The 72,089-nt window shown below is 33.8% G+C and overlaps 1 protein-coding gene across 2 annotated transcripts; it reads left to right on the top strand.

Moving 5' to 3' along the window:
- The first annotated feature begins 15,318 nt into the window (after positions 1-15,318).
- On the top strand, positions 15,319-52,932 carry RFC3 (replication factor C subunit 3). 2 transcript variants are annotated; one of them, XM_074303502.1, is made up of 9 exons: positions 15,319-15,496; positions 24,894-25,031; positions 27,688-27,755; positions 35,404-35,501; positions 38,839-39,020; positions 39,738-39,874; positions 40,138-40,236; positions 46,216-46,285; positions 52,468-52,932. In XM_074303502.1, exons 1-9 carry the CDS (start codon positions 15,410-15,412, stop codon positions 52,657-52,659), a joined length of 1,071 nt encoding a protein of 356 aa, XP_074159603.1. In that variant the 5' UTR covers positions 15,319-15,409; the 3' UTR covers positions 52,660-52,932. The 2 variants fall into 2 exon arrangements, with proteins under 2 accessions (XP_074159603.1, XP_074159604.1); XM_074303503.1 differs by lacking the exon at positions 15,319-15,496 and adding an exon at positions 15,501-15,739.
- The last annotated feature ends 19,157 nt before the right edge of the window (positions 52,933-72,089 follow it).

Here is a 72,089-nt window from a genome sequence, read left to right as displayed (position 1 = left end):
CTCCACACCCTATACTTTGTTACTAAGGCTCTTCTCAAGAGTAGTCACTCAATAAATATTAGTTAAGTAAATGAATGAAAGGAAAAAAAAATTTATGACTTTTTCTGATTATATAGGTACTGAGCTCTTGATTGATAGCTCTCATGGGTTACCTTTTTCAATGTAAGAATAATTTAATCAATCTTGGAGTTTCAGAGCATAGAGAAAGTGGCACTGGACTGGAAATAAGAAGACCTAGGTTTTACCATTGCTCTATCATTTAATTTTAGGACTAAACTTACACATTTTTTAGGCAAAGGGACTTAACTTACTTTTCTTATCTGTAAAATGAAGGGACTAGATTAAGGGATCATTAAGAGCCTTCTAGCTCAAGTGTTCTACAATGTTTTTTATACATTTTATAGCAGAAGTCTTCCTACTTTTTGCTATTCTCACTTGTTCATTATTATCACTTTTTAAATGAAATTGTTCAGAGAAAAAGCATATAATATATAATATCTGGGATGGGCAAGATGGTAGCCATTGTTTTACCCAACCCTTGCTCCTCTCACAGAATTATATGCAAAATTTGGAATAATTTCAAAAAAACTATAATATAAGAAGATAAAAACTCTTACCGCCACAAGTACGCATACACACACACACACACACACACACACACACACACACATATATATATAAAGAGAGAGCTCCCTATACATACACACACACACACACACACACACACACACACACACACACACATATATATATATAAAGAGAGAGCTCTCTATACACACACACACACACACACACACACACACACACACACACACACATACAGAGTAAAAACTTTATGATATAACATCAAAGGGGACTTTAGTGGCAGCTAGGTGGCACAGTGGATAGAGTACTAGCCCTGAAGTCAGGAGGACCTAAGTTCAAATGTGACCTCAGACACTTCCTAGTTGTGTGATCTTAGGCAAGTCACTTTACCCCAATTGCCTTAGCAAAAAAATAAAAAATAAAAAAAGAACTTTAATTCTTAGAGATTCCTGTTGACATCCTATTTCCCTCCCATTGCTCTTACCTTGCAGAGTAGGCACAAGCAGACATAGGTTTTACCTATTCACCCCACAATAACTGGGCCTGAATACTATATCTACCTCATGAGAAGTAGCAAACACTGACTCTCAATGAAACATTCAGTACAAGGGAGGAGTAATATGAAAGTCTTGAGAGGGATGGAAAATTCAAATAGCCACTTAGAACTATTGGTTAAGAAGGAGCAAAATAAGGAATGAGATAAAGATGATTGGAGATAAGGGTGAAGCCAGATCTTTTCCCCAAAAGTTTAATTAGGACAAAGGACCTATATAACCTCAAAATAAGGAAACCGAAAATATCTAACCTTGTGGGGACAGGATCAGTGTAGCATTGAAGGGCCCAAAGAGTGAAGGTTTCAGAGATGAATGATGTGCAATATGAGGGAAAAGATGAAAGACCAAAAATTAAGCAAAAAAAAAATTATTAAAAAAAAAACCTAGTGTGTGAAAAAGTATCAAAAGTATCATAAAATAAAAGGAAGACATATGGCAGTGGGATGGAGAATCAATACAGGAGAAATAAATGGATGTTCTTACTGCCATGAGAGAACAGTTGATATCAAATAACATATCTTAATGGAACAGTTCGACAAATGCGTAATTTCCTCCAGTTCTGTTCAGCCACATATTAGTAGGAATAGAAGTGAGCTGAAAGAGTAACCCAAGGTTGGAGTTTGGCATGCATGAGTATTAGTAGGATAAAGGAACAAGAAATTTGAGAGTAGAATATAGACTTGAGTTGAACTTATTCACTAAGGTGCTAAGAATAGGAAGATAGAAAACTACAAAACTGGAGTACCTGTCAAAGTATAAAAGGTAGAAGCATTAGATTTCATGATAAATACGAAATATAGGTTTAGGAGGAATATTAGAGAGAAATTGAATGATAGGAAGACATATTAGATAAAGGGATGATAATATTCATGATATAGTTAGTAGAATACATGTAGGTGATGACAAAATGAAGGGTACTGCTACAAGTAGGTCATATGAGTTGAGACTATTAGGGAAATGAAGTCAGGAAATCAGAGGAGACAGATGGACACCAATGATTGATGAACAGTCCTAAAAAAGGTTCAGTAAGCCCTCACACCAGAGGTGCTAATCCTCCTTGAACATCCCATATATGGGATGCCCTTAAGGGGTAAAAAGGAATTTTTCATTATCTAGACTGGGGCATTATACATTGAAACAGCATGGAACACAGAAGTCAATCAATCAATCAAAGAACAAATTTAATTTTCCTTAGTTTACTAGATCTTAGATCTTAGTCTGGGAGCAGAGTGGCCCTTTAATTAAGTATGGCAGTTCATAATTTCTGCTATGACTAAAGAGTTATCAGTTGCCTTTATTAAAGAATCTTTCTAATCATTGTAGTTTGGCAGATGAGAGCTAAGAGGTTAAAAGGTGACCCTGAAAATATAATTCCTCAACTGATAACTAGATGAAAGCAGTGAGAACTTCCCAGCAGAGAGAGAGCAAGCAAAATGTGACACCCTAAGGAGATCAGCACAGGCATAAGGTTCAGTAGGGATTAACAGTGATGAGTCATTCAAGGTAGAGTGAGCCAAACCATATAATGTGATAATATTGCCAGAAGTTATCTGTATTGGGGGGGGGATGTGTATACTTCTGAGAGTATGCTCTTGTTATTCATATTTTCTATACATATGCCTGGGCCACATGTATTTCTTATGTCCATTATCTAATGACCATTCATGTTCCCTAAATATGTTTCTATATGATATGTAATCTTTGTGTCCATATATGTATCCATTCTTCCCTTTGATAGTATATGCATTAATGGGATAATGTGTTCCAATTTTATAAGGGAGGAAGTGGTATGTTATTTTAAGTGCTTTTGATTTGAATTGTATCCTGTAGCTGAAGATAGAAATCTTTGACTAATAAAAGTAAACCTATTATCAAGGTCTCATTCATTGGTGATATGGATTCATAGAGTCCTAAGAATAGTGTTCCCAAAGAGCTTGGGGGTAGGGAATGGAAGTATCTGGGAGAAAGGATACCCAGATATTTCAGAAATAACCATCTATCTGGAACTAATAGTTGGTATCTTCCATTCAGTAAGGGTAGAGAGACAGGAGGGCCTAAAGTGATAATATAGGATAGGTCTTCATTAGTACAATGTAAATCTGAAAAGGGAAAGAGGCAAAATGACTTATCTGAATAGGAAGAGATCCATTAGCAAAATTATTCAATCAAGCCTGAGAAAGAAAAGAGTATCTAAATACAGACTGAACAAAGATTTTTTATGATTTCTTTTAAAATTTTAATTTTTTAATTTGATTTTTAATTTTCAGCTCCAACTTCTTTCTCTCTGTTATTTTGTTGTTGTTGTTGTTTCGTGGTTTTTTTTTTAGTTTCACATTCTCTCTCCCTTCACATCTTCTCTACTTATTGAGAAGACAAGAAATATTATATTCATACATATCAAGTCATGCAAGACATATTTCTGCATTAATCATCTCATGATTTCTAAAATTTAATTAATTAAATGTCCCCGCAAGGTTTTAAATGAGTATAATGGGAAGAAAAGTTATTTCCATTTATTCTTGTTCATCTCTTAAATCTGAGGCAATGACATCAAGTATCATCTAGGCAATTGCAATGCATTAGTGTATATCTTTTGGACAGCTCCTTATTTGGTGCAAATTCATAGAGCTTTAGTCAAATTGTCATCTTATAAATGAGGAAACTGAGGTGTAGTGTAGGTAAGTAAGGTAACTAAGTGTAGAATAGGTGAGTAGGGTAGGCACCTAGGGTACACCTCAGCCAATAAATAATAGTCAGAACTAGAATTCAAGTTTCTTCACTGTCGATTTGGAGTCCTTTTGTCAGTATGCCAAACTTCATATGTTTTTCTATTTGAACAAAGACTAGAACTTTGGCTCTTCAGATTAAAAGTTTTATAGGTAACACTCTTAGATTCACTCAGATCTTGAAGTATCTTAGACATTAATTATTCCAGCTCCCCTCTATAAATGGAAACTGAAGCCCAAAGACATAAAGTGACTGCCCAACAACACAGAAGTAGTTAATGGCAGAGCATGATTCAAACACCACTTCAGACCAGGCAGGAGGTGGCACAGTGGTGAGCTCTGAGTCAGGAAGACCTGAAATTTAAATTTGGCCTCAGATACATCCTAGAAATGTGACCCTGAGCAAATTACTTAATTGCTATCTGCCTCAGTTTTCTCAATTTTAAAATGATCATTATTAGGATTACAAGGTGCTAACTCAGGTTGTCTAAACAATTCTCTAGCTCAGAATTCACACCTTTAGTTCAAACCTTTAAAAGGAGTTTACACCTTTAGACTTCTGAAAAGGAGTTTACACCTTTAAAGGAGTTTACACCTTTAAAAGGAGCAAGTTCACTGGCTGTAGGAGTTCTTGCAAGCCCATTCTCTGCGAGGATAAAAGAAGGCAACATTGAGTCTGAAGAACAGTCTAGACTGGGATATTGAGTTGGGACGGCAGTCTGGATTGAGTCAAAGAGAAGACGTCCTGTGAATTCGCAAGTCCAGCAATCCCACACTTTTGGAGGGGAAGGCTCCAGAAGCCTCCCAAGCAACCTGCTCACAGAGAAAAGGATTCACACAGAAAAGAAACCTCCTTCCAGAGAAGGATTATAATTGAGAGATCAACAGGCACAGGATTGTTGTGAAGCTCAAATATGATAATATCTGTAAAACATTTAGCACAGTGCCCGACAAATTAGTAGATGTTTGGTAAATTCTTCCTATTCTCTTCCCTTCCATTTTTCTTCAATCCTCAGAAACTGTAATGTCTAGTTGAAGATCTTTCAAATTTCAACACATGAGGAATTATGCAAGAGAAATAATGTAAAATATTCCCTCAAATGAAAATAAATTTGACCAAATTGGTCAAAATATAGGTTGTGCACATATCAAGAGCTTTCTTGCTCCACTGGTATTTTTACATTGTAATGAGAATGTGAGAAAGTCCCCCAGCACCTAGTATGGATTCCCTATAATAGACATGCTAGAGCTAGACAAGAGTAACTGACACAGGATAAGCAATAAAGGAAAGCTTAAGATTCAACTGGAGGAGTAAAAACCACCTTAATGAGATCACAGAACACTTGAGCATTTGACCAATAAAGTCTGTTATGTTTTTTGTGAATTTTACTTCCTAATTCATCTTATTTTTTTTAAATAAAAAAAGTGAAAGAATTAATAAAAAAACTATGGATGAATCCTAGGAAAGAAGCAAAGAGAACACCATCTTGGCTAACTTACTATCACTGGTGCTGATCAGACATTTTAATAAAACTTTGTATTTGCATAGCCATTAAAATAATTTTAGGTGGCATTTCACTTTGCAATAAATTCTTAGTTTTAACATGTAGGGAAGATTGTTATTTACAAATTTGATAGGTCACTTTTCAACAAAATGGCCAATACATCTGTCAGACTACAATGCAAATTAAAGACATTTGAATTACTTATCATGAGTTAATCATGTGGAAAAGGGATTTCTATTTAGCTTTTGATATTTCTGCCTCTATAAAAAAAGGCTTCAGTAAACAATTTTTAATGCTTTGTTGGAAGAATTCTTTATACTTTATGGTTTCAAATCAGCTTAAAGACCAATAAGGTAAAAATCCATAGAGTACTTAAGTTAGACAAATGTCTAAAGTCTTCTCCCCAAGTCCCTCATTGTCCAAGAGGAAGAAGGACTTGTGTTTAGGATTCCAGGATAGACCTACAACATGCGAGTATATTTCCACAGCCTATCAGAAAGAAGGAGCAGGAAATGGTTTTAATCTTTATTTAAATCCTATTTTTAAGCCAATATCTAAGGTTTTATTACCAAAATTTTTATATAAGAAGTGGTGTAAGAGAATACAATTCAGGAAATATATGACCAGAAAAGGAAGTGGGACTGATTATATATTGAGATCAAGAAATATCAGATAGACCAACTGTTAATGCTGAGCAACTACTAACAGAATAATCAAGTTTTAGGAGGAAAGCATGCAGTGCTTTGAGTATATTCTCTCTGGAAGAATTATGAAAGAATGTGAACAAGAATTGCACAGAATGAACTGGCATGGATAATGAAATGCCAACATTGATATGACCACAGATATGTTAAAATATTAAATTAAATATCCCTAAGTACATCCTAAGTTAGAATCCTTATTTTTCAGGTGTTTAAATGAGATAAGGATTACCAGCTTTAGAACAGTTTAGACATCTGTATGTTTAAAAAATAGGATATTACTCAGAAGTTTAATACTGATATTTGTGAATAGGTGTGCAACATGGTAACATTGGGAATGCTAAAAAAAAAAAATTCTTCAAGTCAACACATATTTTTGGCATGTAATGAGGGTATTATGGATTAGCCAACAAGATTATATGATGATCAATTGTGATGCACTTGGTTCTTTTCAACAATGAGGTGATTTAGGCCAATTCCAATTGTGATGGAGAGGGCTATCTGCATCCAGAAAGATGGCTATGGGGACTAAATGTGGATCATAACTTAATATTTGTACCTTTGCTGTTGTTGTTTGCTTGCTTGTTTTTTCTTTTTCATTTCTTTTTCTTTTTTGAACTGATTTTTCTTGTCCGGCATGATGGATGTAGAAATATGTTTAGAAGAATTGCACATACTTAACCTATATTGAATTACTTGCTGACTAGGGGAGAAGGGTGAGGAGAAGAGAGGGAGAAAAATTTAGAACACAAAGTTTTGCAAGGGTGAATGTTAAACTACTTTTGCTTGTATTTTGAAAATAAAAAGCTATTATCAAAAAAAAAAAAAAAAAAAACTAAACATAAAAAAGAAACAAAAAGAAGCTTTTCCCTAAAGGAACCTCAACCATAAAATACCCCCTACAAATAAAAGAAAATTTATTAAACCATTTTAATATATTATATTGTTTTTTGAAACTATGTTCCTCAAATCCCCAGAGTGCTCTGATTCAACAATGCCATGTCTAGACCTATAAGCCCCCCCCCAAAAAAATGGTGCATGATGCATTACTTCCTAGACCATCACCTTCCATTACTTTCATAGACCATAAATTGTTTAATCATTCTGCTTAGTTAAGGTTTCCTTAAGTTTCCAGTTCTTTGCTATTATAGCTGTCAATATTTTTGGATATGAGTACTTTACTTTTTTTCTTTAATCTCTTTGAACTATAGGAATCTGAGGGACAAGAAGAGTGAAGTAATTCATTCATGGCCACTCAGGGGATCAGTAGCAGAACATAGATTTCAACCTAGTTACTCAGACTCCTACTTCAATATTTTTTCTACTATACAAACTCCTGCCTCTCTCCATTTTGGCAGTGAAAATCATAAAAGTTGGCATGAAACGGTGGTAAGTGCCAAATCATTCTGTTCATCCAGTCTGCATTTTAATAATCTACCAAATTACTTATTCAATTTCCTTTAATAGCCTTACACAGTCTTCCCTAGGGATCGCAACTGTCAGTTCAAGAAGCACCGATATAATGTCATAAGATCTTTCTTGGAAATTTATGATGATGAATCATTTTTCCTGAGGGTAATCTTCCTTCATCTCTGACTGAATTGATAAATTTCTTTTCCTTTATTTTATTCCTATATAGACTATGAAGAATACATATATTCAAAAAATCAAAACACTAATATCCTCTCTACACCAACAAAACTATAAATTGGAACTGCCTCAAGGGCAGAAATTGGATTATTATTATATTTGTAATCTTCAGAGATTCCCATAGTTGAAAGGAACCTCAGATGCCATCTATATCAATCTGAACCTGTATAGGAATTCTCTCTTTACCAACCCTCACTAGCAGTCATCAAACTTTTGTTTCAAAATCTGTGGCAGTTTGGGGAAAAGAAAAAAAAAAACTTTTTGGATGTAAGGGGCAGTTTAGGGATAGTGAGCTAGTCTTTTTTTGAGACTTATTAAGTTTTGCTTTAGTCTCATTTCTTCCTCCTGCCCAGAACTCACTACCTTTTTGGAATGTCCCTGGAATCTTCTATGCCAGAAACTTCCATCTTGCAACCTTGCTTATCAGCAATTCCCTCTCTGTGATAACAGGGTAGGAGACCAAATAAGGATGCCTTGCTCTGCATTCTACTTGTTTTTCGTAACTGTAATTGGATTGTATCTACTTATTAACATTGCCCCCATTTTGTCTCTTCCTCCCACACCCTACTTTCACATAATCTTATTTGTCTCCATTTAAACCATATAGCTGTTATCTTTTATTTTTAGAATAGACCTCCAAAAAGGGTTCCCTTAGGAGATGATAGATGCTACACTGCCTAACCTTTTATCCTGATCTTTGCAAACTCTTTGTCTCTCAGCATCCTATTCACTTTGATATTTCCTGTTTACTCTGCTAATTTCCTCCTTTCCCTTTTGACTTATCTATTGCTTCTGATTTTTCACCAATTGATTTTTTTCCCAATGTAACTTCCACACCATAGCAGGTTCAAAACTTCACCCAACCCTGTGGAATACTTTGAGCTATCACTTTTTAAAAAATATATAAACTATTTATTATTCTTTTATTGCATTTATAAGTTGCTTTACTATTTTAATTTATATTTAAAAATTAAATTTGAAAAAAAAAAGTTGGGCAGTCCCTGCCCTTTTAAAAAAAATTAAATTAATTTTGTAATTATATTTTTTGACAGCACATATGCATGGGAAATTTTTTACGTTATCCCTTGTACTCACTTCTGTTCTGAATTTTCCCCTCCTTCCCTCTACCCCCTCCCCTAGATGACAGGCAGTCCCATACATGTTAAATGTGTTATAGTATATCCTAGATACAATATATGTGTGCAGAATCAAATTCCTTGTTGCACAGGAAGAATTGGATTCAGAAGGTAAAAATAACCTGGGAAGAAAAACAAAAATGCAAACTCATTTCCCAGTGTTCTTCTCTGGGTGTAGCTAATTCTGTCCATCATTGATCAACTGGAACTGAATTAGATCTTCTCTATGTTGAAGATATCCACTTCCATCAGAATACATCTTCATATAGTATTGTTATTGAAGTGAATAATGATCTCCTGGTTCTGCTTGTTTCACTCAGCATCAGTTGATATAAGTCTCTCCAAGCCTCTCTAGATTCATCCTGTTGGTCATTTCTTACAGAACAATAATATTCCATAAGCTTCATATGCCATAATTTACCCAACCATTCTCCAATTAATGGACATCCATTCATCTTCCAGTTTCTAGCCACTACAAAAAGAGCTGCCACAAACATTTTGGCACATGCAGGTCCCTTTCCCCTCTTTAGTATGTCTTTGGCATATAAACCCAATAGTAGCACTGCTGGATCAAAGAGTATGCACAGTTTGATAACTTTTTGTGCATAATTCCAGATTGCTCTCCAGAATGGTTGGATTCTTTTACAACTCCGCCAATAATGCATCAGTGTCCCAGTTTTCCCACATCCCCTCCAACATTCATCATTATTTTTTCCTGTCATCTTAAGCTATCACTCTTGACTGATGCTATCCTATTTTCTGCTCTTGGACAAGACTTGTATATGCAAGGCAGCATATATAAAATGGAAGCAAGTGGGACAATGGTTTTTGGAAATGCCTTTATCTCACACCATTGCTGGAACTGCTTGTAGCCAACTTTTCTGTGCAGAAAGAAATAGCATTTCTGTTGTTGGTTTTGGGAAATACAGGTTTTGTAACACTGTATATAGAGCCATATATTGCTAGAATGTGTGGCTGAGACCATGTAGATGATGCTTATGCCTTTTATTTATTTATTATTTATAGGCTAGAAAAGGTTAGGGACACATTCAGAGTAGAGTCAAAAAGGGAGGGAGAAGACAAGGAGACTAGAACTTCTCATCTGTGTCTACTCTGGCTAGGAGTTGATTCTGATTTCTGAGCCTTGGGCCAGGGACACAATAAAACACTAGATAAGGTAGAGTTCCAGGGGAACAGTTTTAGGAAGTCATCGAGGGGGTGGCCAAAGTTACATATCCAACCAAAGGTGGGGCTGCGGCTCTCCTTAGACCAGCAGCACCACTGCCTCTTATGGAACTGAAGCATAGAAATTTGATAAGTCCATCTCAAACATTTCAGCTCTTATGAAACATTCTCAGATTTAAAGTCTTTGTTATAAAGAATTCTTTAATCACCTCTCTAACTTCCAGTACTTTGCTTCTAGTTTCTTTGAATATGCATCCAATATGTAGGCTGCTTATTCAAGAGCTGCTACTTGCTCCTCAACTAAAGTATCTGATTCAGATAAAGCTGAAGTGCTGCATATTTCTGGCTTAGGTCATTTAGGCTTCTAGTTATGTTTACTACAACTCTTTCATTTCTAGACATTTCAAGTGATCAGTTTGTTCATGTTTTACAGACATTTATAGTTTTCACTGGTGGCTGTCAGTTCAATGGTCATGATTATCTAGGAGAACATGTGCTGGCATAGCTGACCTCCAGGGTTCCATGGCACCCTCAGTGGTCTCTAACACTGCATCCTCTAGGCTGATAGGAAGGAAAAGAGGAGAAAAGATGAAGATGGGAGAGAGAGGGGGAGGAAGGGAAAGGAAAAGGGAAAAGAATGGAAGAGTCTTTTTCTTTTTATCCTATAACTGTTTCCATATCTAGTCTAGTATTCTGTGCAAGGAGATACTCTAACCTTACTAAATCACGTTATATTTATTTTATATGTAGCTATATATGTAAATGTCATACATATATGCACACATATCCCAGATAGAATATAAGCTATTTGAGGGAAAAGAGAGTTTTGTTTTTGTAATAGGCATATTTAGTTGGTGGAATAGTATTTGGTACATATGATGAGGTCGGGGAACCAAATGATAGAGAATTGAGGTGGGAGATATCCTCTGGTTGGAGATGCAAGTCCTATGCAAAAGAATTCGCAAACCCGAAATCTCTGTGGCAAAAAGAGATTTATTGGCACTGAGAAATCAGCTTTCTAGGAAGATAGACTTCTTAGTGGGCAAGGAATATAGCAAAAGTGGGTTACACTGAGGGTGAGGTCCTGTTTAGGACATCTGTGAAGATTCAGGGTTCAGAGTGGTCCTTTATTAGCCATCTGAGGCTTGGGGCTTCAATTCAATTCAAAATTGAATGAGATTACTTAACTGGGAGTTTGAGTCAATGTTGACAATGCCCAGAGCCTAGGTCTCCAATTGAAAAGAGATTACTTATCTTGGGAGTTTGAGCTACTAGGAGTAGTTCTGGACTAATCTTCAACTCAATAGAGGGTGTGACTATGTCGCTGGTCAAGATCTCCAATTGAGTGAGACCACTTAACTGTCTTCCCTGATGGTGGACCTCTTTCAGAGGAGAATTTAGACAGTTTCAGGGTTAACCCATCATTTCCCCCCAAAAGATCTTAGTTTATATCACATAGACACTTTTTTTTCCCAACATGAACCCTTTCTTTTTTTTTTTATTTTATATATATATATATATATATATATTATTTTTATTTTATTTTATAATTATAACATTTTTTGACAGTACATATGCATGGGTAATTTTTTACAACATTATCCCTTGCACTTACTTCTATTCAGATTTTTTCCCTTCCTCCCCCAACCCCCTCCCCCAGATGGCAAGCAGTCTTATATAATCACATAGACACTTAATAAAGAATATTTATTACATTTTAAATTTGACTGCAAGAGAGGGTGGAATCACAGTTTGTTTGCTTAAAATATATATATATGATGTAAACTTTCAAATATTTTCATATAGAAAAATGTAAAGCAAGATACTACTATTAATTTATCTGTCCTTCTCTATTCTAGTTAGCATCTTTAAAGGCATTTACAACAACCTTTGATGGGAACTTAAGCTTTCCCAGACTTGTCTTATTACCATAAATTAAGATACTACTATTAATTTATCTGTCCTTCTCTATTCTAGTTAGCATCTTTAAAGGCATTTACAACAACCTAATTTGTTTTTTTTTTTCCTTGATAACTATAAGCTCTCCCAACTCTATTTCATGCATGCCATTCCTATTGTTTATTTTACCTCTTATTTTTGTCTGTAAATTCTTCTTCTAAATAAACCTTCCTTTTGTCAAAGAGAATGGCTATTGTGAATTTGTCACATCTTTATTTAAAACTAGGCATTTTTACCTTGACCTCATTGTGTGTGTGTGTGTGTGTGTGTGTGTGTGTGTGTGTGTGTGTGTGTGTGTGTGTGTGTGTTGGGGTGGGAAGTGGGCTATCAAGATAAGGTGTGGAGCTTAGGAGAACAGATATAGCACTAGATCATTGCAGAGTGTGAAACTACATATAGGCTTGCCTTCAATTTCTAATGTGAAAAACCCTGACCTAATTAATATTTTAAGTAATAGTAAAAACATAGACATGTGACTGTCACTTGAGAAGACAATTATGTAGCCCAAAAGTATATAGTGAAACTCATTACTTTTTAAATTTATAACATTCTGTTAGCATTCAATACATTTAGGTGATAACATGTGAGTAATAAATGCTAGTCAATGGTTTGATATAATTAAGATCCCTAAATGTTGCAGCTAAGTATTTGAATAATAATTTGGTAAATATTGAATGTTAAACCAAAGAAAAGAAAGGAAAAACAGTTTGCCTTTAACAAATCTGCTACCAACCACAAACCACAAGAAACACCTGTTTTGCAAAATTAGTTGTTGATATTGTTTGTTTTTCATTCTTGAAGAAGACCATGACATCAGGGAGGTGATATCATGAAATGCAAATGAGTTGAATTTAAGTGAGGGAGGGCTGTGCAAGGGCACCTGCCTCACTCTTTCCCCCAGAGCCATCTGGGTCCAGTGGCAGGATATAGATCAGGAGGACTGGAGATGGCTCTAGATGCAATGGGAGACCTTGGCCTTTTAAAGGTAAGTCTTCAAGAGATCTCAGTTTGACAGAACCATACCCATTTAGTGATTAAGGTTAGGTAGCAATTGAGGCAAAGAATCTCCCTTTTCACCTAGTCAAAAAAAAAAAAAGAAAAGAAAAAAAAAAAAGAAAAGAAAAAAAAATTCTCAATAAATAAATAAATAAATGGTTTCAGGAGGGGAAAGCCCTCATTGTTTCTGGCTAAAGCAGAAATGATTGCTATTTACATTTAATCTGAGTTAATCTTGACCCAAATTACAACCAAATCAGGCCTGGCCTGGGATTTATTAAGCAAAATTAGTATTTTGATTTCACTTGGGCTGTTTCTATTTGGATTCAACTCGGCAGAACTGTCAACAATTTTCTCTGGCATGTCATTTGGGTCCCAGAAAAATAGTAAATCTGGTTCACTGTACAGGACTTGTCCTAATCTTCAAAAAGTGATGCTTGCCAACTAGGTGTTTTTTTTTTTTGTTTTTTTGTTTTTTTGTTTTTACTGAACTAAGCTATTGTTGATTTGCCACTCAAGGCAAGGGAAAGCATTTAAGGTACTACCTAGGCTTAACTGGTCTGTGTGGAGATATAGAACTGATTCTTCTATTTTGGGAAGGAAGCAAAAATGAGAACACTCAGTTGTTTGCATTATATTGATCTAATAGGACTCTGTGGTCTCCTGATCTTTTGGGGGGCCTGGGTCAGAAAACGCCTGAATCTCCTGGTTCTGGCTCACAACCTTCCTCCCCTCCCTTCCCCGGCCTAGGGAAACTCCTAAAATAATCCCCATCTTCAATTCGCCTGGAGATCACTCTTTAGTTTCTGGCCTAGGCAATAATCACTCATAACTGACCTGGAGATTACTAGCCACGGGCCACAGAAGGCTAAATAAAATTGAACTCCTAAATCTTCCCTACTTTCCTAATCAGGACGGAGCCCAGTGAGAACTGCTCAGTGTAAACAAACTCCTTTTGCCCAACTTTAACTTGGAGACTGGAACTGAGAATTCTTTCACAAAACCTGTAACAGCAGCCTGGGGACCCCGAAATGCAGTTAGGGTGCCTCATCCCCCAACAACGTCATCAGATAACTACGCAGGTGTGCTAGCGGCAAACCAAACCAAACCAAACCAAACCAAACAGCTTGTCTAGTCAGTGCATTGCAAATCCTGAAATTTCCTATGTAATACTATGGATGCAGCCCTAAATCTATTATCCTATGACCGGCTGAGCTTTTAATTCACAAGATTTACAGTGGGAAGTATGGGATGAAAGGGCATTTGTTTGATTTCCAAGTTGTGATGATTGAATTGGAGGGCTGAAACCCACAGGAACATCGGCGGTGGTTGGAGTGGAGGTTTCTCCCCCAACAGAATGTAAGTTCCCTAGGGGAAGGGACTGGGTTTTGTGCTGGGGAGGTGGCCTGATTTTTGAAATGAATATTGCATTCCTTGCCTAACTTTCCATTGTTGAAGTCCCTTCAGTACATTCATATTCTCGCATCAGACCTCCTCTTGTGACTCAAAATAAGGGAAGGGCAAAGCTAAGAGTCTGGCTTCTTTTGTTGCTGGAAAACGTTCCCCAGGAAGCTCTAAAGCTGAAGAAGAGCCAACAGTTAAGTGGGGACTGAAAACTGCTCATTTTTGCATTGTCTTCTCTCATGAGGAAGCAATAGATTCCCTTTTGTGTCCCCTAAAACAAGTCTCTGATTTATCAATGGGGGGGGGCTTACCACAGGAATTTTAGAGATGAGATCATCTGCTCCCAATTCCCCTTGTTTTATAGGCGAAGTAATTTCAACTAGAGAACTCATAACGTCCCCACCAGTCACATGGATATTAAATGGCAGAACCGAGGCTCTAACCTGGGAAGAATATGAGAAGTCAGGTTTCCACAGACAGCCTTAGATCAGATTGAGGGATATGTGTAAGTGAAGAGGATTGTAAATTCCTTCCATTGTAACTGACTCCAAATTCCACCCCACATAACTAGCTCTGACAGTGAATCTGACCAATCAGAGGAAAGTTAATCTTTCCCACAGGTGATCTATTCAGTTTCCGAAGTTACATTAGCAAGGAAGAGGAAGGAACACTGACAGGAGGAATTTATTGGCTAGCGTGGGGTGGAGCCGCTTTTGATTGGATGTCCTTCCTCCTCCCTCCCTCCCCTTAGCTATCTTCAGGGGAAGGGAGAGTAGACACTGAGAGGCTTCCAATTTACGCTGGGCTAGTCGCGAGAACGTTCCGACGAGCCCTAAGTTTTGGGGCCCCCATTGGTCAGGTTGCTCATCACATTTCAAGTTGGTCTCTTTCCGTCCAATCAGCTCTTACGGGGCAGGGCCGGTAGTGACGTAACCGGCTGGGAGCTCGCGGGAAAAGCGCGCGGGCGCGGGGTTTTCAAGCTTCCAGAGGAGCTGAATTTAGGCAGGCATGAGTCTCTGGGTGGACAAGTATCGGCCCACCTCCCTGGGGCGGCTGGATTACCACAAAGAGCAGGCGGCTCAGCTGCGGAACCTGGTGAGCGGCCTGCGGGCCGGGTGGGGGCGGCGAGGACGGACTCGGGCATGGCGGACGGGGAGGACTCCATCTCTGCTCCCTGTTATCCCCTCACCGTCTGGGAGAGGCGCTGGGAGGGGGGGGAAGGGAAAGGGGGAAAGTAAGGATGAGAGCGGGGAAGTGGTCCTTGGCCTTCCAGTCCTGCCCGTGAGAAAAGGACTGGAGTCTGAGGGCCGGTGTTGACAGTCGGTGAACTCCCTCCGGGTCCTCCTTCCCCATTCCCACCCCCTCCTTACCCCACTGACTGGAAGGGCTGCGACCTAGCCAGTTACCTGCTCCATCCCCTCCCCCCTCCCCGCTTCAACTTTTCGAAAGATTGATTCATCAATGGATCGACAAATGCATAGAAAGTGCATATATAGTACTTTTTTCAGAGCTTTTCTGGCAATATCTCTTTGCAGTAGGTATTATCTTGATTTTATAAAATGAGGAAGAGAAGAATCTGGGATAGAGGATAGTAATAATATTTATAGAACAATTTTGTGCAATGCTTTAGAGATGATAATCATTTTATCCCCTCAACAAACCTGGGAGATAGGTGCTATTAGTATTCCCATTTTACAAATGAAGAAACTTAAGGAAGACATAGGTTAAGTCACACGGTGAATTTGAACTCAGGTCTTCCTGATACCAGGTCCATGGGCCTGTTCACTGTTCCTAGCTTCCTTAGAAGCCAGGAGTTTCTGGCTGTCTCGACATAGGTAAGCCACTTAGTGTTTCAATGATCCAGGATGCTATAAGAATAAGCTTAGAATGCTGACCTGGATTGTTGAGTTTTCTCACTGGAGAATTGCCTACACTATTAGATTACAGGTCCAGATAGGTGATCTACAAATGAGGAAGTTAAGGATTTGAAATATTTTAGGGCAGGGGCTCTCAAACTACGGCCCACCAGCCAGATGCACTGCTGAGGATGTTTATGCAGCCTGCCGGGTTATGGCAAATGGGCTGAGGACGGAGACAGAGTGTGAGTTTTTATTTTTACTATAGTCCGGCCCTCCCACAGTCTGAGGGACAGTGAACTGGCCCCCTATTTAAAAAGTTCAAGGACCACTGATTTAGAGTCTCCTCATTGCCAAGTCCAATAGGCTTTTCATTTTCCCACACTTCTTTCAGAAGTAGAAGTACATAAAGCTTTTTGTTTAGCCAGTTGTGGGGAAAGAGGCAAGCTGTCCAGTTTAGCTGAAATGTAAATTATATGAGAATACCTGACAATACTGAAAAGTAGATTGAGGTCATTTTACAAAGTGTCTTGGAAACCAGACTGATGACTTTGAACTTGACTGTCTTGGCAGTCATTGGAGGATTTTGAACAGGGAAGTCACATAGCTTTGTTTCAGGAAGATTATTTTGGCCTCCATATGCACAAGTATATAGAAAGGAAGGAAAAGGAGAGAAATGGCTGTCTCTTGGTCAGGAGCCAGGTTGCATTTTGTTTTTTGCAACTTTAGAATTTTAAAATCTTGAAAGATTCATCCCTCTGAAGCTGATTGCCATTTCTCAGGCTATTAAGTCCTACATCTTATCTCTGAAATATTTGAAATCATTCTTCTGCCAGACTATTCTCAAAATTCTGGTTTGGTTGTTTCCTTCTAAGGTTTCTATCTTCTTAATGTTATCAATGAGTTTTTAAAATCAGAATTAAGTTCAGAATAGCAGCATCTGTCATTGTTTCCTCTGTTATTTAAAATAAATAAAAAAATAAAACTACCAGTAAAACAGATCAGTAATTTTTTCAGCTGGTCTGATTTTAATAGAAAGCAACCTCCAGGAAATATGTGAATAGATGACATCTGCCTTCTCTGGTATTTGTCTTGTCTCAATTGTCAGCATTGTGATCTGTTATGAATTTATCATCCTTTTTTTTTTTTTTTTCCTATATATTCTGGCAGCCTGTAGTTTACTTCCACTTTGATTTGCACCCAAATGATGATCGTTATATTTTTGCTCCATATCAGATCCAAAGATTGCTACATAGGTGGACACTTTTTTGATGTATACAATTTAAGTTTCTTATAGTATCTTAAATTTTCAATTGCTATGCCTTTCCCACTTAGACTTCTTGCATTTAGTATATTATTCTGTTGCCTTAATCAGGAGTCACAAACAGGAGTTCAAACTTATGAATCTTTTCTTGGGTCTTATGAACTTTATTTTTGAGTAATTTTTGATTAATATTTTAACGTAATTGGTTTACTTTGCAATTCTATGTATTTTATTTTGTCCATTCAAAAACATCATTCTAAAAGGTTCATAGGTTTCAAGATTTTGTCAAAAGGGTCCAAAAAAGATGAACTCTTGATTTAAAGTAATGTTTCTTTGAGGTGGTAACCTAATGGTTACATTTTTAATTTAAAAATGTTGCTGTTACCTAAAATATTTCTTTTATAATTTCCTTCAGAGTCAGCTTATGAGTCCCTCAAGAAAAAGTCATCTTGTTATTTTATAGTTACATCCTGGTTTTGATTCAAAATAGTAGCATTCAAAGGTTCATTCAGCCACTTTATCTACTGACTTGGCTCTGAGTAATTTTGACTTTTTACGTAACTCAAATTTATCTCTAAAGGTAAGAGTAGATCCAAACAGAAGGATAGATACCAATGAAAATTAGTTAAAAGTGGGCTTAGGACTGATGGGAACCCTGATGGCTCTGTGGAAAGCAATGATTAGCCAGAGTCTTCTTGGCCCTGGAAGCATGTTGGGTCTATTTCCTGTGTCTTATTTGATTCTTCTTAATATATAGTAAAGTCCTTTTAGAATTATGTCACAGAGAAGTATTTTTTTCATCTGAAAGCCAGCATAGAGAAGTCTATGAAAAGGATTAGCTTGTCAGGCCATGAGAGTTTTATGTATGATTTCTGAGCTTCTGGAATCTTTGTGAGAAAAAGGAAGATTCATTGCCATCTTCCTTAGTAGGAATCTCTTGTGTGATATGGAAATCAAATCAGCTCATGTATTTAAGATGCAATATGGAAGGTATAGTGTCCTAATCCAGGAAGGAGATAAAGCTCTGCTATACCTGTTTCTTAGACCATATCTGGGATATTGTATTTGGTTTGGGATGCCACTTTTTAAGAACATAAATTAGCTGCAGCTTTTCCACAGTAGGGAAGCCAGGATGGTGAAAGGCTTCATGATTATGCCATATGCAGATTATGTGAAGGAACTAGAGATGTGTCAATCTGGGGGAGATATAAGATTAATGGGTTTATATGATAGATGTTTCAAGAATTTAAAAGGCTGTTATATAGAAGAAGGACTAGATTTGTTCTGATTGGCTCCAAAGGGTAGGAGCCTGTGTGGGAAGTTGGTAGAGGTAGATTTGACTTAATGTAAGGGAGACTTAATGACAAGTTAGTGAGTTTTTTCTCATTAAAGGTTTTCAAAGGTGCCATAATCACTTGTCATGCATATTGTATTTCACACTATTTATCACTAATAGGGTAAAATAAGTGGCTTCTGAGGTCCCTTATAATTATGATTCTGTTTTGCTCTTTTGGAAATATTTTGAGTATCATGATCTTAAAAGAAAAATATGCAAGAATTTTTTAGAAAGCCTAATTATATGAAGAAATAAGCAGAGTTTAATTCATACCTGAAAAATATTATATGACATATTGACTATAAGTAATGGGACTGCTTTTTTATATGCCTAGGTTTTGATTAATGCAAGTTCAAATAATGTTAAATTCAATTAAGAGTGAATTATAAAATGATACCAGTTGTGTTTAATATGAGCCAAAATTCAATTAATGCTATTTATGCAAACTAGTTGAAGGTTTAATATACTACCTACTACAGAAATCTTTTGCAGCATGTGAATGTGAAATGTACCATGTTATGAATGGCTGTGTTACTTTAAAAGAAAATAGCTCTTAACAAAAGCAACAAAAGGAAAAACACTTCAGATGGAAACATTGTCAATACAAAACAGAAGAGAGGGTTTTTTTTTATTAGAATTAGAACAAAAAAATTTATGTATTTGAATAGCATAACCATAGTAATAGTAATTCTACTACAAGACAACATGTTGAGTTGTACAGAATATCTGATGTCTGTTGTACAGAATATCATAAAACTTGAAGTCAAAATAAAGAAAAAGACAAAGAAAGATGCATCAGCTTTTTGCGGTTTGCAAACAACTAAAAGGAATAGACATATTACAATGATAGAAATGTCTTTCAGCTGTACATTTTTTTAAATTTTTTATTATATATATATTTTTATAATATCCCTTGTATTCATTTTTCCAAATTATCCCCCCCTCCCTCTATTCCCTCCCCCCCGATGACAGGCAATCCCATACATTTTTCAGCTGTACATATTGAAGATTTTAGAACAGACACTCAGGCAAAAGCTTCAAGTTTATTTCAGGCAGTGAAAGAAAATGGAAACAAATCAACTGATATTAAAAAAAATACTCAAAAGTGGATATACTGATCAATACATTTTTTATTCTGATGAATCAGAGTTACTCTAGAAAAGGATGCCTTCCCAAATTTTTTTCTAAGAAAGAAAAAACTCAATCTGGATTCAGAATATCTAAGGATCATCTAACAATTAACACTTGTTAGGAGGTAATGCTGAAGAGGATTTTAAATGAAAACAATACTTGGTTATTGACCTTGAAATCCTTGTATTCTGAGAGACTACAGCAGCTAATCACTTCCATTTCTTTCATAGCCAGATAAGAAAATATGGGTGATAAGTGTTCTTTTAAAAATCCGATTTCTAAGTTATTTTAGTGCAGTTTTTGAAAAGAATCAAAAAGTATCAAAAAGACAATATCATATTAAAAGCATTTCTAATTTTGGATAAGACCCCTAGCCATTCAAATAATTGATTCTTTGTGTGAGAATGTAAGTATGCACATTTGAGGAGATGTGCTTAAAACTCTTGTCTGTTCAGTCTATATATGAAGATTTAAAGAAAGAGAAGGCAATTTAGTTTATGCTACTTAAAATATTTCAAGTGATAATACTGATGTTTTTTGTCATATCATTGGAATAGGCTTATATTTAGTATTTATTTTTGATACTGAGTTTATTTTTGAAAATTTTGCTTTATGTAACTTATTTTATAATTCAAGTTTATTTGAATCTTAAAATACATTTTTCTTATCCTTTGCTTTATGTTAATAAAACAGATTAAAAACTTATTTAAATTATTTTTCATCACATTATTTCCATTGGACTGGAACCAAAATATAGTACTATATTTTGCATATAATTATAACTTGGAGTAGTGTAAATTCAAATAACTGGACTTCTTTAGGGGATTCATTGTTCTCACTGCACTAATTTACCAGAACTTAACATTGAAATGATGCCTACAAATCTCCCTGTCAGTATATTTTGCTTACTAGTTTCAGAGCTGAATCTAGATATTGATTAACAATGTTACTTATAGGAAATACTTTAAGGGTGTCTTTTGTTGCTTAGTTTCAAGAATGGTTACGGAGTCAATTTATAGTTACTTTGTTCTGATTTTTAATTAAGCCTTTATATGGTTGCCTTTAAGAGGTATCTTATTGCAGTAGGAAAAGCATCAGTTATAGAAGAAGCCCATTTCATCTCAAATGAAATAATATAGTTTGTGTATCTTAAAGTGTTATGTGGCTATTTTTCCCCCTTTTTTCTTTTATTATAGCTTTTTATTTACAAAACATATGCATGGGTAATTTTTCAGCATTGACCCTTGCAAAACCTTTTATTCCAACTTTTCCTCTCCTTCCCCCCACCCTCTCTCCTAGATGGCAGGTAGTCCAATATATGTTAAAGTATTTGTTAAATACAATTTGCGTATACATAATTATACAGTTATCTTAATGCACAAGAAAAATCGGACTTAGAAAGAAGGTAAAAATAACCTGAGAAGGAAAACAAAAATGCAAGTAGACAGTAACAGAAGTGGAAACGCTATGTTGTGGTCCAGACTCATTTCCCATAGTTCTTTTGCTGGGTGTAGCTAGCTCTATTCATTACTGAACAATTGGAACTGATTTGGATCATCTCATTGTTGAAGAGAGCCATGTCCATCAGAATTGATCATCATATAGTATTGTTGTTGAAGTATATAATGATCTCTTGATTCTACTCATTTTACTTAGCATCAGTTCATGTAAGTCTCTCCAGACCTCTCTGAAATCATCCTGCTGATCATTTCTTACAGAATAATAATATTCCATAACATTCATATATCACAATTTATTCAGCCATTCTCCAGTTGATGGGCATACATTCAGTTTCCAGTTTCTTGACACACAAAAAGGACTGCCGCAAACATTTTTGCACATGTGGGTCTCTTTCCCTTCTGTAAGATCTCTTTGGGATATAAGCCCATTAGTAACGCTGTTGGATCAAAGGGTATGCACAGTTTGATAATTTTTTGAGCATAGTTCCAAATTGCTCTTCACAATGGTTGGATTCATTTACAATCCCAACCCAGTTTTCCCATATCCCCTCCAACATTTGTCATTATCTTTTCCTATCATGTTAGCCAATCTGAGAGGTGTGTAGTGGTATCTGAGTTGTCCTAATTTGCATTTCTATCAATAATGATTTGGAGCATTTTTTCATATGACTAGAAATAGTTTCAATTTCTTCATCTGAAAATTGCCTGTTCATATCCTTTGACCATTTATCGATTGGAGAATAGCTTGATGTTTTAAAAATTAGAGTCAGTTCTCTATATATTTTGGAAATGAATCCTTTATTAGAACTTCACTGTTAAAAAATATTTTCCCAGTTTGTTGCTTCCCTTCTAATCTTGTCTGCATTAGTTTTTTTTTTTTTTTTTTTTTTTTGTACAAAAACTTTTTAACTTAATATCAAAATTATCTATTTTGTGATCAATAATAATCTATACTTCTTTGGTCACAAATTCCATCCTCCTGCACAGGTCTGAGAGGTAAACTGTCCTATGTTCTAATTTATTTATAATCTCATTCTTTATGTCTAGATCATGAACCCATTTTGACCTTATCTTGGTGTATGGTGTTATGTGGATGAATGTTTATTTCCTGCCATACTAATTTCCAATTTTCCCAGCAGTTTTTGTTAAACAGTGAATTCTTATCCCAAAAGCTGGGGTCTTTGGGTTTATCAAACACTAGATTGTTATAGTTATTGACTATTTTGTCCTGTGAATTTAACCTATTCCACTGATCAACTAATCTATTTATTAGCCAGTACCAAATGGTTTTGGTGACTGCTGCTTTATAATATAGTTTTAGATCTGGTACAGTTAGGCCTATGTGGCTATTTTCTTCAAAATTATTGGTTTGAATTAAATAATCACTAAGAAATTAGTTTAGGGAAGAACACTGGAAATATCTAATCTGTTATTATTTTGCAAAACGAGGAACCTGAGTTTAATTTGTTTAAGATCACATAGCATATAGTTAATTGCAGAAATGAATGTACAAATAACTCAAGTCTTTTGGATTTGAAGTTACTGTAGTTTTCACTAAACCATGAAAACTCTCGTTATGAATTAACTCTCCAAAGTATCTACCAACTCTTACTTTTGTAAAAAGTATATGGGATTTATTTGAGCACATTTCTTCTCTGAGGTCATACATTCAATGTATGTAATGACAAATACTATTACAGTGGTATTAGACAATTGGGCTCTTTTCTTGACTTTTTAGTTGGAATAATTGAACTAGCCTATCTATATAGTAGGGAGTCAGATGCCTCAGTGGATCATATGCTGGAGTCAGGAAGACCTGATTTCAGATTGTGCCTCAGATACTTCCTAGCTGTGGAGATAAAGCATCTACCTTACTGGGTTATTGTGAGGATTAAATGACTGTTCTTAAGAAATACTTCTTTGGCTTGAATTGTTTGCTGAACTTCTTCCATTACATTAGTGAATATCTTTGGAGAGCATATATGTATCTCTGTTTTATGTCTTGTTTGATGTTTATGACCAGATGATGATTGAAGAAAGTTATCTATGTTGTATCTTTAACGGAATCTTGAATGACTTGATAGAGTTCAACAAATGCTTTGTTTAAAGTCTTTAGGATGGTGTTTTGATATATTCAGCCACATGTTTATTTTATATTGAACAAAAAAGCTTGGTAGGAACTTTTATTGGTGCATTTTTCAGTCAATTTTATAAGGTCACGAAATACTTCTTGGAAAAACCTGCACACTTATTCATCGGAAAAAAGTGAATGAAAATTGTTCTTATTATGGCATGAAGTTGGACGTTCTGTAGAATTTGTCCATCAGTATGTGGGTACGTGTGTGTGTGTGTGTGTGTGTGTGGGTGTGTGTGGGTGTGGGTGTACACACATACATGTGTGTATATACATTTCAATATGTCTTACTCATCAATGTGATATGACAACCAGAATGAATATGACATGTGCGCATGATTGTTTATGCATGTGTTCATTTGTGAGTACATATGTGTATGTGTGTATCTGCAACAAACAGTAAAAATGGATACTGAGTTGGGCTCAGAATCAAGAGCAACAAAAAGAGTGAAAATGCTATGTTTTGATCCACACTCAGTTCCCACAGTCCTCTCTCATCAATTCCATTAAGTTAACACTTGTTGTAAGTATCCTTGTTTCAAGTATACTTCTTCAGAGGCCCTCTACAGTAGATGGGTTATGATATATACCAAATAAAAGAATTTTGAAGATGAATTTCCTTGGTATACGATCAGGAAAATGTGTGGTAGAAGAGAAGATGGCCTAGATATGTGATGATGGTGAGGATTGATAGTAGGTCAATCAAGTGCTCCATTAATAAACTCATAGTTTATCTAAACAAAGAAAGGAAAACCCTGTAACATATTAGGTAAAACCCCTCTGGTGACCTTGAGGGAAGATGTGGATGAAGGGTCATATAGAATGAGTAGGTATGGATAGGTTGTGATATCTAAATCTTTTGGAGTTTAAGAAAAAAAACTTCATGGAGCTAGTTATTATTGAAGGCAGTGACTGCCATATCACAGATCTTCCATTAAGATATATATATCTCTATATATATATAGATATATATCTATATATCTCTCTCTATAGAGAGAGATATATAGATATATATCTATATATATAGAGATATATATAAATATATATAGAAGATCTTGTACATTGGGGGATTTTTTTGTGGGGATATTATTTATGAAATCCCTTCCAACCCAAGTTTCTGTTATTTTATGAAAATGTACCTTTGATTAGACTGGGATTTCACAGTTCTGGAAGTTTTTCTTTTGTATTCACTTTTTTTAGGATAATTATTAAAAATTGTCTATATTAATTGAAAATCAACTTTATAGGGAACAAATGTATAACTTCTCACAAGGAGATATGTCAAAATCATTGTTTCTTTGCTTTTTCCAGGTACAATGTGGGGACTTCCCTCATCTCTTAGTGTATGGACCATCAGGTGCTGGGAAAAAGACAAGAATTATGTGTCTCCTGAGGGAACTATATGGAGCTGGAGTGGAAAAGCTAAGGATTGAACATCAAACCATCACAGTAAGCTAGTTTCTGTCTGAGAAACGTCATGTATTTGTATATAGAAATTCACTGGTTTTAGAGCTAGAAAATACTTTAAAAGTTATTCAATTCTCACATTTTGTAGATAAGGAAACTGAAGCTCAGGAAATTTAAAGGATTTTCTCAGTCACACAACTATGAATGGTAGAGTCAGGATTTGAATCCAAATCTGCTCTCTCCATATCTACTGCTCTTTCCATTTCACTTCCCTTATATCTATGTCACACCCAGGTGGGATATATCAGAGAGATATGGAAATCTTAGTTTATTTGTAAAGGGTAGAGTTATAATTTCCTCCCACATGTGCTTTAGTCATTGGGGGTGTATGTGTGTGTGTGTATCTTAAGCTGATAAAGTTGCTCAATAAACCTTTAAACACCTATTTTATACAAGATCCTGAGGTAGACTTTCTTCAAGACACTGCATTTATTAAAAAGTAGTATCCAAGCACTGGGAAAACTGCAAACTTGCCTTCTGGGAGTTTATAGTCTAGAAGGTATATAAGAAACCATTCAGATTGAACTCTGATACATTTAAAAGCAATTCAGCAATTGAGTCAGTTCAAATCCTGACTTTGATACTTAGCATCTATGACCTTGGGCAAGTCATTAACATCTTGCTTTAGTCTTCTCATCTGTAAAATGGGATTTATAATACCACTTCCCTCCTAGGATTATGTTGAGGATAAATGAAATAATATTTGTAAAATGCTTTTTAAACCTTAAAGTGCTAAGTAAATATTAGTTATTATTATATCATAATTTCATATCATAATTCATATCATAATCATAAGATATGTATTTCTGTCATTAGGGTTTTATAATCAAGTAGGAGATATACATACAAATATAATTTATAAACTAAAGTATAAGTTCACAAGAGTTGGACAAAGTTCTATGAAGAGTTCAGAAAAGTTACTTATAGAAGTTATTAAGAAGGGCTTTATGTAGATATCATTTGATCTTATTAACATATAGCATTTTACTTTATTCACTGAGAAATGAAATTAGTGCTTCTAAACATGAATTTTTTGTGTGTGTGTATGGGTGTGTTTGTTTTATCATGCAAAAGACAAAAACATATCTGTTCCCATCCTCAAGAGTAGTTTATATTCTATCGGAAGATAAAAATATAGTATTTTTGGAGGAAAGGTGGTTAAAATTTTGGGGGGTTCCTCAGGAACAACTTCATGTAGGAGATGGCATTTGAGCTAAGTTTTGAAGACATCTTACTTCTGAAGAAGCTGTAGAAAGTTTCTCCCACTTCTCAGCTTCTCAACTTCCTTGAAATGTGATTTTTGATCTTACCATTTTTCTGAAACTTCTCTTTTTAAAGTGATCTAAAACTGCTAAATCTGATTATTGTTTTCCTATTCTTGTTTTCCTTGGCCCGTGCAGATTTGTCCTGTTGTCCCTTGGAGAACTTATTTCTCTTTCTTTGATTTCTGTGACATTGTTATGTCCTCTCTCTTCTACTGATATTACTGGTTCTTCTTAATCTTATTTGCCTGATTCTTATTCATTTCCTATCACATTGTTAGAGGTCATCCCCAAGATTTGTTTTGGGTTCTCTTTTTTAATGTATGTTTTCTCTTAGGAAAAGTTCTTATGTATTATCTATAATCTTTACACAGTTGACTTTTAAATCTATACATTTAACCCTAAGCTCATCATCTAGTAGATCTCTGATATTGTTATGGTTGATTAGATGTCTTCTTTATGAAGCCTTTTCTAATCTCTCAATTGTTAAAAACCTAATTTTGATTCTTAATACTAAGACTTTAAGTTGCTTTGTGATCACCTCTGTATAATTAGCAGTTGTCATATTTGTAGAATGAGAACAATAGTAGCACCTACTTTACTTGGTGATTGTTAGAATTAAATCAAAGATGATCCCTGCCCTTCAAGGAGTTTGCCATCTAATAATGGGAGAAGACAATATATAAAAAAATTACTGTAGTCAAAAGCAAGCAGAGCAGCTGATGGGAGAAGAGATTAGCTAGAAAAATCTGAAGCTTTTTTGGAAGAAGGCCTTGGGAGCATTTTAGGAGGGGGGTATGAATTATCAAGACTGAATCAGTCTCCTGGATGATGAGATTTTAAGTGATGAGTTTATTCTGAGGGAGTTAATGAAGTTTGTAGAAATTTACTTGAAAATTCAGTAGAGTAGCTGATAGTTAATTGAAGTCATTTTGAGATCATTTTCATATATAAACTGCTAACTAGTCTCAACACATCTTGCATGTCTGAAGTTACTTTTTCAAACCCAAGTATAAAATTACGTATTTATCTTTATCATAGTTAATGTTTCCAAGTGAATATTTGAATTAAAACTGATTGAGACATAAGAAAGGAATAATAATATATTAATCCTGACCCTTTATTTTCTCATAACAGTTCTATAAAGTTGCTAGAGTATGTGTAGATTAAATATATATTTAGAATATATGTAGATAAAATATATTTAGAATATATGTAGATTAAATATATATTTAGAATTTAGATTACCATTCCTAAACTGGATCTTTTATATCACGAAAGTAACACTAGAGAATACCTTGCACTTAATCTAAAAATTAATCTGTGAAATATATTTAGTATATATATATATATATTTTTTTTTTTTCTCTACACAGACCCCATCTAAAAAGAAAATTGAAATCAGCACAATTGCAAGTAATTATCATCTTGAAGTCAACCCTAGGTAAGTCATTTTTAAATGACCATTCATTTATTTCATTATTTGCTAAATGATTTGATTTGCAAATCATCTTATTGTCCTCTGCATCTCTAAATGCCTTCAAAGGTAGATTTTTTTAATAAAAGGCATAATGTGTGCATTTTGAAATAAAAGTGAACATGAATAGATAATGAATATTACTGATATATAATACAAACAAATATTTAGCTTTCCTTGCACAGGGCAAAATGTTTTGTAAAATATTACTCATATAGTAAGCTCTAAAATAATTTTAGTATTGAATCAAATCATCTGTGTTTGAAGATTTGGCTAGAGAACTCTTTAAAGTTTGAAATATGGCTTATGGGAATATATAACATTTGAAATTGAATTAGTTAAGTTCATTTTACTGCCCCTTTTGTCCAGTCTATTTTGGGAAAGAGAAGTTTCCATATAAGTAGAAATAAATCAACCACCATTTGAGTATTTCCTATGTGTTGAAGTGGTATTCAGTGCTGTAGAATAATGGTTTTTAATCAAGACATCCATAGACCCCACATTAAACATTCCTATTCAGGGCTGCTCATCTACCTTTGATGTCTATCTGACCCTAAACTCTTGTCTTTTCTAAGAATCTATAGCATGTGCAACAGCCACACCTTGGTACACCATCTCAACAAACAGGCTAATCAGGTTGAGGATAACTGATGAGCCTCAAATCCATTGGTGAGTTTAGGGGGGTTTCTATCCCAAGAATGTAAAAATTTACCCCCACTGGAATCAGTAGATGAGAATAATTTGTTCCAGTGGCCATGAAAATGGTTAAAACATGTGCTGTGGATCACTTAGAGCTTGGTTAGACATTGAGGACACCAAAATCATCCAGTGCATCTTGGGCCATTACCAGTTACCTTGACTTTTGTTTTGTCACTGGAAATCAGTGACCTTTGAAAAAAGAGTGAGGTTGATGACTTCATGCAATTCTGCTTCACTTAAATTTGGTTCATACAGAATTTAAGATATCACTCATGATGTCATTGGTATGGAATTTATAAACATACATATAAATACATGTGTATGCATATAGTTTTATACTTGGATTTGGAAAAAGTTGGAATTTGGAATTTGGGATAGTTGAGGCTAGTTAGTTTGGGTGTGGGATTTAGATAAGCAAAGAAGTTTTCATTTCAGACAATAAGAGGAAAGCCATGGAAACCCAAGTGGTTATTTATTTGGAGAATAATATTCTAGATCATGTGAGTGCCTCACAGGTAAAAGAGCCTTAGAATGAAATTATTTTTGTATTTTAGTAACCCACTTCTGTTGAATGAAATCACAGATAGCTTTATTTTATAAGTTGTACTTTATATAGGTTAGTCAATTAGTTACTATACATTTATTTAATTCCTGTTATGTAACCAGGCACAGTGGGTTCATGACTGGGGTTCACTTGTATACATGTGAAAAAAATTCTTATCAACATTGTGATTTAAAAATAATTAGTAATATCAGAAAAGAGAAAAATAATTGCTAGGAAAAAATTGCACATCTAAATTTCTAAAGTTAACAAAAATAGCTACCTTGATTATAGATGAAAGAGATGAATAGTTCATAGTGATGATTAATCAAAAAATCATTTATTTGTTCATAAATATAGTTTAGTGACTCCTGAATGCTTCTCCCTTTCAGAGAATATATTTACAAAATATAGCATATGTTAGAATTTACAACGTATTTAAAATAACTTCCTGGAAAATGGAATAGTGCAAACTGAATCTCATCTTCCTGTAGAAACAGTCACATGTTCTGGATAACAAGTCTGGACTAAAAAAACAATCTTTGTAGAATTTTCAATCAGATGTAATTGCTATACCTCTACTTTCTATCCCAGGGTCTCCAAACTCTTGATCTCATGCCTTTGTTACTTTAAAAAAAAAATGCACACACACACACATGCATGTGTTTATACACATACATGTCTCCATGGAGCAACATGCATGCATATAGACATATACTCAGACACATACACATATATAGATATACCTATATGTATAATATAGACATGTTTCCCATATTTAAACATGCATCTAACACAATATTAGTGTGGCTGACATAATATAGATTTCTCTCTTGATTGAATCTTTAAGTTTGACATTGTCTAAAAGCCACGATTACTAGCTGTATTTTTTTCTAATTCTACTCCTGATTTTTATTGTAGTGTTTGTGTATATTTTGTTCTTTCCTATTCCTACTAAATCTTCTGCTTTAATTCTACACCTTAACTTGAGATTACTTAACTTCCCCCCACTCATAGATCCTTTCCTTACTTTCTTGCCCCCACCCTTTGCTTCCTCTTCCGCCCATCCCTCCTCCCTTATATCTTTATAGATTTTACCGGGTATATATGTAGTGTTATATATTTAACCTATTCCAGCTGGGAGCAAACCTAGAAGCCCTCTTCCCCGTTCTAATACTATTGTGTCTGTTCTTTGTACCCAATTGCTGATGTTGACCTTATACAAATGGTATACATTTCCATGTAAGAAAACATAAGCAATTTGTCCATGTTAAGTTCCTTGAAATTAATCTTGGATATTGATTTTTTTATGTTAAATTTTCTATTGAGTTTGGGTTTGGTTGAAAGTCCTAAAAATCTGCAAGGTTAGTTTTTTTTTTTTTAATACAGTACTGTGGCTAATTTTGCTGACTATCATATTTTTGGTCACAGGCCCAGTTCTTTTGATTGCCTGTATATATAATTCCAGGACCTGAGGTTTTTTAATTGTGGCTGCTGCTAAGTCCTGTACAATTCTAATTGTAGCTCTCACATATTTGAATTGTTTTTTTTTCTTGTTTCTTGCAAATTTTTTTCTTTGATTTGGGGGTTTCAAAATTTGATAATAATGTTCCTATATATTTTCCACAAAAGATCTCTTTTAGGTGATAATCAGTGAATTTTTTTTCTATCTCTGTTTTCCCCTTATGTTCTATCACACTAGGACAATTTTCTTGCATTATTTCTTGCAATATTATGCCAAGGTTCTTTTTTTTTTTTTTTTTTTTTTTTGTGGTCACAACTTTCAGGTATTCTAATTCTTATATTTTTTCTTCTTGATCTGTTCTCCAGATCTGTTGTTTATTTATTTTATGTTTCACATTCTATCCTATTTTTTCATTCTTTATATTCTGTTTTCTTATTTCTTGGTATAGCTTATAGCTCCACTGGCTTTTCCCTGCCCATTCTTATTTTCAAAAAGTTATTTTCAATTTTGAGACTCTATTCTTCATAATCTTCTTGTTTTTCTTGTGTGTGCTTTAGTTTTTCCTCAATGTCTCTCATTTGATTTTAAAATTCTTTTTTGAGTTCCATTTTCTATGCACAAGGATATTTAATGTTACGCTTTAGAGAAGAATCTTTATTTCAGTATCCTCCTCTGAGCATGCATCTCAGTCTTCCCTATTCTCATAGTAAAGCATCTATGATTGGTTTCTTTTTTTGCCGGTTCATTTTTTTTTTTTTTTAAATGAGACGTGTTAATGTAAGCACCTCTAATTGTAGAGTGGGGAGATGGTACCTCTAGCTTCATTTCAGCTCTCCCCTCTGACCTGGAACCCTAAAGCAAGTGCCAGCAGCCAACAACATCTCTGCCCTACTGCCTCTGCATTTACTGGATATGCTGGTTCCTTCTCACCCAGGGCTAGGTAGCATAAGTGGATCTGATATTCCTAAGCTGCTGAAGTTTCCTCAGTCTTCCTGAACTCAGATCCCCACATGGAGTCCCGGAGGTAAAAGTTCCTGCTGAAGCTACAACCAACCCAGATAACCTCAGGAGTCCCCACTTGAAAGTGTTCACACTTCACAGAGATTGATCTTTCTATAAGTCTTTTTCAGTTGTACTAGGAGGACCTCTATTCTGGCCCAAGTCCTTTTTTTTTTTTTTTTTTTTTTTTTAAATCAGTCTGTTTGTCCTGAGGAACAAATTTGTTCTATTTGTGAGAGAAATCTAGAAATTTATTCAAAATTTACTTACCTACTCCACTATCTTCCCAGAATCCTCCCCATTATTTTTTCTTGAAATTATGGCTGTTGGTCTAGATATAGAGCTGTCTTTTTATTGTTTTTTTGCTTGTATTCTCATTATTAGTATTATTTTCAACCCATATTTTCTTAGCAGGAATCCTTTTAAGCCTCTTGTCCTCTTGTCAAGAATAATTTAGTTAAAACTTGAAATATCTGTAAATCTAAGTGTTTACAAGTTAAATTGTAATATATAACTGTTAAGTTTTCTGCATTGTTTGAACTCTTACTTTTCTCTCAGGGTATATGCTATACTTTTGCTCTTTTGCTATATGTGATATGTGATCTTTTATCATACAGACTAATTGATAGCAGTTTTAATCTACACATTAAAATATTAGTAAAATTTACTTTCTCATTTTTTAATAAATGTAAATAGAAATTCTAATGTTTTCTTCTGCATTTCAGTGGTTGTGACATATGCTTCATATTAGAAACTTGTAAATATCTTAAAAATAAGGTAAATAAAGTGATAGCACAGCACATATAGCACTGGCCCTGGTGTCAGGAGGAAACTGAGTTCAAATCTGGCCTTGACACAACACTTTCTAGCATTATGACCCTGGCAAGTCACTTAACCTCAGTTGTTTCACCAAAAGAAAAGAAAAACAGGGTAAACAGTTACATTTATATCACTTCAATGTTTCAAGGATTTGTTGTCTAATCTGGGGGACAGTCCTCTAATTGATAGAAATAGCTTCTTCATAATAATTATGACTACAAAAAAATCATCAACCTATTGACAGCTTAGGGATGAGTTGAAGTTAACTAGGCTAGTCCTCAGAGTGCAGATATATAAACTGTAACCCTTCCAACCTAGTATAGAGTCTGCCAGAGCTTCCATTTTATTAGCATGGCTTTTAGAAAGATTACTATAAAAAATGGGAAAAGGATTTACATGTCCAAAAATATTTATAGCAGCTCATTTTATGGTGGCAAAGAATTGGAAAGTGAAAGTATGCCATTAGTTGGGGAATTATTGGGCAAGCTGTGGTCCATGGATGTAATGGAGTACTATTTTGCTGTAAGAGGTGATGAGCAGGTGGATTTCAGAAAAATCTGGAAAGACTTACATGAACTGATGCAAAGTGAAGAGAGTCAAACCATTATAAACAGTAACCGCAACATTAGTGATTAGCTATAAATAACTTAGCTCTCCTCATCAATACAATGATCTAAGACAATTCTAAAGGCTTATGATGGAAAATGATATCCATTTCTAGATCAAGAACTGATGCTTTCTGAATACAGGTTGAAATATACTATTTTTACTTTATATATTTTTTTGGTTTATTATTTCACAATATCATTAATATGAAATATTTGACATGATTTCACATATATAACCTATTTAAAATTCTTATATTTTTAAGGAAGGGGGAAGAAAAAGAGGGAGGAAGAAAATTTGAAACGAAGTTTTGTGGGGTTTTTTTCTTCTAAATATTTCTATGCTGTACAAGAAAAAGCAGAATAAAAAGGAAAAATAAATGAGAAAGAAAAAAAGGAAACAACAACAATAACACCAAAAGTGAAAATACTATGTTGTGATCCACATTCAATCCCCACAGTCTCCTCTCTGGGTGTAGAAGCCTCTCTCCATCACAAGTCTATTAGAATTGTTGAAGAGAGTCAAGTCCATCAGAGTTAATCACTTCACTTAGCATAAGTTCATGTATATCTCTCCAGACTTTTCTGAAATCATTTTGCTATTTCCATTCCTGTTTTTGTCCGCTTGCATTTTTGTTTTCTTTCTCAGGTTATTTTTATTTTATTTCTAAATCCGATTTTTCTGGTGCAGCAAGATAACTGTATAAATGTGTGTGTGTGTGTGTGTGTGTGTGTGTGTGTGTGTGTGTGTGTGTGTGTGTATATAGTATATATATATTGTATTTAATATATACTTTAACATATTTAACATGTATTGTTCTACCTGCCATCTAGGAGAGGAGGGGGTAGGTGGAAGGAAGAGAAAAGTCGGAACAGAAGGTTTTGTAAGGGTCAATGCTGAAAAATTACCCATGCATATGTCTTGTAAATAAAAAGCTATAATAATAAAAATAAATACATAAAATAAAAAAATAAAAAATAATTCTGATTAAAAAAAAGAAAAAGAAACCATCCTGCTAATCATTTCTTATATAGATTAATATTGTAACTTATTCAGCCATTCCCCATCTGATGGGCAGTCATTCAGTTTCCAATTCATTCCCACTACAAAAAGAGGCTGCTACAAATATTTTTGCACATGTGGATCTTTCCCTCTTTTTTATGGTCTCTTTGGGATACAGATCAAAGTGGATCAAAGGGTGTGCACAATTTGATAGCCCTTTGGGCATATGGAACGTGAAGTTAAAAAACAGTTAATATTTTCCTTTTTAATGTAATTGGAAAAAATTAAGTACCACTTAAAATTTTAAAAGAAGAAAGAATTAGCCTTATTACCATAATTAGGCAATGAAAGTAGACACTGAACCTTATATTTCTTTTACAATTTTTTGCTATAACAATAAGATGAAGAAACACCATTGGGGTCATCTTTTCAGGAGACTTAATGCTACTTACTAGAGTTTTTAGGAAATGATCTTGCAGGGATTTGTTTGCTTCCCACTTTGTCATTGTAAAACCTCAACTGTGAATGTCAGAATGCTGTTGCAAGTTAAAATCTATTAATCAAGGACTACTTGCAGTGAAGTCACATTGGAAAGATGTGATTAAAGAGTAGCTAAGTTGTCTGGTTTTTCCATTTTATCTAGCCAATTCATCCTATGAAGTCAACTCCTTCATTTATCTATTCCATGCTGGGTATGACTCTCAGATTTATGTGTGGTTTGTCATTTCTCATTTCTTTCTTCAAGAAGAGTATAGTTAAGTGTCTGAATTTCAAAACTTTCTGTATAAAAGTAGAAGCATTCATTGTTGCTTCATGTAGTCTACAAGCTATATTCTACATGTCAATTTAACAAATACTTAAGCAGAAAATTGTTTGGACTTCACTGAAGTCCCATTGTGGTATGACTGTATATTCTACAAAGGCTATATATGCCATTCGGGAATAGATTCTAATAAGTCTTACCAAGAAGGAAAGCTTTGATGAACTGCTGTTCAGGGTCCAGGGTCACTAATTTCTTAGATCCATTCCCAGGTGTATTTTTTGGAATGATGAATTTTGGTCTATATCTACTAAGTTATAGAGTGGATTTTAATATAGAGTGTTATAGTTATAGAGTGGCCACTCAGTGACTACAATTATAGTTGTTGTCCTCATCATCACCTTCTCAATAAACAAAACTACAATATGGGTGAGATTTCTTGGGTACAGTGTTGTCTACAATGTAACCAATTAGTGGAATATTGTTCAATAATTTCATGAGAAATCCTACTGCCTTTAAAGTCTAGTGAATATATCTAAAGATTTATTGACTTGTTTATTAAGGACTAATCATGTAAATTGCTGTGTTACAAAATTTATTGTGCTATGTGTTGGAGTAAAATCATTTTGAACCACTTGGGAGGGAGTCTTAAAAATTTTCTCAAATTAATCAAATAAAAGATAATTGTTACAGTATGCTTTCTCTGTGTTTTTATTTTATGCAGTGATGCTGGAAATAGTGACCGGGTTGTAATTCAGGAACTATTGAAAACAGTGGCACAGTCACAGCAACTTGAGACAAGTACCCAAAGAGAGTTTAAAGGTACATAAAAATGAAGATAATGTTAAAAAATAGCATCATCCATTCCCCAAACCAGCCATGGGAAATTATTATTCAAAATTCAAATGGAATATTGCATAAACAAAATAAAATGTTGTAGAAATTTTAATGTAGTTGAAGACAACTTTTAAAAACATTAATTTATCTGTGTTTTGTTATTTTTAGGCTTTTTGATAGGGACTTGTTGAAAAACAATGAAGAGAAATATAATATCTGGAAGCTAACATGTAGTGCCTTATAGTTTCCAAAGAACTCTATATATGGCATCTTGCTTCATAATATCTTATTGGTTTAAAAAAAAAGAGCACAAATAGCTAAGTTCTAACTCAAATACATACATTATTTACTATATTTTGGCTTTGGCTTATTGTTTGCCTTTGTTTATGTATATTCATACACACCTACATCTGCTCCTCTGGGATTTTCTTTGTTTTTGTCTTTGGTCTGTCCTATGAGAATGAGATAATGTTGTTTATAACCATTCAGCAAATGTTAACTTATAATATGCCAACACATGAAAATGTGATATCATTAATCATGGGAACTCTTAAATGGAGTAAAAAATAGGATAGGATGAATGGGGCTTTATCAGAGGGTCTCAGTACAGAGGGAGAGCTAGGGGCAGTATCCTTCTGTAGCAGCAACCAGCTACTTTGTAGTGCAGCCTTACTTGAGCACATTCTATCTTACCCCCAAGATCTTGTTGCCATGATACTCATTTTCTAGAGCTGACTTTCCATGAGGAATATAAGCTCTTCTCTTGGTATAGCATCACCTGTGATTGTAGTTTTTCCTTACCTTTGCATTTTCTAGCCCTCAATATCCTTTATCTCCTAACAACAAATTTTCTGATTTCTATTGTTAGTTTGAGCCCTTCTGATTTTTTTTTTTAATCTTCTCAGCCTACTATTAACAATAGTATACATTGTTAAAATGAAAGCAAAACCTCTGTTTTCTTTCATGACATTTTTAAAATGTTGAGTTTTTAAAATTCAGACTTGAGGTGGAACTGCCTTTAAAAAAAATTAACATTGGACAGGAATGAAGACTTTCCTTTCCTGAGGAGAGGAGGGCAAAGTTCTATTACAGATCAGACTGGGAAAAGAAATGAAGATTAAAGCCCTTTCATTAAAGTCATGTATCCAAATGGTTGGTTTGCTTAAAGAACCAGATTTTGAGTCAGTAGGACCTGAGTTTAAGCCTGCCTTGCAAAGTTACTAGCTGTCTAACCCTGGGTAAACTATTTAACTCTTTGAACCTTTTTCTTGATCTTTAAAATAGATGTAATATTAATTGTAAAAAAAAAAAGAAGGAGCTGTGTTTTGCCCAATCAGCCGGTTCTGTCCTACCTTTCTCTCTTTTCCCCTCCCCCTCCCTCTCTCCTCCTTTCCCTTTTCTCCCTCCCCTTCTCTCTGTTTACTTGGAGGTATCATACCTCTATCTATGGATGTCCTGGCCAAAGGAATGTAAATTTTGATAACTGAAACCAAATCACTGGTTTGATTGACCAGTAGTAGATCCAAGGCCATTCCACATTTGCTTGTTGTTTGGACCCTGATTGGCAAAATGAATATAAATAGCAATTGTTTCTGTGTTGAAGTAATAGAGGCCATTCTCTGCCTCATTTCTTATGTAGACTTTATTACTGATTTAGGTGTTACCTTAATCAAACTGAGACCTGTTTAGACTTTACCTCAAAAAGATCCAGTTATTTCTCAGCATTTATGGCCATTTCTAGTCATCTTGATCTATATCTAGCCACTGAACCCAGATATCTTTGGAAGAGAAAGTGAAGGTGGTGACTTTGCACACAGATTCTCCCTTAAATCTAATTCACTTGCATGTCATCACCACCCTGATATCATCATCCTCTTTGAGAATGAAGGACAAATAATAGTAGTAATAATGGTTATGTAGTCAAATGCAATGGTATTGACATGATATGTGAAATATAATGAGATGTGTAAAGTACTTTGCCAAACTTCAAGCACTAAGTAAATTTTAGCTATTACTAAACTGGCTAACTTGGGTTAAAATAAGTGCTTTTGTTCTAATTGAACTGATGAGAAAATGAGTGGAGCTTTGCAAATCCAACATTACTACAAGAAAAAAACTACTTAGAATACTTAAGAGGTTAGTAGTATTAGAGGTGCCATGTATTTAATAAATGTCAGAAGTCCCTACTGTGTATTTCATTATTTATGTGTGACCTTGGATAAGTCTCTTTTTCCTTGAAGTTATTCCCTTGTTGAAAAATGGAAATGGATATTTGGTTTTGCCTATTCTATAAGAATACCAAGAGGATCAAAGAAGATGTGTAGTAATAGTTCCATTTGCAAAGTAGAAAAAACATACAAACTTTAGTTGGCTTTTTATTAACTATAGGAAATGGATGAAAGAAGTATTTATTGCTGTTATAAGTCATGGAGAAAATTTTTTGCTGTTGGAAGTAAAGGTGTATATGTTTGATGTATCTTCTGTTCTCATCCTGGCATTTTTTTCCTTTTAAATTAGATTAGGCTTGCTGACATTAGAAAATAAGGATGTCCCAGAGAAATCTTAAGATACCTCAGTGGTAAGAATAAAGCAGACTACCAGGGTAGCAATATGTTAGAAGTAACAGGAGATTAGATTAAAATAATTAAAATGCCTTCTGTATACTAAGATAAGCATAAGTATGATACATTTTATTAGGAAGAATTTTATTTGATTTACTGCCTTAGAAATAAATGTTTTTATGCCTGTCACACTGATGGTGGTTTAAATGAAAAATCTAGAATTACATTACCTGGTATACTTATATATCACAGCACAAGAAGATAAGAACTATAATGGGTTAAACCAGTAGTAATACATTTTACAACCTAATTTTTCTCCTTGATATCCAAATTCTTGTTTTCTTATTTCTTTTTTAAATAGATTGCTAAAATTACTTTTTTGTTTAAAAGCAAGGAGGGACTTTAGAAATCATCTAGTCTATATCTCTCTTCCCATTTATATACCTTAATTTTAGAGGTGATTACATAGAGACCAATTGTTTAAAGTCACAGAGCTGAATCTAGAATAGAGATTTCCTTTTAACTCAGTGACAAAAATCTTTACTTATAAAAATGTAACATTTGCTTTTAGAGTGCCTTAGAGTAAGAATTAGTTCTTTTTCTTGACCATTGTGGAAAATGAAACATCCCTTTCTGCCAACCACTGTCTACAGAGCTTGTTTTTAGACCTTTGACCTTTGGTAGAGAGAAGGAAACTACACCAAAAGTTTATCTTTGAGTTTATTTTAATGATTTTTTTTTTCTTTTAATACTTATTTTAGTGGTTTTACTGACTGAAGTTGACAAACTTACCAAAGATGCTCAACATGCCTTACGTAGAACTATGGAAAAATACATGTCTACTTGCAGATTAATACTGTGTTGTAATTCTACATCAAAAGTAATACCACCTATTCGGAGTAGATGCCTTGCAGTTCGTGTTCCTGCTCCCAGCATTGAAGATGTAAGTTAAGTTAGAACATAAAATTTTTTGAAAGATTTAAAGAGTGCTATTTGTTCATTTCTCATACTCTTTTTTTTTTTTTTTGCCATATTTGACATGTTTTTCTAAAATGTCAATGCATACTTTTTTCCTACTCTTTACCTTGAAAGACTACAAAACTATTGCATAGTGTAAACACTTGTTCTTCTAACTTATGCATTGATACTATTTGTGCTACTTATGTAGTACGAGATATAGTGGGTAATAAATTCAGAGATTGGGCTTCAGTAATTTAGTATGTTATCTTCTGTACATAGATCTTCTGAAGTCAGTTAAAGCTTTCTGTGGAGTAGGTAGTGAGTACAAAAATGGACTGTTAGAATGAAGAAGAGATTTCAGTCTCCACTTGTATGTAGAAAAAGGAATCTAAAATGAAGTTCTCTTAGGTTTCCCCCTACTATTACTCTGACATAATTATCATATAGTTTCTATCATCAGTAAAACAATTCATTTATAATATCAAACAAAACCTCGCCTTTGAGAATTTAGGATAGTGCATACTTTTAATATTAATAGGAATGAGATTAACTTATTTTTTTCTTAAAGGTTTCTCTAGGAAAAAACAAAATAAACAATCCTTCTCCCCTGACAAAAATCATGTTTGAATGAGAATTGTGCTATCCAAAAAAAGTTGATTTTTCTCTTTGGCTACCGTTTTATTAACTGTCTTCTTCATAGATTTGCCATGTGTTGTCCACTGTGTGCAAGAAAGAAGGTCTGAATCTTCCTTCAGAACTAGCTCATAGACTTGCAGAGAAGTCCTGTAGAAATCTCAGAAAAGCCCTGCTTATGTGTGAAGCCTGCAGGGTACAACAGTAAGTCTAAATGAAAAGTTAATAGAACTTTTTGTAGTAAAATCACATATGTCTTATTAGCTTCCAAAATACACAATGGTCTTTTTTGTCATATAGGTATCCTTTTGTTTTTTGTGTTTTTTATTATTATTATTATTATTATTATTATTATATATATATATATGTATATATATATATATATATATATATATATATATATATATATATATATATATATATATATATATATATATATATATATTTTTTTTTTTTTTTTTTAATAGGTATCCTTTTACTTCAGATCAAGATATCCCTGAAACGGATTGGGAAGTATATTTGAGAGAGACTGCAAATGCTATCGTCAGTCAGCAGACTCCCCAGAGGTAAGCAATGTAACTTTAAGTATTTTAAAAGTAATATACTAAATAGCAAAACCTTATTATTAAAGTAGTTAAATTTTTTAGAATTTTTTGTGACCTTATACAATTTTAATTTTAGTAGAGTTTAAAATTAAAATTTTGTTCTGTCTGTGTTCAAAGCCTTCAAGAAACTGGTTAGATGAGCATTCAGAAATCTAGTAATTCAGAAGTTGCTAGAAATAGATAATAAATAAACACTCTCATACCCTTTTTATTAAACTCTTGATGTGTAAATGTGTTGAATTAATGTATAAATTATAACCACTGCTGGAGGTCAGTTGGAATTATTTTGTATTTCTCACATCCATCAAATAGCTGACTTAATATTTCTGCATAATATACTGCTAACTTCTTTGACTTCTAGTGGTGCAAAGAATATAGCTATAATGTATAATAAAGGTTCAAAGAACTCTCTCTTGGCCTGTTTTACCACAAAGTAAACCTGTTCCCTTAAGTAAACTCTTCAGCTGATCAAAAATGGTTTTCCCATAGAGAAATGCTTCCACTTTGAAGGTCATTGATTTTAAGATAAGAACAATATTAGTAAAAAAAAATTATTTTTATTTTTTTACCCTTCTGTCAATGAAGTTGGTCAGTTACTTCTTCTGGTGTCTCATATGAGGGACTCTTCAAAGAAATGACATAACATGCTGTGAGCAGACACTAGATATTCTCTAAATTAGGGAAAAATTATAATTAACATGGAGTTTTATAGTTATTTATGTAAAGGTTGAATTTTGAAAACTTTTAGTTAATATTTTAATTTCAATTTAGTAATGCATGTCTTTAGAATCATAATGTTAGAACTAATGGGGACTTGTAAATTGAAAGCCTGACAGGTTGAATGATTTGTTGAGAACCACAAAATTTTTTTTTTTTTTTTTCATTTTTTTTTTTTTTAAATTTTTTTTTATTTTATATATATATATATATATATATATATATATATTTTATAATATTATCCCTTGTATTCATTTTTCCAAATTACCCCCCCTCCCTTATTCCCTCCCCCCGACGACAGGCAATACCATACATTTTACATGTGTTACAATATAGTCTAAGTACAATACATGTGTGTGAATATCATTTTCTTGTTGCACAATAAACATTAGAATCCGAAGGTACATGCAACCTGGGCAGACAGATATTAGTGCTAACAATTTACATTCCCCTCCCAGTGTTTCTTCTCTGGGTGTATCTACCTCTGTCCATCATTGATCAACTGGAAGTGAGTTGGATCTTCTTTATGTTGAAGATTTCCACTTCCATCAGAATACATCCTCATACAGTATCGTTGTTGAAGTATACAGTGATCTTCTGGTTCTGCTCATTTCACTCAGCATCAGTTGATTTAAGTCTCTCCAACCCTCTCTGTATTCCTCCTGCTGGTCATTTCTTACTGAGCAATAATATTCCATAACTTTCATATACCACAATTTACCCAACCATTCTCCAACTGATGGACATCCATTCATCTTCCAGTTTCTAGCTACAACAAAAAGAGCTGCCACAAACATTTTGGCACATATATGTCTCTTTCCGCTCTTTAGTATTTCTTTGGGATATAAGCCCAGTAGTAGCGCTGCTGGGTCAAAGGGTATGCACAGTTTGATAACTTTTTGGGCATAATTCCAGATTGCTCTCCAGAATGGCTGGATTCTTTCACAACTCCACCAGCAATGTATTAGTGTCCCAATTTCCCCACATCCCCTCCAACATTTGTCATTATTTGTTCCTGTCATCTTAGCCAATCTGACAGGTGTGTAGTGGAGAACCACAAATTAATAGGTAAACTTTGACCCTTATCTTTAAACTCCTGATCGATATTATTCACATCACCATGCCATCTGTTTAGGGAATGGCTTTTTTACAAGGAAGGTGGGTGTTTTTTTTTTTTTTTTTTTTTTCTTAGAAAGTCACATTCCATTCCGTATTTTCTCAATTTCTCAGTTTCAGAGAAAAATTGCTTGTTGAACATTCCCCTCACAAAAGCTGATGAGGTCTTTTCAATTTGTTTGTATTTTTTATTTTATTTCTAAAAGAAAGTTAGTTTTTAATTAATTTAAATAAATTAAACCTTAATATGATTTATATGAAACAAATCAATATAATTTTAAAATAAACTAAAATTTCAAACAAGTTAATTGACTTTTTAAGTAAAAAAGGCTATTTTTAGACAGTTGACTCGAGAAATCTTGTAAGCTTAAGAGTTATTGACAGAGATGCTGCCTTAACTTGATAGACTTTTCCCATAGTCACATTTTGTAACCATCAGTTTATTACTGTTTTATAGCTGTCCTGGGTATGACATCTTTTTCTATAATTCTCTTGGCAATTAAAAACATGGTTATATTATGGAGAAATATTGCTGGGTTTTTTTGAAGCTGATGATGTGGTTATTTCTATTGTGTTATATGAAAACATTCTTAGTTGTACAGTGAAGAGTGGAAGACAACTCTGGCTGATCATTTGTACAAATGGTAGCAATTTTATTTTCTGTTAGACTAGTAGAAGAAAAAAAAACAATCTGAGTCTTTGATTTTTTTTTTTTCCCTTATACTGATTATGGTGTGATTCCAATTTAATATGCCATCCTGGAAACCAGTATTTCCTATTAATATACAAAATGCATGATGACTTTTCATTATTTAAAAAATTATCGGGACAAGTATATATCAGAGCTATGTGGCTGATTATGAACCAGCTTTTTATATTAAAATAACTGAAGTTGTGACTAAAGCACTGTTCAGTATTTTATGTCATAATCTTGTTTTAATTCTAATTCAAGTCAATCATCCCCACTGTTATGGATACCTGGGCTATACAGGTTCATAACTTGAAAATAGGAGAGGCTTGGGGCAGCTAGGTGGTACAGTAGATAAAGCTGTGGATTAGAGTGGATTAGCTGTGTGACCCTAGACAAGTCACTTAACCTCATTGCCTCACTCACTTCTTCCCTTTTCCTCCTCCACCCCAAAAGTTTTACTACTGACTTAAAACAAAAACAAAATGAAAATAGGAGAGACTTGGTGGTACTTTATAATACTGTGGCAGGATTCCTAATATGTGAATTGTTATAGTTTTAAAAACATGGTAAGACATTTTTTCTGTTTAGGCACTCATTGTGTACTGTTTATTATACAATGTTTTTCTTTGAAAATATCTAATAAACTCACCATGTTGTTTTCAGAACTGCCTTGCTTATCTGTGAAACTTTCTCCTGTGCATTTCAAAAATGTGATTCAATGACACTCCTTTCTCATCCCCACCTTCTACCCTGCCTGAATGCTTGAGTGGGGGCACACACACACACACACACACACACACACACACTGGTTGTGTCTAAGATTATATGTGTGTCATCCAGCAACTTGAGTTTCATCACCTTTCTCAGGAGGAGTAAATAGTTGCTTCATCATTGATCCTGACTTCATAGTTGGTCTGTGTATTGATCAGTATGATTGTTTTATACATTATACTGATTCAGCTCTCTTCACTCTAAATCAGTTTATTCAAGTGTTCTTGGATTTCCTTGAAACTGTCCCTTTCATCATTTCCCTGTCCTTTCTTTTTTCCTTTCTGCTAGGTTTCTTTATGTCACTCAGACTGGAATTACAGTGGCTACTCATGAGTATGATCCCATTACTGATCAGTACCCAACCTCTGATCTTGTGTTTCCAACCTGGTTTCCTTTATGTTTCCTTTAGCAGCCTGGTGGCCCCTTTGATCCTGAGGCATAAGATATTCCTGCCAGACTTAATGTGGATACCCATTCAGCTTAGTCTTACTGTAGCTCAAAATTCCAGAGCTCACGCAAACCTCAGCTTTACAACCAGAAGCAGGAATTATAGTTATGTACTACTATATTTTTTCCATTTAGATTATTTTCCTCTTTTATCTCTTTAGGGTATAAGTGTTAATATATAACAAGTATATTATATATTTATAATGTAATATAAAATATAATAACCATAGTGTTAATGAATAGTTCATTGAACTTCTGGGGGCATAGTTCCAAATTACTTTCCAGAATTGCTAGACTAATTTACAGCTATATCAAAAGTGCATTAGTTTGTTTTCCCATTAACCTACATTGTTATATTTGAGCAGCAGAGGAATCATGTTAAGGCGACACCTTCAATTTCATTTATTATAACAAGAAATTTTGTTGTATTCTAAAATATATAACTCAAAACTAGTCTTGGATGGCAGTATTGAGGAAAGATAATTTATACTTGAAATTTTTATGGAACTCAATGTGTGAAAAGTCATTTAAAGTATTGTAACAAATAGCTTGTAAACTTGTTTAATCTAGAAAAATATCTGAGGATTATAGTATGTTTAGTTAAATTAAGCCAGTAAAAAAAAAATGAAATCCAGGTTTTGCTTTGCTACAAGTGATATGGAAAATAACTTTATTTTAAAAATATATTTTTCTTGTATCTTAATTTGCTCTTCTCCCTCTTGGAGAATCATCTAACAGATTTTTTTTTTTTTTTTTTTTTTAAAGAGAAAGAAAATCAATTAATCTAAACTATACCTCAAAAAACAAACAAAAAAAAACTGATGTTCTATGGCAGGGCTTCTTAAGCTTTTTCCATATATGTCCCCTTTTCACCTGAGAAATTTTTATGCAACTCCATCTTGAATCTGAGCCTGAAGTGTTTCTGGCAGTATTCCTGCATGTGCAGTACTAAGGGCTCATTTTGGGTCTTTAGAACCAAGGCTGCAGTGAAGTTGCCCGATGTACATGGGCAAGCACTTCCAGAATCACTTTGGATTCATTATGTGTTTGATTTTGAATTGATTTTTGTTCATTGTGTTCAGAAATCTCTTACTGTTGCCAAATTTTTTACAACTCTTACATTCAATTATGTGACCCATATAAGGTCATAATCCAGTGTTTAAGAAGCTTTGTTTTGTTCAATGCATCCATGGACTGTCCCACACCTCCATTTCCCCCTAAATAAATAATTCTGCTAAGGGAATTTCTCTTTCCTTGCTCCTGGTTTGAAGCCAAATTTGTTTTCTGCAATTTCACAACTTTTAGTTTCAATTGTTTTATGGTTCTTTCCATTTACATTTTTAGAGTAATTGTGAATTTTATTTTCCTGACTCTGCTTGCTTCTTTTTGCACCAATTCATCTAAGTCTTTTCATAGTTTTCATTCTTTGTATTCATCATGCTCATTTTTCTCATAGTATAATAATGTCCATTACATTCTTCTGTCAGTTTATTTAGCCTGTGCCTTAACCTTTGTTGTCAGTTCTTTGTTACCACAAAAAAAAAATGCACCTATAAATATTTTTGTTTATGTTAAGCCTTATTTTGTCAATTAACACTTTGGGGCATATAGTAAATAGTGAAATTTCTGGGTTAGAGGTATGTGCATTTTAGTCACTTTATTGCAGGTCCAAATTGTTTTTCAAGAATGATTGTACCAGTGCATAAATCCATCAGCAATATGTCAGTCCTCTTGTCTCTCTATAACTCCTCCAAACTTGACTGTTGTCATTTTTTGATATTTTTGACTTAGTGGGTAAAATTTTAAGATTATTATGACTTGCATTTTCTTACCATTAGTAATCTGCAACTTTCTTTTGAACAGTTGTTAATAGTTCTCAGTTCCTTTGAGAACTATTCATTCACATTTTTTGACCACTTTATTGGAGAATGTTTTTGTTCATTTTCTGTTAGTTCTTCAGGTATCTTGGAACCCTTATTTAATATATTTGATAATAAAAGTTTTTCCTAGACAACTGATTCCTTAGAAGGACTTGAAATGTCTGTTTCATTACATGAATCTCAGACATGATTACCTCTTTTAAAGTTCACTTTTATAATATGATTATTCACTTCCTAGAATAATAAAACATAAGTAAATGCTTTGTAAATATTGTTTGTTGGTAAGTTGTAATTTTGTGTATTTTTTATTTTAAACAGGCTACTTGAAATTCGTGGACGACTTTATGAACTATTAACTCATTGTATTCCTCCTGAAATAATTATGAAGGTAAACTTAATTTCTTATTTTGTACTCTTAAAAAACATAGAAAATTAGAGATAAGGTTAAATATTGAGCAAATCTATTTGTTTTATTTCCTGTAGCTATTTTTAGTTATTAATTTTAAACAGTTGGGTTTTTAATAATAATAGTCTTATTTTTACCTTACATCAGGGATAAGGAAATCTTTTCTGTTGATCTGCTCTCTGAGAAAATGTTGAGTGTTAAATATGTTATAAAAATATGTGTAGCAATATACAGCTAACTTTAATTGTCTTTTTTTTCCCTTTAAGAGAAAGAGGTATAAAATGTTTAATTTATTTTTTAAATTAAAATAGATACCATAATATTTCATTCATTGAATAAAAAGAATAATAAAAATAGATTCCAGTTCTACATTATGATTTCTAAAGTAGGAAGTAAACAACAGAAGGAAAGATTCTGAGAGAAGAATAAAACAGGAAAAAAGGGAGAAAATTAGAGTGAAGGGATAATGGATAGAGGTTTGGGGGTTGGGAGATGCCAAGATTCCTTTTTCCCTTAAAAGCCACTATTCTCTTCAAACCAAACCTACTATGTCTTGCCTATATATAACGTCATATATTCTATATTTTACTTGTTTGTACTTCATTATACTCTGAATAAAAACAAAATAAAAGAAATCACAAACCTCACTATGAGTCAATATGTTATTTTGTAAATACAAAATGACACGTTATAGACCTTACCTCTTTTAGATTTCTTTGGATCTTTGGATCCTGTAATACAGACTGCCGTTCATCCAAGTCTTCTCATTATTCTTTTGTCCACATGTCCTTCTAAATCATCCATAGGGAACCATTTAACTTGCCAGGTACTTTCTGTATCACATTCCTATTGCTTCCAAGCAACATTCCTGGACCAACATTGTCTCCCTTTCTCCATTAGAATGTAATGTTTTACTTTTGATTTTGTATGCCCAGTGTTCAGCATAGTATCTGGAACATAATAAGCAATCATTAAATATTTTTCTTCTAAAGTAACATTGAAATACTAATGATGTACATTGGTTCTCTCTCTGATATACTTTATTCTACTTTCCTTGTGCATTTCCCTATCAGTTAATTACTGTCTACTCTTCCACCAAATTCTTCATTGCCCTTTATGTGAATCATAGCTTTGTTCTTTGGAGACTCCTTTTTTATGAGTTAGCCACTGTACATCATCATCAGAAAAATATTGCTTTTTAAAAAATGGGCTTTTGTTTCCAGGAATAGTTGGGGATCACTAAAAAGTATTACATGATCCAGTCTGGGTTTTTTCCCCTCCTGTTTAGTTATAGGCCCAGTTGACTTTGGATAAAGACATTTCTTCCATTGGATAAAGAACTCTATAATTTCATATATCACTGCATATCACAGGCTGATTCAAGAAACATTCTTTATCTCCTTGATTTTTGCTTTGGGCATATGTCAAACATATTTTGAGTAATTGTGAGTTTCCTTTAAGAGGCTTCCTAGTGTTTCAAGGCTTGATGCAGTTGGGAATTTAATTTGAAAACAGGAGCATCTGTGAGATTTTATTATATATGAGGAGTACTTTCATTTGAATTCTGTAATACAAGACAAATATCTTTGGCAAGCATATATTTTTATGTTTTGTTGCTTGATAATTGAAGAGTCTTCAGACTGAGTTATTTCTGTTACATATTTCAAGAAATCTTGGATGATTTTCATATAATTAAATATACCTTCTTGGAGAAAGATCCTTTAAAATAACAAGTTGCTTTACTCAATCCAGTATTTTTTTTTTTTTAATACTCAATAAACAAAACACATAGGTGAACTTTCATATTCCTTAATCTTTTCAGTCAGTTGTGATATAGTCTGCTTTAGAAATAGGGATGTTGACTTGGGAAGCTGCCCATTCCTTTCTCATGCTTTCATCAAGGCAGCCCTTTTTGAGTGTGTAGATTGCTTTATACAAATTTTATAGCAATAAGAAAGGCATGTAGATTGATAGCTTTTTTATATTTTCTTAGCCATTTCGTGGAGGTATAACAAAAAAGCATATGACTTCTGCATCTGCCTCCTTCCCCCTATAACATTTAGCATTCTTCCCTTTTTCATTCTTATGTCCTTAAAAGGTTAATGTGAGAAACTTCCACTACACAGGCTATATCCAGCTTAAATCTATCATGAATTCATGTTTTCAAACGTTGAAAGTGTATTAGCTATCCTTCCCTCTTAGTATATTATAAGATAGCAGAAAAGGGTTAAGGGTATAATTTGTGACCACTGAATAGAACAAAGTTAATTGGTCAAAATGATATTGAAATAGTTTCAGATAATGCTACATTTCATATAATGCCACTTATAGTAGTTAAACAATGGTGCAACATATTGATATTCACGTGAAGTTTTATGAGGGCAGAATATAATGCATTATCATCTTCTTATTCCTGGAAACTATTTGTCTTAATGTATGCTTTTATTATCTTTTTTTTTTTTTTTTTTTTTTTTTTTTTTTTTTTTTGCTAACTCAACATTTCTGACTAATATTGACCAGGTAGCACCTCATACCTCCAAATTTTTTTCAGAAAAAAACTACATTCCAAGCATAGCTTCGTATCTTATACTTGTGAAGTTGATTGTATCTAAATGCTAGACTTTCTGTTTATTCCTATTGAATGTCACTTTATTAGGAAGTAAGGAAAAAGGATTTATTAAGTACCTACCATGCATCTAATACTGTGCTAGTGCTTCACAAATATCTTATTTGAGCTTCACAACAATCCTGGGAGGTAGATGCATCCATTTTGCAGTTGAGGAAACTGAAGAAAGAAGAAGTTACAAATTTGAATTCAGATCTTGTTGACTCTCAGCCTAGCACTCTATTCAGTGAGCCACTTCACTACTTCCAATTAAATCCAACCTAGGATTCTAGCCTTAGGCAAGGGGAAACAAAGGCAAAAACAAATCAATCTTATTTTTGCTAGTATACCCCACTGCACTCCTTAGAATAATGTTGGTAAGTGTATAAAATGAAATTTAGAACATTCTATTACAGTTTAAAATATTTTTTAAAAACAAAATTCATGCATTCCAGGTTAAGGACGTATGCCTTCTTGCCTAACAAGATCATTTTGATCCTAATTCTCATCTAGTGTGTTAGCTATCCCTCGCAGACTTCTGTACAAATTTGTTGAACATACCATCCTTGCCTTAATCCAAGTCATTGATAAAAATGTTACTTAGCACAAGGTCAAGACAGATTTTTGAGTGCTGCATTAGAGACCTCCTAATATGATGACATTGAGCCATTTTTAAATCCATCATAATTATATTACTCTCCAATCTATAGTTCTCTATCTTATGTTTAAGAATAATCTAAAATATTTTTAACAAAAACTTGTTAAATTCTTGATGAACTTTAACCATAATATTCCTCTCATAACATAACATAGTTGGGTAGTGTGGTAAGAAAAGGAAATGAGATTTATTTAAGATGGCTTGTTCTTTATAATCACCATTTCCCTTTCTGGAGAAGTGATCTGTTCTAGGATTTACTCAAGCCTGGAATTCAAGGTCATTGGCCTTTAGTTTGCTTATATTTCCTTTTTCCTTTTTCAAAAATCTCCACGTTTTCTCTTTTCCTGTGGTATTCCTTTTGTTTCCATGATCTTTCAAACAACATCACATTGCTCAGCAATCATACCTTCCATTTCTTTCAGAACTTGGGAATGTAAATCATCTAGCAATCTGACTTGAATTTATCAAGGACAATTAGGTGCTTTCTTACTATTTTCTTACTCATCTTGACTATCAATTCTCTGTCTTTTTTTAATGTCATTTCTAGTATAAAAGTAATTCTTGTTAGAGAAAACAAGAACAAAATTAGAATTAAACAACTCTTTGTTGCAAAATCTTATCCTATCTACCACAAAGGTCCTATATCTTCTTTGAGCCTTAATTTTCTCTCAGTATAATAAGAAACACACAAAAAACCCTTTTAAATGTTTTAATTAGCTTTGTCCACCTTATATCATTCTGAATATCAGCCTAATTTATGGAAATATGCCGTTGACTTATATTCATCTTCTGTCACTAAGCCTTTCCATCTTTTACAAATTTCATTTTAAAATCTAAATTGGTTGGTGAGGTTTTTGTACATACAATTTGGTGTCTTTAGACAAATCTCATTTTCCCTCTTTTATGGAATTGTATCCCTTTTTGCATTGAGAATTTAATTTTGTTTCTTTTGTTTCTTTTCTGTCAAAGTCTTTTAGTCCATGGGCTTCTTTTTTAACTTTCCTCTGAATAACTTTGAAATCGCTTTCAAAAATCTAGGGAAAATTTTGGATAATGGTCAAATTTCCTTTTCTCTCTCACAAAGAGCTTTGATTTCCTGTCCTCTCTTTCACAAAGAGTGGTCACTTCTCTCTAAGGTTATCATTATTTTTATCTTAATAACTGTCTTCTGTTGGTGAAAATCAGAACCAGAATAGAATTTCACCTCCATGATTTCTACTTTCTGAAGGCTGAAATTAGCAGTCAGAAGACCTGGATTCAATCCCAGCTCTGCTACTTACTATGACTTTATGTTTCACTTATATTTCTCTCCCTCATCTTTAAAATGGGGATATTGGATAAGATATCCTCAAAAGTAACCTCTTAGCTCTAAATCTCATGATCCTGTAACCTTATATTTCTTTCCACTAGGCTTTTATTTATTCTTTTATTTAGCTCAAATTTTGGAATTACAAATTTTTTTGATATTTTAAATTATAGAAGACTTAGTATGATACAATGAATAAACTTGGGAGTCAGGAAGGTGTAAATCTTTCCTTTAGTACTAAGCGAGGTGACCCTAGATAATTGTCCTCCCTAGCTCTCAGGTCTCTTTATCTTTAATATCAATGGTAATATCATTAATGTTATGAATATTAAATAAGATAGGCATGTAGAATATTTTGCAAACTTTTATGTATAATAACAATATTGGTGTTTTCATTGTGTTATTATTGTTTTTGTTTTTACAACTTTTCTAAGTTATATATGGATTTTTCTATACTTCAGTTGAGAGTTTCTATGCCAGGAATTCCCTTCAAGCCAAGGGATTATAGATTTAGAGATAAAAGAAATCTCAGGGACCCTGTAGTTCAACCCTCCTTTAGCCTCTCTATTTTACACATTAAGAACTTGAGGCCTAGGAAGGATAAGTGACCTGCCCAAAGTTAGAATCAGAGATCATTTTTAAATCCAGGTCCTTTGATGCCCAGAATGATGTTTCTTTCCCTTGGGACAAAGATCCTTTGCCTATTTGCATAAATTAGAGAACAATTCTCTTAGGATATGTTGTATTTGTAGGAAATAGTCATATTGTATTTACTAGTTTTATCTGACTAATCAACAAACATTTATTAAGCACTTGTTTTGTACCAGGGGTTGTGTTAGACTTGGGGAGGGAGGTACAAAGACAAAAAAATAAAATTTGTTTTTCTCTCAAGGAGCTTATATTCTGTTGGGAAGACATGCACATTATATAAGCATACACAGAATAAATACAAGATAGTTGAGCAGTTGGAATCATTGAGGACTTTGTGTAGAAATTTGCTTAAGTTGTCTTTTGAAGGAAGGGAGAACTTCTGTATCTGAAATGGGGTTGAGAAGATATAGAATATTCCAGACATGGAGTGTAGCCAGTGCAAAGGCTCAAGAGGCAAGAGGTAAAATGCCATTTGTCAAAGACATAGAGAAGGGTTCTTTAGAAGTAGCAACAATGTTATAAAATTTGAAAGGTTTGAAGCAGGGTATAAAATTCTTTATATTATGCTAAAGGCAATAGGTGACCAGTGAAGTTTATTAAATAAAGGGATACATGGTCAGATCTGCATGTAAGAAAAATTAGTATATCAGCTATGTGGAGGATTAATTAGGGTGAAGAGAAGAAGACCAATTTGCCTATTCCAATAATCGAACAAAGGTGAAAATGGTATTGGTACAGTATGTATAGAAACTTTTATTTTAAGTTAATTGTATGTTTGAAAATTTCAATGCTACTGAGTTTTTCCCACTAGGACTTGTAATTATGTATATTAATTGTATGTATGTTGCATTTAAACTGGCTAAAAAGTAGCAGTTTATAGACAATGAAGGGAAATTGATGTCTTAGAAAGGTTTACTTTTTAATTATTAGTTATTTCTTTTTAGGGCCTTCTCTCAGAACTTTTACATAATTGTGATGGACAACTGAAAGGTGAGGTTGCACAGATGGCAGCTTACTATGAACATCGTCTTCAACTTGGTAGCAAAGCCATTTATCACCTTGAAGCATTTGTGGCAAAGTTCATGGCGATTTATAAGAAGTTTATGGAAGAAGGATTAGAAGCCATGATGTTCTGAAGTCTTTCAATTGGTGGCACTTCTCAGCATATTTTAATATTGATATTTCTCCTATACTATTTTTGTTGTTGGCACTGTGGATCAAATAAATTCATATTAATCATCTTGTTGTTTTAATATTAATGCCTGGGTGAAGTATTTGTCATCATCTAGAAATAAAACATTTGCCTCTAGACCATGTAGTCTAATGGAAGGTTATAACTGTGGTGTTAAAAAGGCAGGATAATGATATTTTCTACTATTAATAAATTGTTATGACATTGGGTTAGATGTGAACTGTTTTGTGTTGCTTGATTTCATTAGCCTACATTTCTTGCAGGAGGATTGACTTGTAAATCTTGACTCTGCCATTTGCTGTCTATGGGATGTTGGTCAAGTCATTTAATCTCCCTGAGCCTTGACTTTTTTATCTGTAAAATGATGGGGTTTAACTGTCTGACTTTTAAGATCTTTTATGGGCTGATCCTAAGCTCCAGCAAGAAATAAAACAAGTAGAATTAGCATCCTCTTAATAATTATCTGGCATATCATAATTTATCATGGTAATGTGAACATTTGCAAGCTAGGACTAGTCACTGAACCAGTGTCTTGTATTTTTCCCTCAATGAAGAATTAGAACTCTACAATAACAGGTAAGAATTGATTCTTAATTGCCTAAAATTGGCTAAAATTTTTTAAAGACGTTTATTACCAGTAGAATGGATAGTGGAAATGGTGAGTGTTCCATTGCCAATATAGACTATAAGAAAGGAGGGTAGATTAAAATAGATTCTTCAAGTTTCAAGTTTTTATTTAGTTGTTTGGTAATTAATTTGAATTTTTAAAATAGGTCAAAATGATATGATACAAATGTAAAACATTGAATATAATGTAATTTTTGTGGTTCAAGAAAACTAAGAGATGAAATTTTAGAAATATATTTTTAGTGTTTGCAAGCCTTGACCTGGATGTACATTTCTCTTAATAATTCGATTGCAAGTATAGATGACATGATGATTGATAACAAAACTAAAGATAGATTATTTGATGAACAACAGATTCAGGATTTAAAGAGTGTGGTTGGGCACTGAACTAAATCCAGTGAAATGAAATTAAAGGGTGATATATATAAAGTTCTGTAATCAGGTTCTTAAAAATCAACTAACTTAAGAATATGAAACCTCACTTGGTAGAAGCTCATGTAAACGATGAATTGAAGATTTTAGCTGACTATGATGTGACTACTTCTCTAGAAATTCCAAAGCAGCTTTAAATTGCATTAGTAAAGATATGGTAAAAATAAAGATTATGGGTAAAAGTCATACTGTACTTGATGCTGGTCTGACTACATCAGGAGTATAGTGTTCAGTACAGGATGCTATATATACTTGTATGGAGGCAATCCAGTGTGATGAAGCTGTTAGAAACTATTTCTTGAGGAATACTGGAGAAAAGCAGCTTAGAGAACAGAAGATAAGATGAGAAGATGAAATTCAAATATTTTGAGAATTGTCACTTGATAGTAAATGTAAGCATTTTTTATTCAGAGATCAAAACTAGCTTTCCAATAATTAAAATTGTTCAAGAATAAAATTAGAATATCTTGGAAAGATGGTAGGAGACGTTTCCTAGGTGCAATTTCACACACACACCCCCCCAATATCAAAGCAAATAAAAAACTCCTGCAAATTCAGATAACAGTAATGACAAAAAGATTGTTAAAGAGCCCTCTGCAATTTTGTAAAGCAGCTTTTTTTTTTTTTTTTTTTTTTTTTAAAGCAACTCTTAGAGAAAAAAAAAAAAAAAAATAACCAAAGACCAACTGGCTCATTCCAGATGCTTTTTCATTCCCTATGTTAGCCTAGAATGATCTTATAACTTTTATGGTTTATTTAATCTTAGGCAGTTACCTTTTGGAATTTACCCATTGCTATTTTGCAAGAACATTTCTGTTCCAAAGACATTTCTAAGGACATCTCCACAATGAGTAGGATTAATGGCTCTGGGGCAGTCCTGGAACATGTATCTAGGTTGTTTTTTCAACTTCCTTAGTTCTTACACTGGCATAATTTCATCCTATGATATAAGAGATTGCTTTGATTTTAGGCACTTGGCTTTTGTCTGTTTCATGGTGATTTAAGTTTTTTTTTTTTTTTTTTTTTTTTTTTTTTTGTATGTGTGTGTGTGTTTTATAGATTCTCTTAATATGAACTTTGCCATCTGTTTCCACTGTTACTTGGCAAACTTTCTGTTTGAATTTTTCTCATATGATATTCATATTTTCTTTTCCATTGTTTTTCTGGAAGATCTGTAATCCTTACATTAGCACTTCATATTGTGTCATCAAGTTAAGTATTCTTATTTTATAGTGATGTTTCAATTTTGTCTCCTGTTTTTACTTTATTTTTCTGAGAGACATTGTGGCCTAGGTTTAATTCTTGTCTGATATATGCAAGCTATGTAACATGGGGCTATTCATTTAATCTCAGTGCTCTAAGCAATACTCAGTGACCCTTAGTTGCAGAGAAGCTGCTGACTTACAAAGGTAAATGTTTTCTCAACTGGGAATCTTCCATATCATCATATAAAAGATCTTATTCCAATCTCTTCTCCTATTTGTCTTATGTTCCTACATTTTTGATTTATAATCCTGTCATTTTCTTTACTATCTGATAAAGATTATCTAATCTACTGATATGAAGTGTGGGTTGTCTTTGTTCTGTTACTTGAAAGTTAGACTTTATTTCTTTCTTAACTCTGACTATTTTTGCAGAGCTATCTGTAATTGTGAAAATGCTATTTTTCACTATTGGTTGAAGAAATTAAGATAACTGAAATGCCACCTCACACCTATCAGATTGCCTAATATGACAGAAAAGGAAAATAACATATTGGAGGGAATGTAGAAAACTGTACACTAAAGTACTCTTGATAGAGTTGTGAACTGATCTAACCATTTTGGAAAGCAATTTGGAATTATGTCCAAAGGCATAGATAGACCTTTGACCCCAGCAATACTACTATTCCCAAAGAGATCATAAAAAAGGAAAAGGTCCTATATATTTAAAAAATATTTGTAGCAACTCTTTTTGTGGTGGTAAAGAATTGAAAATTGAAAGGATGCCCATCCATTGGGAAATGGCAGACAAGTTGTAAATTATTGTGATGGAATACTGTTATACTCTAAGAAATGACAAGCAGATACTTAACATTTTCTAGCTATGTGACTCTGGGCAAGTCACTTAATCCCAATTGCCTCAGCAAAAAAAAAAAAAAAAAAAAAAAAAAAGACCAGCAGGATAGTTTCAGAAAAATGCACGAAGTTACATGAATTAATGCAAAGTGAATCAAGTAGAACCAAGAGATCTTTGTACAAAGTAATAGCAATATTGTATGATGACCAAATGTGAATGAATGACTTCGCTCTTCTCAGGAATACAGTGATCTAAGACAATTATGAAGATTTATGATGAAAAATGCTTTCCATCTCCAGAGAAAGAATTGATGTAGTCTGAATATGGATCAAAACAGTTTTTTTTTTCAAACTTTATTTTTTGGTTGGTTTCTTTTGATCTGTGTTGGCTAAATCTGGAAATATATTTTGTATGACTGCATTTATTTAATCTATGTCAAAATACTTGCCTTCTCAAAGAGAGGAGATGAAAGGAGGGAGGGAATTTGTAACTGTAAAATTATAAGAAAAACATGTTAATATTGCTTTTACATGTAAGTGAGAAAAAAAAATAAAAACATTCTTTAAAAACCACCCTGATGTCTTTGAAAAACTTTTTCACATGCCATATTAATGCATTGAGATGAAGGGAAGCAGCCGACAAAAACAACAAAACAGGCAAAACAAAAACAACAACTTCAAGCCCCCCAAAATCTCTAATTGCACAAGATAACTGATAAGGTATCTTGATAGCAAATACAAAGAACTAATATAAAAGACAAAGGTCATCTAAATATGAAAACACTTCTCAAAAGAATTGCAACTGTTGATAAACATGAAAAGTACTCCAAAAATATAACATTAAAAAAATTAAAAACCTGAAGTTTTTACTCACACCCAGCAAATTGGCAAAGATGACAAAAGACAGAAATGGCTTTGGAATGACAGACATACTAATGCCAATTTATAAGAGTGTTACAATAATAACTTGTTTCAGCCTAAAGATCAGTTTAATGGTCTTTCTCCTCTTTACCTTTAGTAAATTTACTTTTAAACAGAAAATTGTGAGTTCAGTCACAATTGCTTTGAGTACTCAGAAAAATGCTTAATATTTAGAAGTTGTGTTTTCTGCCTAATTTTACATTTGTATTTATCTCTAGTTAAATTTGGACTGTTTTATGGTTGAGGCACATTTTGTTTATTGGAACCATTTGGGTAACTGCAGGCAGGTTATATCTTCATGGTTCTATTTAAATAGGCACAGGAGGAAAACTGCAGAAAAAGCTTTTTTTTTTTTTTTTTTCCTTTGGGACTCTCTTTATATGGATGTTTAGCTTCAGGATGCTGTAGAACCAAAGACTCTTCAATATTTTGGAAGACAACTTGGAATAATGTAAATGAAGTTTCTAAAATATCCAAAATTTTGGCCCTGTAAATTCTGTCAGTGGGTATTATTCTCCAGGGAGTCATCAAAATGTTTGTACTAGCACTTATTTTTTGTGGTAATAAAGGATTAAAAACAGTGAAAGCCTATTTCCTTGGGAAAGGCTAAACAAATTATGAATATAATAAATATAACACTTTTAAGAAATGAAGCATTATAAATACAGAAGCATGAAAAAGACCTACTTGAACTGATTCAAAATAAGAGCTAGGAACACAGAATATGCACAATGCCTATACAATAATTCAAATGGAAAGAGCCATTACAAAATGATTGAAACAGTTTTGCTTAAGTATGGAAAATAATTTTAGCCCCATTGATGAGATGGGAATAGAAATCCTTTATGCCTTTGCAGAGGGTGTGGGAAATCTTTGTAACACTCCATATACCATCAGATATTTCTGATACTATTTGAAGAAAAATGATTGTGTTTTTTAACAAATATTTTGATGTAAAAGATAATTGGGAGGGCAAAGGAGAAAAATACATATGGAAATCTATGATGCAAAAACAATATATTAAGTATATTGCTATGATAAATGTGGAAATACGTTTAGGAGAATTGCACATGTGTAACCTATATTGATTACTTCCTGTCTAGGAGAGAGGAATGGGGAAAAGGGAGAGAGAAAAATCTGAAGCACAAGGTTTTTGCAAGGGTGCATGTTGAGAACTATCTTTGGATTTATTTTGAAAATAAAAAGCTATTTTTTTAAAAAGTATATTGCTAAAACCCATTTCTTCCCATTTTCTTTTATATTTTCACTTAATTATTTGATTAATTATTTGCATTAATTTGGAGTTTCTTGGAATTTATAGTATTTTCAGGGAATCTTAAGAATTTGCTGTGGTGTCTTTATCTTTTTGGCTTCCAATTTTTTCGGTCATAATTACTGCTCATTTTTCAATGGTATTTTTGCTGAAAATGTACATACCATAAGTCCTTTTACTTCAGCATCTTCCTGAGGGTCATTGATGGGTATTCTCTATCCTGATGGATCACCAGAATTGAAGTAATTCTATTTTCTGTGGAAGGCAGTGGTGAAGAGTTGCAACTGTGCTATAGGGACAATCCCTATAACAATCCCTATATTTTCATCCCATCCATTCCCTGAAAAAAAACTAACAAAGTAATAGCTTTATGACATGTAAACATAGCCAAGCAAAATTAATCCACACAGTGGCCATGTCCAACATGTATGAGTCTATTAAGTGGGTAACATACATCATCATAGGTCTTCAGGAGACATGGTTGGTAACTGCAATGATCATAGCTTTTTATTTGTCTTTGTCTTTATAGTTATTATCCAGTAAAGTGTTTTCCAAGTTCTCCTTACTTCATTTTGCATCTATTTATAGTACTCAGGATTCTCTGAAAGCATCTATTGTCATTTCTAACAGAGCAATAAAATTTCATTGCATTCATATAAGCACATTTTATATAGTCATTTCCCAGTGATGGGATTCCCTTTAAAATCAAGTTATTTTTCTTTTTTTCCTCTCTCTATTTTTAATGCCTTCTCAGGACCAGGAAGTTTCTTTTGCGGGTCACTATTTCTTCCTTTTGGAGGAGACTCCTTAACACAGCAGCAAGGGATAAAAGACATCAAAAAGAATAAAATAAAATAAGATGTTAAAAGGATTTTGTGTTTAATGAAAACTCAATGAAAACAATTGGAAGAGAAACAGAGTAGAAATTTATTTGCATCAAATACCACAGATTTCCAAAATACATGGAAATTGTGACATTTTCAGTATCAATGTTTATTCCCAAACCTTCACAATCTGGCTCCCACCTACCTCATATCAATTAGTCTTCATGTACTCTCAGTTCTAGTCAAACTTCCTCACCAATTATTACTTGTACACAATATTCCACATCTACCTCCATGCTTGTCACCCAAACCTGGAATAAACTTCTAAGCTCTACTTCACAGATTGTTTACTCAAATGCAGCCTCCTTTGGTAGATCAGTTTTACCTGATCTTCCAAGGGTTAGTTGTGCCCTCTCCTTTCAATGAAATTATTTTGAATATAGTCATTTAGTTTATTTTTATTTTTTTTAAATTTAATTTGTTTATTATTTTTTAATTTTATAATTATAAATTTTTTGACAGTATATATGCATGAGTAATTTTTTTTATAACATTACCCCTTGTATTCATTTTTCCAAATTTTTCCCCTCCCTCCCTCTACTCCCTCCCCTAGATGACAGGCAATCCCATACATTTTACATGTGTTACAGTATAACCTAGATACAATATATGTGTGTAAATCCAATTTTCTTGTTGCACGTTAAGTATTAGATTCCGAAGGTATAAGTAACCTGGGTAGATAGACAGTAGTGCTAACAATTTACATTCACTTCCCAGTGTTCCTTCTCTGGGTGTAGTTGTTTCTGTCCATCATTGATCATCTGGAAGTGAGGTGGATCTTCTTTATGTTGAAGATATCCACTTCCATCAGAATACATCCTCATACAGTATTGTTGTTGAAGTGTATAATGATCCCGTAGTTCTGCTCATTTCACTCAGCATCAGTTCATGTAAGTCTCTCTAAGCCTTTCTGTATTCATCCTGCTGGTCATTTCTTACAGAGCAATAATATTCCATAACCTTCATATACCATAATTTACCCAACCATTCTCCAATTGATGGGCATCTATTCATTTTCCAGTTTCTAGCCACTACAAAAAGGGCTGCCACAAACATTTTGGCACATGCAGGTCCCTTTCCCCTCTTTAGTATTTCTTTGGGATATAAGCCCAGTAGTAGCACTGCTGGATCAAAGGGTACACACAGTTTGATAACATTTTGGGCATAGTTCCAAATTGCTCTCCAGAATGGCTGGATTCTTTCATTGCTCCACCAACAATGTATTAGTGTCCCAGTTTTCCCACATCCCCTCCAACATTCATCATTATTTGTTCCTGTCATCTTAGCCAATCTGACAGGTGTGTAGTGGTATCTCAGAGTTGTCTTAATTTGCATTTCTCTGATCAGTAGTGATTTGGAACACTCTTTCATATGAGTGGATATAGTTTCAATTTCATCATCTGAGAATTGTCTGTTCATATCCTTTGACCATTTATCAATTGGAGAATGGTTTGATTTCTTATAAATTATATATTTTGGAAATGAGACCTTTATTAGAACCTTTAACTGTAAAAATATTTTCCCAATTTGTTACTTCCCTTCTAATCTTGTTTGCATTAGTATTGTTTGTACAGGAACTTTTTAGTTTGATGTAATCAAAATCTTCTATTTTGTGATCGATAATGATCTCTAGTTCTTCTCTAGTCATAAATTCCTTCCTCCTCCACAGCTCTGAGAGGTAGACTATTCTCTGTTCCTCTAATCTATTTATGATCTCATTCTTTATGCCTAGGTCATGGACCCATTTTGATCTTATCTCAGCATATGGTGTTAAGTATGGATCCATATCTAATTTCTGCCATACTAATTTCCAGTATTCCCAACAGTTTTTTTCAAATAATGAATTTTTATCCCAAATGTTGGTATCTTTGGGTTTGTCAAACACTAGGTTGCTATAGATGTGCTCTTTTTTGTCCTTTGTACCTAATCTGTTCCACTGATCGACTGGTCTATTTCTTAGCCAATATCAAATGGTTTTGGTGACTGCTGCTATATAATATAGCTTTAGATCAGATACACCTAGACCACCTTCATCTGACTTTTTTCATTAGTTCCCTTGAAATTCTCGACCTTTTATTCTTCCATATGAATTTTGTTGTTATTAACTAAACTAATATAGTTTCTTGGGAGTCTGATTGGTATAGCACTAAATAAATAGATTAGTTTGGGGATTATTGTCATCTTTATTATATTCGCTGGGCCTATCCAAGAGCACTGAATGTCTTTCCAATTATTTAAATCTGACTTTATTTTTGTGGCAAGTGTTTCGTAATTTTGTTCATACAATTCCTGACTTTTCTTTGGTAGATGGATTCCCAAATATTTTATACTCTCAACATTTGTTTGGAATGGAATTTCTCTTTGTATCTCTTGCTGTTGCATTTTGTTGATGATGTATAAAAATGCTGAGGATTTATATGGATTTATTTTGTATCCAGCAACTTTGCTAAAGTTGTGAATTATTTCTAATAACTTTTTATTAGAATCTCTGGGGTTTTCTAAGTATACCATCATATCATCTGGAAAGAGTGACAGTTTGATTTCCTCATTACCTACTCTTATTCTTTTAATCTCTTTCTTGGCTCTTATTGCCGAGGCTAGCATTTCTAATACAATATTGAATAGTAATGGTGATAGTGGGCAACCTTGTTTCACTCCTGATCTTTTTGGGAAAGGTTCCAATTTATCTCCATTACATATTATGCTTACTGACGGTCGTAAATATATGCTCCTGATTATTCTAAGGAATAGTCCATTTATTCCTATACTTTCAACCATTTTTAGTAGGAATTGATGTTGGATTTTATCAAATGCTTTTTATGCATCTATTGAGATGATCATATGGTTTTTATTAATTTGATTATTAATATGGTCAATTGTACTAATAGTTTTCCTAATATTAAACCAGCCCTGCATTCCTGGTATAAATCCTACTTGATCATAGTATATTATCTTGGGGATGATTTTCTGAAGTCTTTTTGCTAATATCTTATTTAAGATTTTAGCATCAATATTCTTTAAGGAAATTGTTTTATAGTTTTCTTTCTCAGTTTTCAATCTACCCGATCAGTACCATATCTGTGTCATAAAAGGAGTTTGGTAGGACTCCTTCATCCCCTATTTTTAAAAATAGTTTATTTATATAACATTGGAGCTAATTATTCTTTAAATGTTTGGTAGAATTCACATGTAAATCCATCTGGACCTGGGGATTTTTTCCTGGGGAGTTGATTAATAGCTTGTTCTATTTCTTTTTCTGAAATGGGATTATTTAAGCAATTTATCTCCTCCTCTTAATCTAGGAAGCCTATATTTTTGGAGGAAGTCATCTATTTCACTTAAGTTATCAAATTTATTGGCATAAAGTTGGGCAAAGTAACTCCTTATTATCTCTCTAATTTCCTCTTCATTTGTAAGAGTAACAATTTGATTTTCGTCTTTCCTTTTTCTGATCAGATTTACTAAAAGTTTGTCTATTTTATTGGCTTTTTTCATAAAACCAACTCTTGGTTTTATTTATTAATTCAATAGTTTTTTTTTACTTTCAGTATTATTGATTTCTCCTTTTAATTTTAGTATTTCAAGTTTGATTTTTGGTTGGGGGTTTTTGATTTGGTCTTTTTCTAGCTTTTTAAGTTGCAGGCCCAATTCATTAATCTTCTCTTTCTCTATTTTGCTCAAATAAGCCTCTAAAGATATAAAATTTCCCCTTATTACCGCTTTAGCTGCATCCCACAGATTTTGGTATGATGTCTCATCATTGTCATTATCTTGGGTGAAATTATTAATTGTTTCTGTAATTTGCTGTTTCACCCAGTCATTCTTTAAGATGATATTATTCAGTTTCCAATTACTTTTTGGTCTATTTACCCCTAACTTCTTATTGAATGTAATTTTTATTGCATTGTGATCTGAGAAGAAGGCATTTATTATTTCTGCCTTCCTACATTTAATTTTGAGATCTTTAAGTCCTAATATATGGTCAGTTTTTGTATAGATTCCATGAACTGCTGAGAAGAAAGTATGTTCCTTTCTATCACCGTTCAGTTTTCTCCAAAGGTCTATCATACCTAGTTTTTCTAATGTTCTATTTACCTTTTTAAATTTCTTTCTTATTTGTTTTGTGGTTTGATTTGTCTAAATCTGAGAGTGTAAGGTTGAGATCTCCCACTATTATAGTTTTACTGTCTATTTCTTCTTGCAACTCTCTTAACTTTTCCTTTAGAAAGTTAGATACTATACCACTTTGTGCATATATGTTTAGTATTGATATGGCTTCATTGTTTATGCTACCTTTTAGCAGGCTATAGTTTGCTTCCTTATCTCTTTTAATTAGATCAATTTCTGCTTTTGTGTAGCATTGATTCAAACTAAAGTCCCCAAGTTTTTTGTTATTCAAAGAACTTAATAGAGAAACTCTTAATTGTATTTAGATAGTACTCTATGTTGTGCTTGAGAAAGGCTTGAGAATTGGATAATACTTTGCAATTCTAGTAAAATTTTGGAGAATTAAATGTGGTATTCTTTATTAGTGTTTCTTTGGTATTTAAGGCTTATGATAAATTACATCTCACCCTACATATACACTATGTTGAGGGTGTAATAAACCATTGCTAATATGCAAGTTACATATTTATATTGCTTGATGCTCATTATTGCCAGTTATACACTGTCGTTGGATGACTTGTTGACTTGAATAGGTTCCTATATTTAAAGCAACTAGAGGTTTTTTGTTGTTAATTTTTCTTTAATGTTACAGGAATATGGACTTTTTTTTTTTTGCTGAGGCTAAAGTGGGTTAAATGACTTGCCCAGGGTCACATAGCTAGGAAGTGTTAAGTGTCTGAGATCAGATTTGAACTCAGGTCCTCCTGACTTCAGGGCTGGTGCTACCTAGCTGCCCCCAGAATATGGACATTTTAAACAAAGTTTCCAGGGTTACATCATGAAACTTTCTAGGTCAAACCCATTATAGCACCTTTTTTTTTTTTTTTTTTAGTGTAGCATAAGAGAAGGGTATATAACTTGGAGTCAGAAATGTGGATTTTAATTCCAGGTCTACCACTTGCCTGTGTGACTATGTTACTTAATCATTGGGCCTTGTTTTCCTCATGTATAAAAAGAGAGTCCTAGACTAAAGGGATGGTCTCTTAGGTTTGTAGATTCTCTCTATCTTTACATCTATGATCTTAAAGAAATAATTATTGAAGCACTGTGAATCATCTCCAATGGAGAGATTGTTAAGAAGAAAGCAATTGAGTAAAGATTGAGCATTAAACACACACACACACACACACACACACACACACACACACACACACACACACACACACACACCAGGATTGGTTCTATAGTTATCCCTTCCACATTGCAACTTTCTCCATTGCATTTTCAATACATCATAGATCAATAATAGAAATGGGAATTTTGGGGGAGTTTTGCTAAAGTTGCAGATGACATCTCGAGGCCAGCAGATGACACAGAAAAAAGTTTAGAAGCTCAGAAATGCATGAAGTCTATAATATTATATAACAACCCAAATTTTGTAATAAGGTTTGTAAGTTCTCCACAAAAGAAAAAAAAATCAGCTTTCTCTGGTGTAAAGGGAGGGTCAAATTTTTTTACCCAAATTTTCTAAGTCATGGGGGCCCCATGTCCCTAACCCCTGCCATGACCTTTTACTTAAATTTCCATTTGGATATTCTTCCAACTTCTAATTCAATATATCCTAAACCAAATGCATGTTTTCCTCCATACTGACTTCCTTTCTCTATTTTTCTCAGTGTTAAACTATTCTCTTCATCTGTGCTTGCAATTTAGACGTCCTTTGTTTTTTCCCTCTTCTTCATCTCCTATATTCAGTCAATAAGCAAAGTTTTAAAAAATGTTTTCCTTTGTATTATCTCTGATTTCGACTGCTTTCTTTTCATTTTTATGCCATATATATGAAGTATTAGCCTCATAGCTGTTTTCCTGACTCTAAATTCTGCCTTTGCTAATTCATCTTGAAAATGACTGTCAGGCTAATATTTGTTTAAATTCTGCCATTGACTATGGCTTCAAGCTATCTACTATATCAAGTTTAAACTTTATCTGACTTTTGAAGTACTTCATAATCACATTCTTCTTTTATTTTTCCACTGTTCTCCACTAGCTATTTTGCTTTGGTTAGGTCAAGTCTCTCTCTCTCTCTCTCTCTCTCTCTCTCTCTCTCTCTCTCTCTCTCTCTCTCTCTCTCTCTCTCTCTCTCTTTTGCTTTTTCTTTGTTTTTGGTCTGAACTTGTGAAATAGGGGACTTCCAATTCTGATTAAGACATATTTGATTGTTTTTCTCTCCCACTAGATTGTGCACTCCTTGAGAAAGGATCTGTCTTTTGACTCTTTTTTTGTATCCCCATCACTTAGCACAGTGCTTGGCATAAAGTAGGCATCTAATAGATGTTTATTGATTGACTGATTGACTTGACTTATAGTAGTGGTGGGAGGATGTGTGAAATGAGAGATTATCTTTCTTGCAAAGTTAGTGTGCTCTGTGAGATGCTGGCCATTAATAGAACAAATGGTAGAATTGTCCAGATTAATTCTCTTGATAAAAACTTTTATGGTTTACAAAGAACATGAAAGACCTGAAAGCCGAAACAGAAGAAACTTACCCTTGTTCCTTTGCATGAGTGCTGTGAGTGTCATTTCATAGAATTTCAAATATTTTCAATATGTTAATAAGTTTTTACTGATTCATATATTTTTTAAAATTTGTTATTTGTGATAGCTGTCTGGGAAAAGGGAAGAGTGGAATGTTGGGGAAATATCAGTGATATAAAACCAAAAGTTCTCAATACAATATGTAGTAAAAAACAAAAACAAAAACAAAAACAAACTATTCTGTTATATAGAATGGCAAGACTCATCTTCCGGAGTTCAAATCAGGCCTCAGACTCTTACTAGCTGTTGAAACTTAGTGACCTAAATTTTATTTAACCCTATATACTTCAATTTCCTCCACTATAAAATGAAGTGGAGACGAAAAGGATAAATCACTCTAGTTTCTCTCCCACAAAAATTCCAAATGGAATCATGAAGCATTAGACACAACTGAAAAATGACTGAATATAAGGTGGCTAACATATAAGGTAGCTCACTGGGAAGAGGAAGAGGGATACATGGAAAATTTGTGACATAAAAGCAAGATCTAAAATTTTAAAAAATTAAAATATATTTTATTATTTGGAACACTTCCTGAATTTATTTTCCTGGTAAATAAATTCCTCCAGAATGCAGACTCAAGGGGGCAGGAGAAATGAACAGAAGGCAAAGAGAAGAAAGATGGAAATTTACTTGTTATTCAATGGCAGTAAGATTTAGGGACAAAAGATTGCTTCAGCTTGCTCAAGGTTTAAATAATTTACTGAGGGCATTGATTCATCAGTGAGGTGCTATTGTTCTGGGATAGATTATCTACAATAGGACAAGCTCAATAATGCTTTATGAAAGGCGTAGGAAATTAATATTTGCTGCAAGGTCTCAGCCTTCACTTTCCATAGCTAGAACTGAGCACAATAGGTATAATTTTCAGAAGGATAACTTGGCATAGCAAATCAAAAGCAGGTCTCAAAGCCATAAAGGATTGAGTTCAAGTCTCGTACCTAATACAGATTGTATAATTGTAGGCAAGTCACTTAAATTCTATCTAATCTAGGCCTGAAGTGTTCAAACACTTGGCCAGTACATCTTACCCACAATACTCCCTAGTATATTCCTGAACCAGATTAAAATGTAATTGGGAAATATTTAGCAAAACAAATCAAAATACAAATGTATCTGGTTGGTATGCTTTCTATATATTTGTTGTTGTTGTGGCTTTGAGGACTGCTTTTTAATTGCTATGACATGTTATCCTCCTGAAAATTATACCCATTGTGCTCAGTTCTGGCTATAGAAATGCCTTGTACTACTCTTACTATAGAAAGAATATGTATTGGGTAGCAGACTGCACTAAATGATCTCAGTGATGATTCAGTATTTAGCACGCTGCTTGTCATATAGTGGGTACTTAATAAATGTATATTGATTGATAATATCATTGAAATTTTATCTGATGAGAGTGATGCCTTATGATTTTAAAGAGTTGTAGGATTCTAGAGTCACAAATCAAGAATAGGAAGAATCCTCAAAAGCCATTTAATTTAGTTTCCTCATTTCCTTGAAGCCAGAAGGGCTAAATTATTTGTCCAAAGTCATATAATATGCATCAGAAGCTGAATTAGAATCTAGAAAGGGTATGGTGTAGTAGATAGAGTCAGAAGCCTTAAGTTCAAATCTTTCTGTGATGTATTAGCTTTGTGACACTGGCAAATCATTTAACCCATTTGGGCCTTAATTTCCTTGTCTGTAATAATGGGAGGAGGGTTAGATTTGATTACCTCTAAAATCTTTCTAGCTCAAAATCCCATTATTTCAAGTCCAGTGCTCTTTTTACTATATGCTGCTGGTTATATCTTATTAAAACTGAATAGACTAGATAAAGACCTGGGTTGGGCTATGTGAGGAAAATAAGCAGAATAGCATGGTATATTAAATATATCTATACTCATTCAAGGTAACCTAGGAAACCAGAGAGAATATTTTCATGGGAGTAAAATAACATGCACTACTGGGACAGGTGAAAATGAGGAATTTATCAACTCTCACAAACTGGTCATGGAAGCATGATGTCATAGGAAACATCAATCATTGAGACACCACTTGAAGTTTCTCTTTCTCTCTCCCCCCACCTCCTCCAGAGTAACTAATAAATTCTTGGCTTGTCTTAATGATAATTTCATTTTTTTAAGAAGTAGAGGAAGTAACAGAACTGTTCTGACCCTGATTTTGACCAGTGAAGAGTGATGGATTACTGAAGCAGAAATGATGAGACCCTTGGTGAAAAGTGACCATTTTATTTTAGAGTTTGTTAAAGAGGAGGAGAGAAAGACCGGCATTGTGACATGCACCTTAGATTTGTAAAGAAGAGATTTTATAGAACCAGAATTCAGAGAAAGAATGGGGAGGCTCCTGTGGCCTAAATTTGTACTGGGAAATTGATCTCAAGAGAGCTGGGAAGCTCTCAAAAATGAAATTTCGAAAACATACACAGAAAAAAAAAGTCTAATGAGGAAGAAAAGGAGGAGCAGTTTAAAGGGATTGGTGTGGAGGCCTGGGGGATTTATGTGCCAAATCTGATTTTTTTTTTTATGCTTGTATATAAAAGCAAAACAAGGTTACTATGGATGAATAAAAAATGCCATTCCTACAAAACTGACAATTCACAGGAAGTGTATGGGTTTACACCAAAAATGTAAAACACCCTGACTTAGAGAATACAAGTGCAAAGGAGTTGGTGGGGCCAGCTAAATGGTGTAGTGAACCTGAGTTCAAATCTTCTTTCAGTGCAGTGTGAACCTTTGGTAAATTAATTAATCTCTTTCTGCCCCAATTTCTTCAATTGTACAATGGGAATCATAAGAGCATCTATCTCAGAGTTGCTGTGAAGATCAAATCTTAGGAAGATGCTTGAAATATAATAGGTGTATAATAAATACTTATTCCCTTTCTCCCCAATCCTTCATCCTTCATCCAGCTCAGAATGTAATTATGGGAAGTAAAAGGCAGGCAATAAAGATATTCACCTGTAAAGATGAGGCCATAATTACTATTTTCTTTGATTAGAAGGAATTAGAAGGAAGATTTGGTCTCTAGCTGACTCAAAACTTGGCCCTTTCCCATTAGCCCTTAAAAGACAGTTGAACAGTTTGAGAATTTTTATCAGTTTGAAGCAACCAGGATGAAAGTGGCTTTATAGAGTGTGCCCTTTGGCCTTCTACTGAGTGGAGGGTGGAAGACCATCCTCTTTTCTTCCCTCATTGGTCCTGCCATCTAGCAATGGTAACTTACTGGAAGTTACCTCATTCAATATTTTTGGTGTTCATCAATTTAAGAGGTTTCATAGCCCAATGAGAGTCACCCAGCAGGAAGCAGAGATACACACTCTATGGAGATACAAATACAAAAAGGACCACAGTGAGTGTTCTACTACTGTGTTCATGAATGTTGAAATTTCTTTATCAGATTATAATCTTTTACCACTCTGTCTTTCCCGGTGACTTACTGTCACTAACCCTGTTCTTTGTTCACACTTTGCCCTCTAATCCCTTTACCTCTCAGGACTTCCTCTCTTATCTTGAATCCCTTGACCCTTTTTCCTATAAATAATTACCTATATATTCAACTCCCAACCCTGAATTACTCCCAACATCCCTTCCTTTGCTCCTTTTCATATGCTATTGAATAGAGCTGAAGGAAGTCTTGAAACTGATAGCTTTCACAGTTTTTTAATTTCAGCTAGGTCCTCAGAGTAGCAATGTCATCCTTATACCCTTCTATAATTCCCTATCCCATTTACCACAGTGGCTGTTCCAAAACTCCTACCTCATCTTCTCAACTGAGGAATTGGCCTCATACTTCACCTAAAAACTTGAGGGCATTGCTAAGAGCTTCCTCTTTTCCCATTCTCCTTTTCTCACACCCCTCTGACACTGTATCCTATTATCTCTTCCATGATAAAGTGGTAATCCTTCTCCTTATCAAGTCTATTTTCTCTACATCTCCTATTGATGCCATCTCCTACTTGTGCTGCTGATTGCCTTTGTGGTTATCCCCATCCTTTTTCTTATCTTCAATTTCCATATTTGTGGGACTCTTTCCTGATATCTATTAATAAACATATTAATGCTTTCATAACCTTAAATTCTACAACTGATCCTACTCTCTTTGTTAGCTATTATCTAATATGTTTCCTAACCCTTTTGAAAAAGCCATTTGTACTAGGTTCTTCCACTTCCTCTCCTGTAACTTTAGTCTAAATGCTTCATAATCTGGCTTCTGATCTCATCATTTAAATGAAACTGCCCTCTTCAAAGTTAACAATGATATCTTAGCTACCAAACCTAAAACGGTCTTTTCTATCTCTTCATGCTTCTTGACCTCTGCAGTATTTGACACTATCATTTCCTGCAATATACTCTCTTCTAACTGTGTTTTTGTGACATTGCCTGTCCAGTCTTGTTCTACTTGTCTGATCATCCATCATTCTCTTTTGTTGTTCTTCATTCCTACCACATGAATTAACTGTGGGTGTTCCCAAAAGTTCTATCCTTTTATCTTTTTGCTGAATACTATCTCACTCATTGATTCCCATGTATTCAGTGATTATATTCAGATTATCCCCAAATCCATTCCTTTCTCTTACCCAAGGCCAACCCTTCTAAAAGAGATCTCACCCCCCCCCCCATCTTCTCCAGCAAATTGCCTTCATCTTCACCAAATGTCTTATGGACATTTCAAACTGGATGCCCAAAAGCATCTGAAGTACAACATGTTCAAAACAATTCATTGTAAAGATTTACCCCTTCTCACTTTCAAACTGTTCTACTATTTTCAACACCAACACTATACTTGCACTTACCCAAGTTTGTAACTTCAGTTTCATCCTCAACTTCTCACTTGCATTAAAAACATATCTTGGGATACAGACTATCTGGTGTATAGTAAAAGCTTAATAAATCATTTATTGACTATCTGTATCCTCATCTATCTTCTTTATTACAAGTTGTTACTTGTCTCAATCTCTTTACTTTCTTCTTTTGGTTCCTCTTAACTGTCACTTAAGATTCTTCCTTTTTACCTCTCTTCTTTTAAAGTCCATTATATTTTAATTTTCCAACCAATCTATATCCAATGACTATTATAAAATGGTCAGGATGCTGGACTGTGTCAGAAAGATTTGGGATTCAATCTTACCTCTGTACTAATCTAGGCAAATCATTTAGTTTTTTTTATTTTTTTAAAATTTAATTTGTTTATTATTTTTTAATTTTATAATTATAAATTTTTTGACAGTATATATGCATGAGTATTTTTTTTTATAACATTATCCCTTGTATTCATTTTTCCAAATTTTTCCCCTCCCTCCCTCTACTCCCTCCCCTAGATGACAGGCAATCCCATACATTTTACATGTGTTACAGTATAACCTAGATACAATATATGTGTGTAAATCCAATTTTCTTGTTGCACGTTAAGTATTAGATTCCGAAGGTATAAGTAACCTGGGTAGATAGACAGTAGTGCTAACAATTTACATTCACTTCCCAGTGTTCCTTCTCTGGGTGTAGTTGTTTCTGTCCATCATTGATCAACTGGAAGTGAGTTGGATCTTCTTTATGTTGAAGATTTCCACTTCCATCAGAATACATCCTCATACAGTATTGTTGTTGAAGTGTATAGTGATCTTCTGGTTCTGCTCATTTCACTCAGCATCAGTTCATGTTAAGTCTCTCCAAACCTCTCTGTATTCCTCCTGCTGGTCATTTCTTACAGAGCAATGATATTCCATAACCTTCATATACCATAATTTACCCAACCATTCTCCAATTGATGGGCATCCATTCATCTTCCAGTTTCTAGCCACTACGAAAAGAGCTGCCACAAACATTTTGGCACATACAGGTCCCTTTCCCCTCTTTAGTATTTCTTTGGGATATAAGCCCAGTAGTAGCACTGCTGGATCAAAGGGTACGCACAGTTTGATAACATTTTGGGCATAGTTCCAAATTGCTCTCCAGAATGGCTGGATTCTTTCACAACTCCACCAACAATGTATCCCAGTTTTCCCACATCCCCTCCAACATTCATCATTATTTGTTCCTGTCATCTTAGCCAATCTCACAGGTATGTAGTGGCATCTCAGAGTTGTCTTAATTCGCATTTCTCTGATCAGTAGTGATTTGGAACACTCTTTCATATGAGTGGATATAGTTTCAATTTCATCATCTGAGAATTGTCTGTTCATATCCTTTGACCATTTATCAATTGGAGAATGGTTTGATTTCTTATAAATTAGTGTCAGTTCTCTATATATTTTGGAAATGAGACCTTTATTAGAACCTTTGTTTTTAAAAATATTTTCCCAATTTGTTATTTCCCTTCTAAACTTGTTTGCATTAGTATTGTTTGTACAGAAACTTTTTAGTTTGATGTAATCAAAATCTTCTATTTTGTGATCAATAATGATCTCTAGTTCTCCTCTGGTCATAAATTCCTTCCTCCTCCACAGCTCTGAGAGGTAGACTATTCTCTATTCCTC

This window comes from Sminthopsis crassicaudata, chromosome 3 (assembly GCF_048593235.1).
Source record: "Sminthopsis crassicaudata isolate SCR6 chromosome 3, ASM4859323v1, whole genome shotgun sequence".
Lineage (NCBI taxonomy): Eukaryota > Metazoa > Chordata > Mammalia > Dasyuromorphia > Dasyuridae > Sminthopsis > Sminthopsis crassicaudata.
The sequence above is the reverse complement of the archived record's forward strand: the minus strand, read 5'-3'. Positions and strand labels throughout refer to the sequence as shown.

Coding starts and splice junctions, on each gene's coding strand:
- RFC3 (XM_074303502.1), top strand. CDS start 15,410: ATGAGTCTCTGGGTGGACAAGTATCGGCCCACCTCCCTGGGGCGGCTG. Junction 39,021..39,737: donor CTGCTCCCAGCATTGAAGAT/GTAAGTTAAGTT, acceptor TCTTCTTCATAG/ATTTGCCATGTGTTGTCCAC. Junction 39,875..40,137: donor GAAGCCTGCAGGGTACAACA/GTAAGTCTAAAT, acceptor TTTTTTTAATAG/GTATCCTTTTACTTCAGATC.